The 71,190-nt window shown below is 48.1% G+C and overlaps 2 protein-coding genes across 5 annotated transcripts; one reads left to right on the top strand and one right to left on the bottom strand.

The window, feature by feature from the left end:
- The first annotated feature begins 13,613 nt into the window (after window positions 1-13,613).
- Window positions 13,614-16,912, top strand: FXYD4 (FXYD domain containing ion transport regulator 4). Its single transcript, XM_056121048.1, has 7 exons — window positions 13,614-13,698; window positions 14,135-14,167; window positions 14,278-14,301; window positions 15,887-15,961; window positions 16,044-16,080; window positions 16,647-16,684; window positions 16,822-16,912. Exons 1-7 carry the CDS (start codon window positions 13,659-13,661, stop codon window positions 16,839-16,841), a joined length of 267 nt encoding a protein of 88 aa, XP_055977023.1. The 5' UTR covers window positions 13,614-13,658; the 3' UTR covers window positions 16,842-16,912.
- A 9,129-nt stretch (window positions 16,913-26,041) lies between these two features.
- HNRNPF (heterogeneous nuclear ribonucleoprotein F) lies at window positions 26,042-43,578 on the bottom strand. 4 transcript variants are annotated; one of them, XM_056120555.1, is made up of 3 exons: window positions 43,503-43,578; window positions 30,680-30,745; window positions 26,042-27,975 (listed from the first exon to the last, which is right to left on the bottom strand). In XM_056120555.1, the coding sequence occupies exon 3, from the start codon at window positions 27,922-27,924 to the stop codon at window positions 26,680-26,682; it is 1,245 nt and encodes a 414-aa protein (XP_055976530.1). In that variant the 5' UTR covers window positions 27,925-27,975; window positions 30,680-30,745; window positions 43,503-43,578; the 3' UTR covers window positions 26,042-26,679. The 4 variants fall into 4 exon arrangements, with proteins under 4 accessions (XP_055976530.1, XP_055976533.1, XP_055976532.1 ...); XM_056120558.1 differs by lacking the exon at window positions 43,503-43,578 and adding an exon at window positions 43,128-43,277; XM_056120557.1 differs by lacking the exon at window positions 43,503-43,578 and adding an exon at window positions 42,780-42,832.
- Between the last annotated feature and the right edge of the window lie 27,612 nt (window positions 43,579-71,190).

Here is a 71,190-nt window from a genome sequence, read left to right as displayed (position 1 = left end):
TTGTTGGTTCGGCCCAGGTTCGATTCCTCCATCCCTCTCGGAGAGCCCGGAAAGCTACCAAGAGTATCTCGCCCGCACGGCAGAGCCTGGCAAGCTACCTGTGATGTATTCGATATGCCAAACACAGTAACAAGTCTCACAATGGAGGCGTTACTGGGCCCGCTTAAGCAAATCGATGAACAACGGGAGGACAGTGCTACAGTGCTACAGTTTTGGTTTGGGGGCCCACGCCTGGCACTGCTCAGGGCTTATTCCTGGCTCTGCACTCAGGGATCACTTCTGGTGGGGTTAGGGGACCATATGAGGTACCAGGGATGGAAACCAGGTGTGTTGTATGCAAGGTAAGCACCCTACCCACTTCAATATTGTTCTCACCCCCAAACTCATGTCTTATCCCAGTGCTTTGTGCAATATTGGGATCCTATTCTAATTTTAATAAACAGTTATTCAATAAAAGGGTAATAGGGGTATTAAAATAAAAAGGTAATATGAGAGTATCAAATGCTCTCCCTACTGCCAAAGTCTGGCCAGTCAAATATCAAATAATGTGAAAAAGAAAATACGGGTACAAGGCTATAGAAAACAAGAATATGGGGGCTGGAGCAATAGCACAGCTGGTAGGACATTTTCCTTGCATGCGGCTGACCTGGGTTCAATCCCCGGCATGCCATATGGTCCGTCGAGCACTGCCAGGAGTAATTCCTGAATGCAGAACCAGGTATAACCCCTGAGCATCGCCAGGTATGACCCAAAAAGCAAAAAAAAAAAAAAGAATATGCCCTGTTTCCATCATATATTTGAGCATAAGAAATAGTTATTCAATAGTATTCTCTCTCATACAAAGTTTAAAGGGAAAAATGACAGAAAATGGAATTGCACATCCCCAAAATGTTCATAATGGAACTAGGGAGATAGTACAATAGACTGGGAATGGGCCTTATGTGGGAGCCTCAGGTTCAATCCCTGGCACCCACCTGGTTCCCCTGAGTACCTCCAGGAGAAACCTCTGTAGCACTGGGCCTGGAGTAGCCACTAAGCACTGCCAGCTATGGACACCCTCACCCCAAGAAAACAACCTCATAGTAATGCTTCCTTGGGACTGCTTAGGGGCCAGAGTGCTTGTGCTGCATGCGGAAGCCTGGGGTGCCAGCCCCTGCACTGCATGACCTACTCAGCACCAAGTGTCTCTGGGTGCACCCCATCTCCAGTACCATTAAATGTGGCTCTGAGCATCCCTGAGCACCACAAGGCCAAGCTGAGCACTGAAACTTCAGCCCATAGAGCCAGACCAGTCATCCCCAGGAGGGGGCGAGCCCCCTGCAGTGCTTACAAGAGTCCTCCCACCAACTGTCCTAACTGTACTACAGAAGCTGAACCTTAACCCCAGAATCAGCTGCACACAAGGCAAGCACCTTACCCCCATACTATATCTCAACCCTAATATTTTGACAGACAAAACTTTATTTTAGAGCCTGAGCAATAATACACTTGCCTTGCATACGGTTGACCCAGGTTCAATCCCCAGAGTCAGGAGTAGGACCTGAGAATCACTGGGAGTGAACCTCAAACAATGAAAAAAAAAGAATCTTTCAGCACAAAGAGACAGAGAGGTGGGAGGCTGAGGCTGAGTTCCACCACCATGTTGTCTCCAAGGACATTTTGGGACCATACCTAGTGGCTCAGGGTTTACTTTTTTTTTCTTTCTTTCTTTTTGGGTCACACCTGGAAATGCACAGGGATCACTCCTGGCTCTGCACTCAGGAATTACTCCTGGCAGTGCTCAGGGGACCATATGGGATGCTGGGAATCGAACCCGTGTTGGCCGCTTGCATGGCAAACACCCTACCCACTGTGCTATCGCTCCAGCCCCAAGGTTTACTTCTAGCTCTGTGCTCAGGGGTTGCTCCAAGGTACCCTGTGATGTCAAGGATGAAACCCAGGCCCTTTTTATGCACAGCATGCACTCAGCCCTCCAGCTCGCTTCCTCTCTCTGACCCCTTATTTATTTGTTTAACTTGGAGGGCCAAGGCAGTGCTTAGGACTTATTCCTTTTTTTTTTTTTTCCTTTTTGGGTCACACTCGGCGATGCACTCAGGAATTACTCCTGGCAGTGCTCGGGGGACCATATGGGATGCTGGGAATCGAACCCAGGTTGACTGTGTGCAAGGCCCTACCAGCTAGTGCTATTGCTCCAGTCCCCTCAGGACTTATTCCTGACTCTGCTCCCAGGGATCACTTCTGGAGGCACTTGGGGAACTGTGTCTAGTTCCGGGGATCAAACCACACTCAATGTCGGCCACATTCAAGTCAAGCGCTCTGCCACTATACTATCTCTCTGGCCCATGCTGGGTTTCTGGGGGTGGGGGGGGGAGTTATATTTTTATGATTTGTTATGCTTTATTATTTGTCAGCTTTTAAGATTTTTGCAGTTGTTTCTGTTCTATAAAAATATAAAATTTTTATACAAACTTGTAGTTTAGAGATGGGGACTTGCTTCAGGAGCAGAGCCCATACTTGACCTGGATGAGACCCTGTATTTTATACCCAGCACTGTGAAAACTGAATTAATAATATATTTTAATGATCTTGTAACTGTGGAGGTACATTTCCACTGGCATCTGAGGCCCAGTTAATCAACAGACACAGTGACAATTTGAGAAAGACCTTTATGGGCTGGAAAATGGCAGACTTGGCTAGGAAGCAGCCCGGTGGTGCTTTCTCACAGGTGTGAGGGCCTGGGTTTGACACCTGGTCCCACACACAGACACACACACACACACACACACACGCACGCACGCACGCACGCACGCGCACAGAGTTACTATGTTATCTGCACTGTCACAAGAAGTAGAAAAAGAGAACAAGACAGCACATTTTTAGAAAAGGGTAGGTTACAGACTGGTGCCCAAGAAATCAATACAGTTCCTCTTGGTTGGTCCCCTCAGGCACATTCCATCTTATCTGCAACTTAAACCAACCTGACCCTGAGAAAGGGTCCAGCCTGTCCTTATCTTGGTCTCCTAAGAGAAGGACAACAGAAGGACAATTGTCCCTCCCCTATAGTATACAGTTTGCTGGCTGTCAATTCTGAATTAAGATCGTGAGGGGGGGGTGTCTGTTTGTTTATCTTGGTTTTGGACTTTACCTGGCAATACTCAGGGGGTGCTCCTGATTCTGCACTCAGGAATTACTCCTGGCAGTGCTCAGGGGACCATATGGGTTGCCAGGGATCTATCCCAGATCAATCACATACAAGGCAAACGCCCTACGCATTGTACTATCACTCCAGCCAGGATCTTGGTGTTAGGTTTAGTTTGGGTTTTTTACACCAATTCATATTATTCTTAGAATTTCCAAGTGGCCATCTTCCACTTCCAGGATCTCCTAAATCCATCTGGAGTAATTGTGTCTGTGCTCTGAGGAGCATACCTGGGGTTCTGGGCTGGGCACCGTGTTTACACACCTTCATTTTCAGGATCATTATCCAAGGTAGGTAATCAGTTCAGAAATGAGGCCCATGCACCTCACCCTACCCAGATTGTGATCCTAGAAGAACTGAGTCTTCACGGGTGAATGGTGGAACAGAGAAAACTCCACCTATGTCTAGCAGGAAAACTGGTTCTCCAGGTGCCCTGACCTCAGACCTTCACTGTGAAATCCCAGTGTGGATCATTAGAAGTTAAATATTAATTTTACTATTTATTACAATGTTGGAGATAGGCTCTCTCAGAGTTTGTATATGAAATGCAAGAGGGTTCAGTTTTATGTTATAGGGAAAAGTTAAAACTAATACTCAATTTTTAAATGGATCCCCCACTCCCAGTATATACTAATTCTTCAATAGCTCGTTTTAGTTTGGTAAACATTGTTTGGAAGTAGTTGATATTCTCTGCCATAATCTAGAGTAGAACAAAACACTAGATCTCTTCGTTTAATGAAATTATAACAAAAAAACACAAATCATTGATTGATTTTTGTTTTTTTATTTTTGTTGGGGGCCACAGCCCAAGGTGCTCAGGGGTAACTCCTGGCTCTGCACTCAGGAATCAGTCCTGACAGATTGGGGGAACCATATGGGATGCTGGGGATCAAATCTGGGTTTACCGAATAGAAGGCAAGTGACATACCCACTGCACTATCTCTCCAGCCCCTGATTTTTTAATTCGCTGATGCAATGGAAACATCCAAAACTTGGTCAAACTTTGGTTCCTTTTGGATCCAGATTTCAGGTGGCTGCAAGTTTTTTTGTTTTCTTTGTTTTTTGCTTTTGTTTTTGGGTCACACCCAGCAGTGCTCAAGGCTTACTCCTGTTTGAATTCAGGAATCCTCCCTGGCTGGCTCAGGGAACCATATAAGATGCTAGAAATCCAACCCAGGTCGGCCATGTGCAAGGCAAGCACCCAACCAATTGAAATGTCGCTCAGGACCCCACCAAGTTTTTTTTTTTTTTTTATTTACCAGACAAGTTTCTAGAAACTACTGACATTTCGTCAAAGAATTCAAACAGGTCTTATTGTCAGAACTTTCCCAATGGCAGTTAGTGCTTTTGTTCTCTTGAACCATTACAGTCATTCAACTTGAACATTCTTTTTTTTTTCAACTTTAACATTCAATGCCAGTAAAAACATTCTTTAATTCCATTACTGTCAGATAAGTAAGTAATTCTCCATATCAGACATTTAATCTCATTATAACTAACTTATGAAGAGGTAGATAAAGAAGTTATGGAGAGATATTTCTTGGAATGAGAGCCACTGGTTCTAGATAAGAGACCCTTTTCATAAATTATGTTTTAATCTAAATTCTGTCTAGGTACTTGACTTCATTGGCTCAGTTTAACCATAGAGGTGGGGGTTGGCAGAGAAAATTTATGACTGAGGCTCACAAATATTCTAAGGCTGTATTCCTATCATGACCAACTCTGACCTCTCAATCGAAGAAAACTCTCTCGTCCATCAGTCACCATATCTCAGTCACTTCATAAGCCACAATCATCAGTCAAAGTTTGAAATATTAAGCCGTCTGTGTATTGCTTTCCTACTGAGTGCCCCCACCAAGAGGCCAGTCATTGTAAGCAAGAGTTTTGCATAGCCTACTTTGGATACCCCAGCACTGGGAAAGTGTCAGAACTGCAGTGACTTAAAACCTAAGTGATATTGGAGTTGGAGAGATGGTACAGTAGGTAAGGTGCTTGCTTTGCATGCAGCCAACCGGGTTTGATCACTGGTACCCCATAGCACTGACAGGAGTTACTCCTGAGCTCAGGGTCAGGAGTAATCCTTGAGCATCACTGGACATGACCCCAAAACTAAAAGAAAATAAATTAATTAAATAAGTGATATTTGGGGATGGGGAGAAAACTCAAAGAGCTAGAATGTGTGCTTGCAATCAGGAGCCTGGGGTTTGATCCTCACCATTACATATTTCCACCAAAGTGGAAAAAGCCCTGAGCACCTCTGGGTTATGGTCCCAAAACCATAAAACATAAAACAAGTAAATTCCAACTGATACCCAAAACATGTACTGGTTAGTAAGTAAATACACAGCAATTGTATTAGAATAAAGACACTTCAAATGTTGTCAAATCAAATTATAAATTAAAGGGTCATAGAGATAATGCAGGACTTAATTTGCTTGCCTTGGGGCCAGCGAGACAGTACAGAGGGTAAGGTAGTCGCCTTGACTGTGCCTGACCCAGGTTCCATCCTCCAGTGTCCCTTACAGTCCCCCTAGCACTGCCAGGAGTAATGCCTGAGTACAGGGCCAGAAGTGCCCTTAAGCATCGACATCTATGGGCCCCCCTGAAAAAAAGCTGCTTGTTTTGTAGAAGCTTTTACTGGTCAACTCCCTGCACAACATACAGTCCCTCAATATTGTCAGGGGTCACTTATGAGCACAGTCAGGAGTAGCCCCGAGCACGACCTGGAGTGGCCCTACACAACCCCTCCTCCAAATTAAATAGGACAAGCATGCCACTGACCAACTCTGATTTCCCAATCTAAGAGAGATGTCTCTTTATCCCATCAACATAGGCCATATGGCATGACTGTCTTTAGCAATTCGGCCACAAACGTTTCGCTCTGGGAATCATACAATGAATAAAATAAATAAAAAGAAAAATAAATCATCTCAGCCTTCTGCTCACTCCTGTAAAATCTTGGGAGGCATAGAAAAACTGAAGATATATCCCCACTCTATGCTGGCTAAGACACTTGGTGTACCCGCCACTCCCTTTTATTGGACCACTGGTCAGTCTTAGCTAATTGTTTTATTAGCTTTCCTCAAGGAAATGAATGACATCCAGGCTACATTTATATTCTTCAGGGAGCAATAGCAGCCCCTGGGGGTGTAGGCATAGTCTGGGCGCTGCTGGGCCCATGACAGTGAGGATGGGAGCAGAGGAGGGAGTTTGGGTTTTCACCCTCACATCTCTCCTTCCACCCAAAGTCCTTTGTAGCTGTGTGGAGCTGAATCTTGTCCTTCCCTCTCGTATCAGGTCTCCAGGCTCGAATCTGCACCCTGCGCCCACCATCTAGGGCTGGCTCCTAGGCTGGCTTGTGGATCTCAGTTCATCTTACCCAACCCTCTCACATGGCAAATAAAAAGTGAAGCAGAGCACTAGAGAGAGCTACATGCTTTGCAGGCAAGAGGCCTGGCTTTGATCCAGCACCACACAGTCCCCCTGAGCACTGCCAGGAGCAAGCCACAAACACAAAGTTGGGAGTAGACCCTGAGCACTCCTAGGTGTTGCCTAAACCACCACCCCCACACACACTTGCAAAGGATTATGACAAAGATACAGATACCCGGGAAAAAAGAGTAGTGACTACCAAGGTCTGTGGGAAGGCGCCCTGGGCTCCCATGCCCTGCTTGCTGGCTGCTCTCCAAAAGATGAGTGTTTCTAATCAGGGCTTGGCCTTTACAGAGCCCAGCCCCCATCCAGGAGCCCACCCAGAATCCCTCATTAGAACAAAGACATTCCTATCAGTGAGAAAATGACAATGATCCCAAGACTACATAATGGAACAAAAGATGCTCCTAGCATTCTTCACACACGAATTTGCAAGTTTTAGGACTTAGTGTCTGGAGATCTGGGCATAGGTTCTCAGGCCTTGGAGCAATACAGAGGGCAGAGCCAATCCCCAACACCCCCTTAATGGTCTGACATGCCCACCAGGAGTGATCCCTGAGCACAGAATAAGAGTAATCCACTGGTATGCCCACCCCCTCCAAAAAAAAGTAGAATCATGTTCTCCCTGTCCTCGTCCTACAAATGCCTTCTTTCTGGATGCACATTCCCCATGGGCAGAGCGGCAGAAGTCAGCTGAGTCTGGAAACAGGGGCTGAGTCCCCTCTCTGCTACCCAGACACCGTGTGTCCTCAAACAGAGTTTCTCTTCTCTCCACTGTCCCTACTGATGCCTCTCATTCCCTCACATTGCAGCATGTGTGCACCATTCCCTACCACTGCGCCATCCACAGGGAGTGGCACCACCCAACATCGTCATCCCACAAACACCAGAAGTAGGCTCTGTCATGGTTCCCACATTTTACAGTCCTGGCACGGGCAGGTGGGCCCAAGCCCTTCCTCTCTGCCTTCCTTTCTCCCCTGGCCAATTTCCCTCAGCGTTTCCAGAAGCTGTCTCAGCCTTGGAGTGCAAATATGCACAGAATGACTATGAAGGTCACTTTCTTGGCAAGACTCTTGCCCCTTGGCCGGTTTGTTGACAGCAAGGCCAGCTGCGTGCTGGGTACTAGGGTACACTCTGCCGGTGTTGCCATGGAAACCCCTGTGGGCCATTCCTCTTTAAAAGGTGTTTGTTTCCTGGGTGCCTACAATGAGACCTTACTTGTGGATCCATATGTGTGTAGTCAAAAACCCCGTGTTTTCAAACAGGCCTAGAGAACAGACTTCAGGGACCTCTCATGCGACCTCTCACATCCCAGGGTGATCGTCTGTGACTTACTGGAAGGTGGCAGTGGGGCCGCAGAGGCATGCTTTCTGCTTTCTGGATGAGCAAGCAGGCCGAAGAGGGAACGCGGGTTGCACATAGCGAGGAAGCAGCAGAGCCTGGATTTGACTCCCAAGTATGTGCCATTAGTGATTATATTGAATCCGGAGCTGGAGGCATTCGTGCTGCTCACACATATAGAGGGCTGACCCCAGGGTGCCCAGTGCTCCTCTGTAACCCCACATCAAACCTTGAAGACAAGCCCTGCAACTCTCGGTCACAGGGGAAAGAGCTGAAACTCTGCATTCCGCCAGCAGGTGGCAGAGATGAGCTTCGAACCCCATCTTAGACCCAGAGCCCGTTGAGCTCCGTAGAACTGGAATCTTTCCGTGGTCAGGGGCTAGGCCAGCCCTGCAGAGCTCAGAAATTGTTCCTGGCCGTGCTTAGAGGACCATACGTAGTTCCAAGGATTAAACTGGGGTCTTCCCTGGTGCCAGGGAAGTGCTTTAGCTGCCGTTCTGTCTCTCCAGCCCCAGGAGAGAGAGTCGATGTGCAGATATATTTTTTGGTTTGGGGGCCTCGACCAGTGGAGATCAGGGGCTACCCTTGACCTGGTGCTGGGACGTCACTTCTGGCAGTGCTGGCTTCCTGCAAGCAAATCATTTGCTCCAGCCCAATGAACCATCTCTCCAGCCTTTCTTTACTTTCTCTCCCCCGCCAATTCCCCCTCTCCTGCCCGCTGCTTTTGTTTTTTGACTGGGACTGAACCCAGGCCACCCCCATGCTCCATCCTGGAGCTGCAGCTCCCACATTGACACTGAATCTGGAAGGAGCACTGTGAAAGGAGCTCAGGAGGAGGTGCCGTGGTTCACGCTCAGAACGTGTCTGGGTGGTATGGATAAAGGAGGCAGCATTTCTGTCCTGAGTCTGTGTCCTGTGAGGGGAGGTGGGAACAGGGAAGTGGGTAGACATGAGGGGCTGTGGTCCTAGATGGGGTGAAACCAACACCGCAGGAACAGACGTGGGGGTGGGGAGCCCACACCTGCTTCCCCTCTCTGAGTTGGCAGGAAGCCAGGGTCAGTCTCCTTGCTCAGTGCCTGGTCAGAAATTGGGTGGTCCTGCAGGGCGATGGTGAGCCCCTGCCCTCCCCCTTGACGAATACTGCGGAAAAGCCATAAAACCGCTGAGCAAGTGGCATCTCAAGGCCAGTGGCGGGCTCCTTATCACTCCATTGTCCCTGGGACAAACCTCCCCTGCTCCTGCTGGGACAAGAATCTGGAATCAGGGGCTGGAGCGATAGGACAGTGGGTAGGACGCTTGTCTTCCACGCAGCCTACATGGATCTGATCCCCAGCACGACATATGATCCCCTGAGCCCTGCCAGCAGTGATCCCTGAGCACAGAGCCAGGAGGAAGTCCTCAGCATCACCAGGTGCAGCCCCCTAACCTCCCTCCTCAAAAAAACCCAGAAGTACTTGTGAGCCCATGGGAAGCAGAGATGCCGAAAAACCACCAAGGAGCCTGAGGCCCGGCACATCCCTCTGGCACCATCCGAGCTGCAGATCGGGCCTGCTAGGCATGGCGAGGATGGTCTCTCATTTTCCTTCCAGGTGCCGAGGCTCAAGGTTTCACATTCAAAGCACAAATCCTCTGCCACTGAGCTACATTCCCGAGAGCTGTCTCCTTCCGGGCTCACAAGGGAGGGGCAGGAAAGACAGGAGAGGGGCTAAGGCCTTGCTCGCAGCCACCTTGGGTTTCATCCCAAACCTGGTATCGCAAGGCCCCACCCTGCCATTAAGCCACGCTGGGTGGCTGGGTGGTCCAGGTTATCCCTGGCATCATCAGTCCCTTGCACTGAACCACGGACACAGTTGGCCAAAGATTCCCTGGGAAAGATTCCCAGGATTCCTAAATTCCACTTGAAAGACCCAAAAAATTTATCTTTATTGGTCACACCTGGCGATGCACAGGTGTTACTCCTCACTCTGCACTCAGGAATTACTCCTGGTGGTGCTTAGGGGACATATGGGATGCTGGGAATCGAATCCGGGTCAGCCGCGTGCAAGGCAAACGCCCTACCTGCTGTGCTATCGCTCTAGCCCCAAGACCCAAAATATTGGAAAAAAAAAAAAAAAGGTCAGGCTGAGGAGAGAGGGAGCGGCAGAGAGCAGCAGAGGTTCTGGAGCTCGACCAGTTCCCTCCAGCCTGATAGTATTGTTGCTCTGGGCGTGGCCTCTAGCTTTAAAGAGCAGAACCCACCGGGGCTGAACGCAGCCTCCTCAGACCTGCTCTCCATCCCGCCTGCAGGCCTCCAGGAGCTCAGCAGACGGGCGCACAGGTGAGCAGGGATAGGCCAGGTTGAGGGGCCAGTGCTGGCACCGAGGCTCTGCAAGGCTGGGGGTTAGGGAAGTCTGGGGATGGGTGGGTGCCCAATATTCTAGGCACCAGGGAGCAGGGCTGGAGGATTAGATGGTGCCTGCCCTGGGACAATGGTCTATGAATGGTGGCTTAAGGGGAGAGGAACCAGAATGCCTAAGAGAGATGGTTTAAAGGGCTAGAGCACACACCTGGCATGCCCACACCCCCGATTCCACCTCTAGTCCCAACAGGTGTAACTTTGGTGGCCCGCTGGACCCCCGGCGAGGGCTGGTGCCGTCGCTCGGGCTGGAGTACATGCTTTGCAGTTGGGAGGCCTGGGTTTGATCCTCAGCACCGCATGGTCCCCTGAGCCAGGAACTGCCCCTGAGTACCAACAAGTATCCCCCAACAAAAAATGTCAATATGTGAAGTGAACGTGGGATCCTCCTGGTCCCAGAATGCCAGTATGGCAGAAGGGAAGAGAGATCTGAAGCCAAGAAGGGCCCACTTAGGAGATTGCTCCAAGGCAGTGAGTCCTCCCGGTCAGGAGCCTGTGAGGTGGTGGTTCAGAGTGCCGGAGCGAGTGTCCCACATGCAGAAACCCCAGGTCCCATCCCAGTATTAAGAGTCTTCAGCTAAGCCCCTGCTGCAACCTCAAGCCCGGCCAGGATGGTCCCAAGACATAAAAGAACATGTCCAAAAGCCAGAAAGAACATGTATTGGGGGGTATGTGTGTGTGTGTGTGTGTGTGTGTATGTGCGCGCGTGTGTGTGTGTGAGTCAGTGCTTGAGGGACTATATGGGATGCCTAGGTTGGTCACATGCAAGGCAAATGCCCTACCTGCTGTACTATTGCTCCAGTCCCAGAAAGAACATGTTTATTACCTCTCTTTTCTACATACTTGTACTTCAAAGGACTCTCCTGTATTTATATCTTTAACTATTTTTTTGGCCACACCTGGCAGTGCTTGAGGGCCACTCCCAGTGGGAGCTCAGGGGATCAAACCCAGGAGTTAACTCTCAAAAAAAACAAAATAGAAATTGGGGAGGAATGTTTGGGCCACATCTGGATATGCTCCAGGCTTACGCCTAGTTCTGTGCTCAGGGATCACTCCAGGCAGGACCCAAGGGACCATATGCAGTTCCTAGTTGGCTGAGTGCAACGCAAGCGCCTTTCCTGCCTACTATCCAGCCCCATCCTTCCCTTCCTTTTATTATTTTGTTTCATTTTGTTTGGGGGGGGGGGGGGATCACTTTTGGCAGTGCTCAGGGCTTACTCCTGGGTCTGCACTCAGATCTCTCCTGGCAGTGCTCAGGGAACCATGTGGGATGCTGGGGATCGAACTCAGGTTGGCTGTGTGCAAGGCAAACGCCCTCCCAGCTGTGCTTTAACTCTGGCCCCTATCCTTCCTTTTAGTAATACTTCGTGCTAGTCACTGTTGAGACTTCGTGTCTCATCGCATCAAATCCAATCCTAACTAGCTAGATTTACTAGTACAATCAGCCTCTTTTTTTACACCCCAGCACAGAGTTTAGTAACAAGCTGAGTCCCACAGCTCTTTTGTGACTGCGGGAAGAAGTCCCAGCCAGCTGAGCACAGCAGGTTGTAATGGATTCCTGTGGCCACTGCCCTCAGTTAACAATGTGCAGAATGTTAGGAGGGTCTTATCTCTCAGACTCAGCCCCTGAAATGGTCAATAGGAGTCCTTTGTACCCTAAGGAGACAGGAGCAATGACCATCCACTAGTCAGTTTCCAGAAGTATGGGCTCTGGGGTTTGGGGCTGCCCTAAATGGTGGTGCCCGGAGGGTGAGGTGAGAGCCTCGAGTCAGCAGTGGCAGCCCCGTGGTCAGCATCTGCTCCATAGGTCAGCCCCGGGCAAGCCCTCCAGAAGGTTCTTATGGAATCTGGCCTGATGGCTAGGCCCTGACCTTGGGAACAATGGCCCCAGGCCCTCTGTGGGTGTGGCAAGGGGGGACACCCAAACTGGAGTTAGGAAGAGCCTTTTTCTCTAAACTTGAGCTGGGTGCCTGGACATGGGGGCAGGAGGGTTTCCCACACTGGGGCTATTCTGGGGTCTGTGCTTAGGAGTGACTGTGGCCATGCTCAGGGGATCCTGTGGGTGCTGGGAATTCGAACTGGGGTTGTGGCCGCTGCAGCTGCATCCACAGCAAATGCCTTTGCCCCTTCTTGTCTCTGTCCCACCTGCAAGTGCAGGACTTTTTTTTTTTTTTTTGGATCATACCCAGTGATGCATAGGAGTTAGTCCTTGCTTTGCACTCAGAAATTACTTCTGGCAGTGCTCAGAGGATCTTCTGGGATGCTGGGAATCGAACCAGGGTCGGCCGCATGTAAGGCAAATGCCCTACCCACTGTACTATCGCTCCAGCCCCCCAAGTGCAGGATCTTAACAGTCTTTTTGTTTGAGGGTCATATACTGGTGCTCTCAGCCCCTTAATACACCTTTCTTTATGGGGTTAGTTTTGGGGCCACACTTGGTAGGGCTCAGGGCACCTTATGGGGTGCCAGGGATGGAAACTGTGGCCATGTGCAAGGCAAACGTCCTACCCGCTATACTATTTCTCCAGACCAGTCTTATTAGGTATTTAACTGTATGTTAATTGCTCCAAACAAACACAACTAAAACTAACGCAGTCCACAAACTTCCTCAAAGAATGACTGTCAGGCCTAGATTCAAGGTGAGGTTTGAGCAGACCAGGCCAGTCTTCAGGAAAACCCCGCACCCAAAAAGCAGGTCCTTGACGATGAATTTGCTCAAAAGTAGCTGAGGGGCCAGGCCACTGTGTGTCTCTGGGAGAGAATGAGCTGTGCGTGGGGCCAGAGCAATGTATTCCCAACAGGGAGGACATTTGCCTTACACACGGCCAAGCTAGGTTCAATCCCTGGCACCACATGTGGTCCCCTGAGCCGCCTGCCAAGAGTAATCCCTGAGCACTGCTGGGTGTGGCCCAAAAAACTATCCCCTCAAACAAAACTTTTTTAAAGCTATCTGAGTTCTCTCTGCTTTTTGGCTCACGTCCGGTATTGGTCTGGGGTTACTCCTGGCTTTGCACTCAGGAATTAGTCCTGGTGGTGCTGGGGGACCATATGGGATTGAACCCTGGTTGGCCATGTGCAAGGCAAACACCCTCCCCGCTGAACGATTTGCTTCAGCCCAAAGCTGTCTGGCTTCTTTGTCAGTGTTAGACAGAATAGTAGTTCTCCAAGCCCTACACTGCTGTTAACATCTCTAGCTGAGGAAGGTTCTCAGAGAGTCCCCTAAGTGCCCCCTGGGACTCTCCCCACCAGGTGCTGTGAGCTGCCTACCCCTTCTCTGCCCTCTTCTGGGACATGGACAGAGTGACCCTGGGCCTCCTCCTGGTGCTGGCAGGTAAGTTGTCCCGGGTGACCTTGCTGCTGGGGACCAAGACGGTGACAGGCAACATCTCCCAAAGGTGCTGCCCAGGGCCCGGGTATGAAGTGTCTCAAATGGGCCAGAGCAGCAGCTCACTCACTCTTTCTCATGTGCACGCACACACAACATTTGGCAACGGACATTTTTCCAGAGGGGAATAAAAAGACATTGACATACTATCTCATTTCGAGTACAAGAAAGAATTGAAGGAATAGGAATGTAGGAAGGGGAGCAGATACCAAAGGTGGGGGACAAAATCCCAGGTAATCGGGAGGTGGAAAAGTCGGAAAGGAAGGTGCCCCCAATTATGCTGACCCTTGGCCCTGGGACTAGAATCCCATGGTCCTGCCCACTGACTCATTTTGGGACCTGAATCCTGGATTAACATCAGCCCCCCTCTTCTCCCACCCAGGTGTCCCTGCCCTGGAAGCTAATGACGTGGTTGGTGAGTGAGACCCCAACTGCTCTGTCACATCAACTCTGCATTTTCCCTTCGAGACCCCACAGGGCTCCCAGTTCTGGCCCTCATTGATTCTTTTATTTTCTTTCTTGCAGATAAAAACAGTCCCCTCTACTACGGTAAGAGCTAACAACCCCCTGTCACTGCCTCTCCCCCCACCCACCTCATTCTGCATCTCTTCCCTCATGTTGTTTCTGTGATGCCTGTGCAGGGGTCACTCCAGGCAACGTTTGGGGGAACACGTCATGGGAGGGATAGAACACAAGGCTTCTTCCACTTTTTCTTTTCTTTTTTGGGTCACACCCAGCGATGCTCAGGGATTACTCCTGGCTCTGCACTCAGTAATTACTCCTAGCACAGTGCTCGGGGTACCATGCCAGGGATTGAACTTGGGTCCCCGTGTGCAAGGCAAACGCCCTACCTGCTGTGGTATCGCTCTGGCCCATCACTTCTACTTCTTGTGTCATCTCCCTAGCCTGTTTTTTGTTTGGGGGTCTCCCAAGCAGTGCTGGGGACCAGCATCACACCTGGTAGAACAAGGAAAGCCATACAGTGCCAGGAATCGAACCCAAGGCCTTGTATACTGGCCAGGTATGTGCTCCAGCCCTGTGAGCTATCTCCTCAGCCCTTCTTGGACCTCTCCTACCCTAAACAAACGATAGGGAATATAGACCTCCGTGGAGACAGAGTGGCGATTGAAGGGGTGAGGGCGGCTGGACAGGAGGAGCAGGGTGAGGATTAAAGAATTAGCACTGGGACTAAAAGAATGAGGCCTACAAGGGGTGTGGTTTAGGGGCACAGCATTTGCCATGCATATGTGAAATCTGGGCTCAATCCCCAGGACTGCAGGGGAGGGGGGATGGACGGGACATGGGAGGGCGTGTAGGAGAGGGCCCAGAGGAGCAATAGTACAGTGGGCAGGGCATAGGTTGGGCGTTTGCCTTACATGCGGCCCACCCAGGTTCGATCCCTGGCATCCCATACAGTCCCCCAGCACCACCAAGAGTAATTTCCAAGTGCAGAGCCAGGAGTAACCCCTAAGCATTGCCAAATGTGCCCCTGCCCCCCCGAAAAAAAAAAAAAGAAACAGAAAGGACCAGAGAGATACACAGCATGTAGGGCACTTGCCTTGCATGCTGCCAACTTGGATTTTTATCCCCAGTATCCCATATGATCATCTGAGCCCCACCAGGGGGTAATCCCCAAGCACAGAGCCAGGGGGTAATCCCCAAGCACAGAGCCAGGAACCGAACCCAAGGCCTTGTATACTGGCCAGGTAAGCCCTGAGCACAGCCGGGTGTGGCCCAAAATGTAAAACAAATCTCATATTAGTATTTATTCCGTTTATTCTCAGATGCCTTCTGTTAGACCAGCTCGGTGGTGCCCTACACACACACACACACACACACACACACACTCTGCTAAGCAGTCTTCATCCTCTCAGCTTCTTCATCCTCTACCCTCCAGCGTCCTGAGTCAGTTCGAATGCCACCTTTGTTCCTGATCCTTTGTTCCTGAAACCCCCCCTGCTTTCTGCCCTGGTGCTTCCCACCGGAAATTACAAGACTCGGCTTACTGGCTCATCTTTCTCTTGTCCTTACTTGTCTGAGCATCTGCACAAGCAGGGGCTCGTAAATATCTTTTGCGGGGAGTACCGCGGGCAGAGTCGGGCTGGCTCCATCAGGCCCCTCTCTGCTCCCCCAGACTGGGAGACCCTGCAGCTGAGCGGGACCATCTGTGCAGTGATCCTGTGCATCGTGGGAATCGGCTTCCTCCTGAGTGAGCAGCGGGGAGGGGGGAGAGCGGACAGACGGGTGGCCCTGGCTCCCATCCTGGCACTCACCTTTTCTTCCACTCACAGGCAGCAAATGCAAATGCAAACACAAGCAGAAGCCCAGGTGAGACTGGGCCCCTGTTAAGTGCCCCCCTTAAAGTCCTACACCGTGGAGAAAGATATCTGACTGCTCCCCGGGCTTCCACTGGGATTTGCTGCGCTCTGGTAACCAACCCTGAATGGCCCCCAAACAGCGAATGCCCACGGTATCACTTAAAATGATCCTGGGGCTGGGGAGAGATGGCTTCAGGGATTGGAGCGCATGCTTTGCATGTAGGAGGCCCAGGTTCAATACCCACACTTACATCAAAGGAAGAGCCCCTATGAAAATAATCTTCAAAGTGAACTGACAGCGGGTAGGTCGCTTGCCTTGCATGCGGCCGACCCAGGTTCAATTCCCAGCATCCCATGTGGTCCCCTGAGCACCACCAGGAGTAATTCCTGAGTGCATGAGCCAGGAGTAACCCCTGTGCACCGTCGGTGTGACCCAAAAAGCGAGAAAAAAAAAGTTAAGTGACAGTCTAAGAAGGACAAAGGAGACATGGCCTTGGGGGGGGGGTACCAGGAGTGACAGGGTGGAGGGGGTGGAGAGAAAGGCTGAGCATACTAACCCATCTCTTCCTACCACAGCCCCTTACCAGAGAAAGCTGTTCCACTCATCACTCCAGGTGAGGCGAGACCTGCAGGGCTGCCGGGTACACGCTGGGTGGACCATAAGGCTGGCTGGAGCCAGCCTTGCTTCAGAGTATGACGCGGGGAGGCCGTGCAGTGGCTGTCTCACACCCGACTCTTGTTCTCTCTGCAGGCTCTGCCAGCTCCTGCTGAGCACGTGGTGGTGCTCCCACTGCTGACCCCCACGATTGCCTTCCCAGTCGGAGCAGGTCTTAGCTCTTGTGATGGCCTTTCCCTGCAAGTGGGTCTTGGAGGTGGGTCAGTCACCCGGCACCCTTCTGATGGGAAACTGTGGAACCTGGTTTGTAGTAAACTAAACAGGTTTCTCCCTCGGTCCTGTGATCTCTGTGGGACTGGAGGGGGCTGAGAGGCTTTCTCAGGACAGCCAGCTTCACAGTGGCAGGGTTGGATTTGGAGTCCTCCTACCAGCATTCTTCCACTGAGGCCTCCTACCAGCATTCTTCCACTCTGGTCCCCTCACCCATCATTATCATTCTGGACGCCCCGTGCCAGGCACTGCATTCAAAGCAGAGGAACTGGCAATAGCAACATTCGGCCTGGATACCCAGGACCCGGCCTCCCGAACACTTTACATGACCCTCTGCTAAGACCCCATCTCACTGAGTGCTCCTAGCACTCTCACGGCCCACGGACCACCTTCTTTAGGGAACAGCCTATGAGATCCCACTAAGCTGTATCCCAAGAAGTCATGCACGGAGCCTTTTAAAATCCAAACCATGCCAATCTAGGTCCGTCAATGGGTCTGAATCACACTTCTGGAATATCTCACTGCTTCTCTCGTCAGTTCTCTGTCTTGTAATGTAACCACACTCACTAACCTAGATAACCCAGGAAGCAGGGAACAGTGCTGAGCTCCTCACCCTTGCTCCCTCAGAGGGCTCTGAGGGGCGCTGGGGAGGTGGGCCGGGAGGGCAGTCAAGGTTCTCCCTTTGCCCATGACTCATAGTCTGGACCTGGTGGGTGAAACAGGACCTGTGCTGGGAGTCAGACTAACAGCGCATTATGCCAAACCCTCCACTCCTCAGATTCAGAGTGATGTCAGATTCTCTAGCTGGATCCTAGACTTTCCGTCCCCTGACTGTGCGCAGGATTCAGAAGACCAGTTCAGGGGAGTCTAAAGGTTGAGGACCTACATTCTCGTCCTCAGAGTTCTCTCCAGGACTTTCCGTCTAAAACTTCTGCAGAGGCTTCTTGAAGCAGGATATATAAGGGTCTGGAGTGAGACTGGGGACAGATAGTGAAGAATGTCAAGTGTGGTCCCAGACTGCAGCTGGAATTCCACAAACTCATGTGGGATCTAGGACATAGGACTAAAAGTACATCCCAGTCCCAGGTGGCTTGGCCGAGCACTGTGGTCAATTCATTCTGTGATATTTTCAGTACACGTGAGTCATGCTTTAAAAGAGGCATGCTGTAACTCAAGTAGAGCAGAACTTAGTCTTATACTAGATTTCTCCACTATGGGGGAGCTTCTTTCTCTTCTACTTTCTTTCCAATCAACTGTCTCTTTTCTAAAAAGAAGAAATAGAACAGCTACCTTGCATGTGTCAAGCCCTGCCTGGGTTATTTTATTTTGTTTTTGAGCCACACCTGACAGTGCTCAGGTCTTATTTCTAGATCTGTGCTCAAGGATCATTCCTGGTAATGCTCAGGGGACCATAAGGAATGCTGAGGATCGAACCTGGGTCAGTCGTGTACAAGGCAATCACCCTATCTGCCCAGCGCCTGGATTCTATCCCCAAGTTTTCATGATCTGCCACGTCCCCTCCAGTAACACCATCAGGTGAGGTCTGAGTTACCCACGGAGCACCGCTAACCTGCAGGGTACGGCGCGTAACAGCACCTGCCTTCCAGGCACTGCGACCGGATTCGCACCTCAGCCCCGCATATCATCCCCAGAGCATCGCCAAGAGCGAGTGATCCCTGAGCTGAAACCCAAAAGGGAAAAAAAAAAATTCAGTAAGGGCAGCACAGGTGATAGGGAGATCTTAAGCTGATTCCTCAGAGAGAAAATGCAGAGAAGCCAGGCGCGTGAACCTCTCCCAGTAGAGGCAACATGGCGTGCAAACAGCCTAAAGCACAGGGACCTTCGTACTTTTTGTTTTTTCGAAAACCAAAGAAAAGGCAGTAGAGTAGGGCTGTGAGGGCAAGAGCGGCGGCGGACACAGCAGGGAGAGCCACTGCCCCCTGCTGGGCAGGGGCCAACCTGCAGGTGCCGGAAGTCCCTGCGGCTGGAGGAAGGCAGCGTGGGCCGCATCGGCTCAGGCGCAGGCGCGCTCGGGGAGCGCGCATCGGCGCAGGCGCAGGCGCAGGCGCGCTCCGGTCCAGGCTCAGGCGTGCCGAGCACAAAGAAGCGATGGGCGGAGCCGCCATGCGAAACTGCGTCAGAACCTCGGAAGGCGCTTTTCCTTGCTTATCAGTGGGTGCGAATTCCTCTCTTGGGGACCCGAGAGGATGCTGGTGTGAGTGGATTGAGCTTGAGAAAATAAAGCTTTTCCCATGAAAGCAAAAGCGTGTAGCCCCGGAGTCACGGTGGCGACATGGTCGGAAAGCCCCGCTCTGCGTCACAGTTGACACAAGTCTTGACGAGCACATGCTGCAAGCAGCTCTACCGTTTGAGATTCTACCAGTAGGGATGATATGCCATTTAATACCGTCCTTATCTGGGGGCCCCAGCCCCGGGGATTCTGGGCCCAATTGTAGGGTGAACGGCTCTTCCCTGGCCGTGATCTCGGGCTGCCTTCGGCTTTCTGCTGGGGGAGGGGAGTCCCCATGCTGTCCCGGGGAACGTGCGGTGCTCGGTGCTGCGGATCCACCGCTTCATTCAAATTTCGTATTTCTCCTGGCTGGATCCCATAGTTGCCCCAGATTTCTTGCCGGGGAGGGTGACCACGCCCGACAGTGCTGAGGGCAGTGCTGGCTCTGCCTCGGAATTACTCCTGGCCGGCTCCGAGGGTCATGTGGGATGCCACAGATCGAACCCGGTGAACACCTTACCCGCTGTGCTATCGCTCCGGCCTTACAGTTGCCCCAGATTCTATAAGCTACCATTCCAAAGTCCGAGGGGAAAGGGGATGGCTTATTGCAATTCTGGACCTGACTGTCCAAGTACTATCTCTTGCCCGGTGGTTTAGGCTGATTCCACCTATCAAGCTGGAGCGAGAGCCGTCATGGGGGTGGGGGTGGGGGGCAGGGAATCGCGGTTAATCAGGGCAGGATTTGGGAGCAGAAAATTAATTAGACGGGAACTTGCAGGATGGAGCCCGGGCTAGTTCATGAGGCTGGAAGCTAGGCTCTTTCAGAGGCTGCCGATTCCCTGCCCCCCCCTTCCCTCCTTTCTAACCGGAGAAAGGCTAGGATGAAAGGATTCCCTCCTATTCCCTGTGTGGCTTTGCAGGCTGTGCCTCAAAGTTCCACTTCTCTGAGTCTTTCTCCTGGGAGCAGGAATGACTTCGATCATAATTTCCTCCTATTACCTTCTCCCAAATGAGGGAAGTGCCCGGGAAAGAACCAGAGAAAGCAAAGGGTAATTTTCCACTTAATCATATAGCATGACAAGGGCTGGAGCGCTAGCACAGTGGGTAGGGCGTTTGCCTTGCACTCAGCCAACCTGGGTTCTATTCCCAGCATCCCATATGGTCCCCTGAGCACCACCAGGACTAATTCCTGAGTGCAGAGCCAGGAGTAAGCCCTGTGCATCGCCCGGTGTGACCCAAAAAGAAAAAAAAAAATCATATAGCGGGACAGACCTGGCAGTTCTGGGGAGATAGTACAGGGATTGTAGTGCTGGGGCCACTCCTAGCACTACACCGGCTCCCAGCTTCTCTGGGTGTAACCCTGGAGGACCCCAGCTCGCCAATCGCTGGTGTCGTCTTGGAGGATCTCAGAAACTGCTGGGATGGTCCTGGTGTCCCCCAGTATCACTGTACCCCAAGCAGTTCTGAGATAACAGCACTGAAGTGTCTGGTCACAGCTACTAGTAGTTTCCAGGGCCCAGGCACTGCTTGGAAGGCCCTTGCTGTAAAATACTCATGTAAACACAACCACAAAAGCAGTATTTTGAAGCCAAGGAGATGTATCCTTAAAGGACTACAGCAATATCTTGTGTAGGAAATCCTGAGTTTTATTACACATCCCCACACAGGCACCATCCACTGGAGGTCCCCTGTAGCACTAGGCCAAAGTTTCAACCCATAGCCAGGTCACTACTGTATGGTCCAGTTAGCTAAGTATTACCAGAAGTGGCCCTCATACTTTTTGGGGGGAGGCCTCCCCCCAAAAAACAAGCATGTTAATGAAGAAATACTGAAATCACTGTCTCAGAAATTAGAAGTACAGGCCAGAGATAGTATAGTGGTCACGGTACTTGCCTTTTATGTGACACTGCCAGTAATGATTCCAGAGTCTGGAACTAGGAATAGCCCTTGAGCACCACTGGGTGTGCTCCACCCCCACCAAAATATATAGGAGCAATGATAAAACATCATTTGCATACACAAGGCCCTGGATTTGATTCCCAAACCTCAACACAAATACATGTATAAATATATATGTGTGTATATATGTGTATATATATGTATGTGTGTGTGTGAATGAGACCAGTTGTAGTTACTGGTTTTGGCATATCGAATACACAACGGAGTGTGTCCAGAGTTCCGACATCCGTCGACGATCAAGAATCTGGGACGCTGTCTCATTTGCCAAGGTGTCAAAAATCAGATGGGCTGGTCACGTAATGAGATTTAAAGACGACCACTGGACTAGAGCTGTTACTGACTGGATTCCACAGGATGTCAAAAGACCGCGTGGCCGCCCACCTACCAGATGGTCAGACTTCTTCGTGAAGATCATGAACGATCGGTTTGAGGCTCTTCATGTTCCCAGAGCGAACAGATGCCATTGGGCTACACTAGCACGCGACAGGTACAAATGGAGCCGTTACTGGCGCCCGCTCGAGCAAATCGCCGACTAACGGGAAGTTAAGTGATTGTGTGTATGTGTATATATATATATATACACATACATATATGTGTATATATATATATATATACACATACATATATATATATATATGGGTTGGTTTTTTAAAGAGGATACACCCAGCGATCCTCAGGGGTTAGGCATCATATGGGATGCTGGGAATAGACCCAGGTCAGCAGTGTGCAAAGTACAGTAAAAGCCTCACCCACTGTACTTTGTCTCAAGCCCTATGCAATAGTTCTTATACAAAAACTAAACGCAATATGGGCTGCCTTAAAATTAGATGCACCTGCATGCCATGAAGGAGTGGTAGGAGCTCAACTTTATGTAGCACTTTAGCACTGTCCTCCCGTTGTTCATCGATTTGATTTGCTCGAGCAGGCCCAATAACGTCTCCATTGTGAGACTACTTGTTACTGTGTTTGGCATATCGAATACATCGCGGGTAGCTTGCCAGGATCTGCCATGCGGACAAGATACTCTCGGTAGCTTGCCGGGCTCTCCGAGAGCGGAGGAATCAAACTCGGGTTGGCCAGGTCAGCCACGTGCAAAGCAAACAAACTACCCGCTGTGCTATCGCTCCAGCGCCAACTTTATGAACTACTTTGAAATGAAACTGAATAAACTGTTCTTTACCATAGTGAAGACATGGCACTGGTGCCTAATATGCAGGGTCTGAGCTGTAACTGTTAAGACTTACTAGACACTATTAAAAACCAGGAATAACTAATGAAGTTACCCCGAAGACGGACATGCTCTGTTCTTTATAGAAGATGTGAGGGGAGCTTGCAAATATCATGTAGCCTTCTTCTGATCATGTAATAACTATGCAAGAGCAATTTTCCCCCTTTCTTTTGGGGGGGGGGGGGGCGGGGGTGGCTTTTTGAATCACACCAGGCAATGCTCAAGGGTTACTCCTGACAGTGCTTGGGGGACCATATGGAATGCCAGGATCAAACCCAGGTCAGACACATGCAAGGCAAATGCTGTACTATTGTTCAGGTCCAAGCTGCCACTTTCAGGAGAGAAATAACTTTCTGCCAAATAAATCTTACCTAAAATTATGTTCCTTGGGGTTGGGGATGTTGTCTCAGTGGCCAGTGCATGCCTTGCATGAATGAGAACTGGGTTCAAATCCCAGCAGGCAAAAAACATATAATAGGGCTGGGATGGACGGAGTGCAAAAACATACAAGAGTTAAGGCACCTTGCATGCAAGAGACCCAGGTTTATTACCTGACACTACATGGTCTCCTAAACATCACTGGGAGTGACCCTTGAGCACCAAGCGTGGAATAGCCCCCATAGATCACTGGGTGGAATACCCCAAAAAAACAAAAGTTTTAACATTATGTTCCTTAGTGGCAAGAGTTGCAAAATGCAGTATCTTGTTTGAGCCATGCCTGGCAGTTCTCAGGAGCTACTCCAGGCTAGGGCATTGCACCTGCCAATATTCTGGGGACCATGTAGTGCTGGGAATTGAAGTCAGGCCTCCCACATGTAAACATATGATCCAGCCCATTCAGCTATCTCCCAAATGCACTATCTTTACCTTTGTATATGAGCAAGTGTTCTGGTTCTGTCTGGCCAAGATCACAAGTGGGCAGATGTTTATTGCAAAGGAGCAGATAGAATATATATGAGGACAGTTTTGTGGGACACGTGGCCCTGAGCAGCCTTGCCCAAAACAATTGCGCACGTACGAGTATGTTCTGGAAGTGTAAAAGTGAAATGGTGTGGGAGGGAGGAAAACGTTTGGGGCCACATGTACAGGTGCTCAGGGGTACGTGTGTGGTGCTGGGGAATGGACTCGTTAGCCGCAAGTCCCCAGTCCACTGTACCATCTCCCTGGCTCTATAATCCTGGTTTTGGTTCACACTAAGCAGTGCTTGGGAGCAACTCTTTTGGGGCTCGGTGCTGTGGGAACACTACTGGTAGTGTTCATGGGACCATGTTTACAAAACGGGGGCTCTGGCATGCAGTTTCCACGCCAGCTGACTTAACTCCTTGGACCCTCTGTAAAGACAAAACCAAACAAACGAAAAAATCTTTATATTATCAGGCCACCAACCCAATCCCCTTTCTCCTTCTCCTCCCGGCCCTTCGGACTTTGAGTCCATGGGTTTATTTTTATTACCCCACCTGTTTTATTACAAAGCACCCAAGATCGATTATCTAGCTTATTCCCTTAATTACATCCCAGTCATAACAGTTTTTTTTTCTGATGTAATGGGTGGTGTCCAGAGCAATATCCAACAAAGTTCAGTAATTTCTCATGACAGTGCTGAGAACCATGCCAGAAATTGAACCTGGTCGGCCTGTGCAAGTGTCCTCCTACCCGTTATACTTCTCTAGCCCATCATCATGGACTGGGAAGTCAAGGAATGTTAATGCCTATACAGCTAGCCTGGTCTGGGATCTTGTTCCATAGCTACACCCACCTGTGCCCAGAGAACTCCTGGAAGGTTGGAGGATCCATATTGGGTGCCTGGAATAAAATATGGCAGTTGCCTGCAAGACCTAGTGCCTACCCATGATATTGCTCCAGCCCCCAGCTGTCCAGTGTCTAGTGTGACCTAACATGTTGATCTGTTTAGCAGATTGTGTCCTTAGGTTCTGCTGGTACATTCTTGTTTCCTCATATGAAATACCGCCCCAGAACAACTGTTCTCTTAATATCCAGCATCTCCAGGGCTCAAGGCTCGGAGTTCAACCATTTTGTATTCAGCCCTCTAGTCCTACAACCTTACTGCACTTTATTCTAGGATATGTACTGCAGTATCAGAGTCAAGCCACCTATATAAAAAACACACCGGTAACTTTTTAAGTTTGTATTTGGGTCAGGGCAGGTTTCTGGGAATGCTGGTAAAGTGAACCCAGGCCCTCCACATTAAAGCAACCTTATTACCAACCTGCAGGGCCTGGCACTAACCGCACACCAATGGATCTGTGAAAGACTTCACTAGGGCCACAATAAAGGCAAAGTTGAGTGTCTTACCAGCAATTTGTTACTTGTTTTAATGGAGACTGGAGGAGCCTAGCAATAGTACTTGTAGATAATAGGCATTTTCCTTGCACACAGCCAGCCATGGTGATTTTCCAGCATCCTAGTTGGTCCTGAGCACCACGAGGAGTAATTCCTAAGCATCACTGGGTGACCCAAGAAATAAACGCACTGCAAGGAGTCCCGAGTATCCACAAGTGATCCCCGAGTACCACAGGGAATTACCCCAAGACCAAAATACAACTTGGATGAACAATGGCCAAGAGGCAACTTTCATTTTATACTAGCCTCTGGTGAGGTCTCTTTTGTCTTTTAGTATCAGAAATCAGAGGTGACAGCTGTCCTTAAGAACATTTCCAGGTTACACTGTGATTGCACATTCCCTTCCCCACCACCCACCTGCTTAAATTCTGGGGGCCCATTTCACCCGTCTGAACCACAAATTTGGTTTGTGGCTTAGCAGTCTTAGTGGCCCTTAATTGTTCCGAAGTTGGCATTCCTGATACCATTATCTCATCTCAGACCATGTGACTGAGCACTGGGAAGGCTGGTAGGTCCAAGTTAGGCCTATAAGACTCAACAGACAGTAAGAGCCAGCAGAGTGTAAGACTCAACCAGGACTGTTGGTCTCTGAAGCTAGACTAACACACCGGATGAAGACTGGTAGAATGGGATGTAACTAGAATATTCAAACTATGTGTCATCAAAAGACAGGTGGGAAAGTTGGAAAATTATTAATAACTAGAGCAAAAAAACTCCATTCACATTTTAAAGTCTTGATGGTTTTATTTAGTGTGTCATAAAAGTCGAAAGTTATGGTAGTAACTGTGTAGAACTGTCTGGAATTTAGACAATGCTTTCCACTGCTCACTAGTGGATGACAGAGTTTCTAGTGACAATCTGCAGGCAGGTCAAGCTCGAGAAAGTGTACCTTGCAATCACCTGTAATTGCTAACCCATGAGTCTATAGAAATGAAAAAGGTCTTATCAGCTCATTTTATGGAAGAACTTAATATATGTAGCACTCAAAACTAAGGAATCCCTAGCTTAATATTAACAATGTATGAGACTTGAACAGGACATTACAAATCGCTAACAAAGAATGAAACACACATGTCACAGGAGATTGGGACTGTGCTTCTATTGCCGAATAGGTATTTCTGTTCCACTGTTTCCATTTCCACGTGACAATTAAAAAAACATCTGTTTAAGCCTCTTTTTAAGAATAAGGGAAACATAGACTTCATGCCCTAAAACTATTTTAAAATTCACACTTAAGTATTAAAAGGAATTCTCTTCAACCAACCAGCCATTTTGCTACTTTTTGGTGAGTAGATAGTCTGTGCCAGTCATTGTGAAAAAGTCTTTATTTTAAGAAAAAAATTTAGTTAACAAAAATTTTTAACAAGTTTCACTTAGCAAAATACACCCAAAAGGAAATCACAGTACAAAGGAAGTTTTAAGTCAAGGCCTCACCAATTCCTACAGTATTAGTATTGTGTCTCAATTTTTAAAACTAACTTTTTAAAAAGCTTAAACTTAACCTAAAAGATTTTAAATGAAAATAAACTAGAATGAACAAACATGAGAAATGTTCCTCTTTGAATTAGGGATCTAGCACCTTGAGTTTTCCAAAAATAAACAAAACAAAAAAAAGCATGTCTCCCCAATGTGTTCTTGGTGATGTGGTGTAAAAGATCCACGCTGAACGTACTCAAAACTACTTTAACTCAGATAACATCACTTTGAAGTACACTACCAAAACGTTAATTGAGAAAAGCTGAAAATAGTTTTAGTTTACTCAATATCACATGCTAGAAGAAAGTTTGCATGAGAAAACACTGAAGAGGTAATTTTTTAATCCAGATTTCACAAACTCATGGTGCAAAATGGGTCCCACAGCTTCCTCTAGAGAAATAACTGCTTTTCACTGCTTGTTGGCTGCGTGTGAAAATTTGATTGAAATAACTCAAATGCTCCTACAAAACTAATCATATCCACCCATGCTATTCTGGCCACTGTAGCCAGCCCCGTAACAGCCACTCACAGACTGGCTCTCAAGGCCACTGTATGTGGACTGGGCAGACACCCCCATGCCTTGCATCATCTGGCTGCTATATGCCCCATTGCTGGCCCCTGTTGTGGAATTCAAGAAGAGTTCTATGTATCTGTGCTGCATGTTGGCCCTGTCTTTGGACATAGCTGCCACGGCTTCTTCATGAGTGGCAAATTCAACATCTGCTTCACCGGTTACTCTTCCATCAGGGCCAATCTCAATATGAACTCTCACTGGGTTGAGTGGAGAGAAGAAGTTGTAAATGTCGTTCTCAGTGGCTTTGTATGGCAGCCCCCTCATGTGGACACAATGCCCAGTGGTGCTCTGGACAGTGAACTCGCCATCTCCATATCTGTGATCATACATCCCCGAGAGACAGTAACTGAGGTCTCTCCCAAAGAGGTCGGTGGTGAAGCCATAACCATCACTGAGGCCGCTGTACTCCTCATAGCCCCCGTAGCCTGCACTGTAGGCACCAGATCTCATTCTATCCAGGCCTGCTTGCTTAACAATGCCAATGTATCTCCTGGCTGTGCCAGGCCGATCATAAGGCCCAGGCCGCTGCACAGACATAAACTTCAGAGGGGGGTCTGAGTATGACCTAACTTCTTCCTGGCTGCTCTTAAACACTTCAATATACCTGTGCCCTATTCTCTCCTTGTGCTTGCCTAGCGCCTTCTCAGCTAACTCCTGTGAAGCAAACTGCACGAAGGCTTCCCCTGTAATCTTGCCCTCGGGGTCCACAGGCAATGTGATCCCGTTTGGCACGATTTCCAACCCTGAGAAGAACTGAACAATTTCTTCCTTGGTGCATCCAAATGGTAGTCCTCGAAGCCGCACGAAGCCATCATTGGCGGTGTCAGCGCTGTTTGGACCGCTGTGCTTCAACACCCAATCCATCTCGGTTCTGTGTGACTTGAACACCTCAATGTACCGGTGTCCCATGCTTTCCCTGTCTTTTTTCAGGGCCAATTTGACATCATCTTCTGATTCAAGTTCAACAAAAGCCTCACCACTCTGCCTGCCTTCTCTAGTGTAGATAAAATGAACACCTGCGGCCCCATCATGAATCGTGCAGTCGGAGAGGAAATTCTGCACATCCTCAATAGAACAGGACCATGGCAGGCCACGGAGCTTGACCACAAAGCCTTCACCTCCCTCAGGGCCCAGCATCATGGACACTTTATAGGGCAGATGTCAAACGAGCTTGGGTGCAGATTTTTGTGGCTGAAAAAAAAGCAGAAACTATTTTACATAAATTTTCATTTTACATAATGAACATGCAAATAACTGGCCTTCCCCATTTTACAGAGGAAAATGACTAAACTATTAGATACTTACCAAATAATTGAGTTAAAACAGATTTCAAAAAAACATTAAGGGTCTGAGAATTGAAACCAATGTGTTCTGGGAGAGGATGGAGAAATGATACTACCAGGTAGGTTGCTTGGCCATGCATGCAGTTGACTCAGGTCCAATCCCTGGCATCCCACATGGTCTCCCAAACCCCACCAGAAATGATGAGTTCGGAGTCCAGAGCCTGGAGTAAGCCCTGGGCACTTCCAGGTGTGACCCAAAAGCAGAAACAAGAATCCTCTGGGAGAGAAAATCTGGGCCAGAGAGCATACTTTTTACTGGCTGAGCACATACTTTGCCATGTAGGAGGCAGAGAAACCCCTGAGCATTGGGGGTGGGGGGGAAAGCCTTCAAGTACAAAAGGGGTGGTAGAAGGTGCAGACAGATTGTCCTAAGTACACGTTAACACCCAGCAAATTTGAATGTCAATACATGCCTAATCAACAAATTACCTTTCAACACACACACACAAACTAATCACCATGCATAAAAATAAAAATCCAAACACAAAGCCTTATCTAAGATAAACCAAAGATATTATATGGATAAATAAAAACCAAAAAAATGTTCTTTAAATACACCTTTAATAAATATACCTTCAGTTTATGATCTTAAACTTAAGGTTATTGAATAAAGACTATAAAAAGTGATTACTGTCATTTATATACAAGTAACTGGTAAGAAATTGTAAGTCCACTGCACTAAATCCACTGCCCTTAACCACCAAGTATGCTATGCTCATTTCTAACCAATCTAGGGCAGGTTCCCAATGGTCAACTGAAACTGCTGTGCTTTTCAGTAAACTATGTGGACCAGAGATAGCCCAAAAGGACGGTACTCTAATCTAGAACCTTCAAAGACGTTTGTTGGAGACAAATTTGGACCACAACCAGCAGGATATATAAAGCTTACTTCAGGCAGTCTAGGATTCACTAAGTGACAGGAAATGAACCCAAGTAAACTCCCTGCCAGCTGCATCATTTCTCCAGTTCCAAAGACCTTGTTGCCATGCCATGAGTAATCCCTAGGCTCCTACCTAGGAGTCTCCAGGTTTTTCCTATTAATCCCTTACATACTCTCACAAGCAATGCATGTATAATCTCAGCATTCAACTACAGGGAAATCACTCGTTTTGGGGCCAGACTCTAAATAACCTCCAAGCAACAGAACACCAAAGTTCAGTCCTGGATTCCAGAGACCTAAAATAGTACTCAAATCTACTCCACAGCTACTTGAAAGTACAACTAAAATAAACTGCTTTTGGGTCAGACCAGGCAGTGCTCACAGTTTACTCCTGCAAGGCCAGTGTTCCTGTCTGCTGGTCCAAAATCAACCTTTCTAACACACCTCTATAGTTGCAATGAAAAGAATAATGTAGCCTATGAAACACTCCCTGTACAACTGTTCTACTAAGTCCCCAAATTCAGCGCATTCATCATGTGTCTGGAAATGATCCATCAATCAACCTGAATTCTATAAACCTTGCTGTTAAGTACTATGTTCTTCACATTAAGTGCTACTCAGCCTGCAGCACCACCAAGTATTCAAGAGTATAAATTTAGTAACCCCAATCCCATTTTTGCAATTAGATGGAATTATCTCTCTTAATATCCCTTTTTAGTATTCCTGATCAACGTATCAATAGCTCCTTTGAAAACACTACCTAAGTTTTTTAAACTTCAAGCATAATGGCTTACTGAAAACCCAATTAGCAGCTCATGTGTTCAGACAGGGCCACTCAATAACCTCCCTACAGGGCTAAGGGGGGGGCCTTAAATCTTGCGATTCTGGCATGGAGTATTTCCTAACTCACATTACTTCCCCTTTAATATCTCTATCCAATTACTCCTGAGCGGAACATCAGATTTGACACACTGGGTCACTCTCCAAGAAGCCAACCGTCTGTCTATTTTAATCCTACTAATCCTCAGTCTCTTCTCAAATATGCCACTGCTCCAAATGATCTTCCTTTTCTACAAACAATGCTGATAGCAATCTCTCCTCACATTGAAAAAGTCCCTCCACAAGCACAATGATTTTCTATTTGTGGCTTTTGCAAGCGGCTGGCCTGAGTTTGATCCCAGAGCATAACTAGGAGTAAGCCCTGTGTGGTCCAAAACCAAAAAAGATAGTGCCTCCAGAGGTCCTGGAAAGCCTAGTTAGGCATCTGTTCAACCTCTCCTTAGCCTCCCTCACCCTCTAACTCCCAAGAGAAATCTGTTCATAATGAGATTAACTGGAGGGAGAGCCCCCCTGGCCCATCTCCCTCTAGATAGCATATAGCAGCATATTTAATGGGAAAGACAAAAGCAGGAAGCACAGACATTTCAGGGACTAGAGATGTAGCTCAGCTGTAGAGCACAGGTTTCCCAGATGAGATAGCAACACCGAGTTAGATGCAATAATGATACAAGTGGGGCTGTATGAGCTCATACCGCAGGTAAGGTGCACACCATCGTATACAAAATCCGAGAATAAAATGTTCTTTTTCATTTCTCACTGGAAATTCCAACAAGACTTAAATTTTGACTTATAAAGAAATGATCAGCTTGAATATACATCAAGTATAACTCACCTTAAAAGCACAAGAGGGTGTGTATGCCCACAACTGGGATAGAATCCTAGTAGGCAACGAACAGTCCTAAAAAAAAAAGGAAAAAATTATATATGGCAGTTGGTCTAAAACTCGCCCAAGCAACTGAAAATATAGTGAAATAGATTCCTTAAAAAGAGGGGGGGGCCTTTATAACACACCCTACCCTACGGTTTTCTGTTTAAAGGGTTTGCCTTTTCATAGATGATAGTAACAGCACAGAACACATTTACAGGAGATTTAGTCCAATCCCAGTTTCTGTACAGGAAACATTCACAGGACTTAAATCTCCTGGGCCAAGGGGCTCAAAGTATGGGTGGGGCCAGGCTGGGGAGAAGGGAAGAGGGTATAACTGAAAGGAGACTTGAGCAATGGTCAATGTTCACTGGGAAGGGCTCCAAATGGAGGATGCTTACTACTGGATACTGCTCAACAGCATTCCCAATTTACAGGGACCCCACCCCAGCCTGCAGATATTAAAGGAAGTAATTTACAGAGGACATTTCATATAGTCACAGCGGCCCGGCACTTTCAGGAATAAGTCCTGATCCCTGCAAGGTGTGCCAGCCCCACCCCTGTGGTTCCCTAAAATATGTGCTGAAACAGACATCATTTTGAAAAGAAAGGGATATTCTTGGTTTGCCCCACCCCCACCCCCACCCCAGGCAGCTTGCCTTAGCATTCTACATTCTCCAGCTGAGAAACAACTCACGAACCGCATGGCTGCCCTCCAAATAGAAAGTCTTGATTTTGCAAAGATAGAAATGGTGAAACTGAGCCCGAGCAGGTGTACCTGGGCTCCTCCCCACCCCCCCCCCGCCCACCAGTAGTGCTCCCCGAAGCCAAGCGTCAGGAGTGATATCCGGGCGGATGCCATGTGCGGAGCGCTTAAGGCAAACTTCCTCAACCCCAAATGGTAGTTTTAGATAATTCTTCTAACGACCTGATATCATTGAGGAAAATCTTACATAAACATTACATAAGTATATCACAGTAATTCGCAAAAGGACAATGTGCACATTTAAACGAGTTCAAGTTTAGCGCTAATTCAAATTTCCTGTGGGAGAGTATTAACATACTAGAACGTTCGTCCCCTCTGCCTCCCAAAGCGAAGCTCTTTAAGAGGAAAATAAACGAGCGCCGTTCGGCTTCGATTCCCCACGGGACCTTCTCGGTAGGGGCACAAAAGGCGCGGCCGAGTCTCGCTCGGCCAAGTCTCACGAACTACAGAGCACGAACCCCGGTACCCAAGCGAGGGAGGCAGAGCCCGCCACAACTTCGGGGGCCCCCGTGAAGGCAGGGCGAAGCAGGGAGGGAGAGCGCGCCCCGGAGACTCCCCATACAACTGCTCCCGAGACCGTACCCGCAGGCGCCCCCGCAGAACCAACTCCGCGGCCGACCGGCCCGACCGGCTGGCGGCTCATGGCGGCCGAGGACGAACTCGCAGGACGGGCGGGGACGCCTCGGCCGGAGCGCGGCACTTCGTCGCCGTCCCGCGCACCCTAAGGCGCGCCGGCGTCAGCGTTTCGCTGCGGAGCCTCCCACGCGCTCGGCTCGCGCCGGCCGCCATTACTCCTCTCTCCTCCCCCCCCCCCCACGCTGGCGGTAAACAAGTTTCCTCAGGAAAGTTTCGCTCCGGCGCCGGCCACGCAGGGCGCCAGCGGCCTGTTCCACGAGGCTGACTTACCGCGCTGAGGGGAGCGACGCCCTCACCCGGGCCTGTGGCCGGGGGACCGGCCCAGCTCCCACGCAGCCGCTCGCCGCCTTTGTCGGCAGCCGGCACGAAAGCGGCCGGCTCGGGCGCGCGCGGCGCGGTTTGAGCGGGAAGCGGGCGGCAGGGGCGCGTGCGGGCTCTCGGGCGACTCGGCGGCTCCGCGTCCGCCCCGCCCCGCCGCCCCAACCCGGCTCTGGGCGGAGTGAGCCGGAGCTTCCGGGGCGGGGATCGGGCGGGAGAGGCGGCCTGACGGTGGGGGAGGGGAGAAGAGGTCACGGGGCGCCGGCAGTAGCGCCCTCGGCGGAGGCGGGAAGGAGCCGCGCGGGGGGGGGGGGCCCGGAGGGAGGGGGGAGGGCGCGCGCGCTCGGCCGCGGGGACTTCCCGAGCCTAGGGCCCCGCGTGCGGCGAGTCGGTCGGCGGCGCTGCTGCCCGGGGCCCTGAGACTCCCTCCCTCTCCGGAGGCCGGTCGCGGCGGCCAGGCAAAGTTCGCCGAGCGGGGAGGGGAACCCAGAGCTCCCCGGCCCGGGGGTGGAGCTGGGAAGCCCGCAGGGCGGCGGGAGACTTCCTGGGAGGGGGAGTACGGCCGGGGGAGCCCCGGGGCTCGCGTTCGCGGGGGCAGCGCGAAGGAGTGAGTGGGCGGCGGCTCACCACGACGGGTCCGGGCCCGGGCGCCGGGGCCGCGAGTGCAGTCGGAGGCCGCTCGCAGGGTTGCGTCCCGGAGGCCGACGCCGCGTGACTGCGAGCGCGGCGAGCCGGACGTGGGTCACGGGGTGCAAAGGAGGAAGTGGCACCGACGGGCCCGCCAAGATGTCACCAATGAAAACGCGCCGTGCAGGTGCGGCCCGCGCGGGCGGCCGGCAGGAAGTGGGCGGAGGGAAAGTAACAAGGAAGGGCGGGCGCGGCGGCGAGTTCCCGGCGGGGGCCAGGCCGCGCCGCCTGCCGCGGGGAGCGCGGGGCGGGTTCTAAGGAGTCAGGGCGCGCGCACGCCCAACGAGAAACCGTAGTGTTTTTTTTTTCTAATAGGAGCGCTATTTATTCACCCACTGATTAGCTGATTGAATTGGGCATGAACTCCACGAAATCGTAATCTTTTGAGTCCTCTTCAGACACGGTTAAATCTTGGAATGGAACTAATGGACAAATGATAGATCCTTCGTGTACCAGCACCTCCTTCAGTAACTATGAGAATAGCTTTAAATGAATTATTTGTAGGTGTCCGGAGCAGTACTACAGCTAGAAAGATGCCTTGCACAAGGCCGACTAGGGTTCGATCCCCGGAACCCCAAAAGGGTCCCGGTCTCGCCAGGGGTGGTTCCCCGGTGCAGAGTCAGGAATAGCCAAGATCATCGCCAGTGGGACCAAAACAAAATTAATTTTAGGAAAAATTCTTTTTGCAGCGGCATCAACCCGGTGCCGCCTCACACGTGCGTGGCATGTAATGCTTTACAAGTCCGGCCAAGGAACTTTTATTAAACTCTTAGTGAGGAAACGCAAGCAGAGCCCCATTAAGTAGATTATGAATCTAGGCCGTGGGGGAGCCAGAATGGAGCACAACCAAAGACTGAGAAAGCGACTGCAATCATGCCAGCATAAACTGTGCTGTTCTTACATTATGAAAATAATTTTGCTGACTTTACATCGAAAAGATTATTTTAAGGGGGCAGAGCATAATACAGCGGGTATACGCTTCACCTACACGCGACTGAACAGGGTTCGATCCTTGGCACTCCGCAAGTGATCCCTGAGTGCAGAGCAGTATTAAAAAAAGCCCAGGCTGAGAATAGCCAGGTGGGCCCTCCACCCCACAAGGATCTAATCCAGGATGTTTCTAAGTAATCTCTAGGAGAAACAATACAGGCATTCTATTCTAGGCCATAGTTTCATAATTATTGAAACGTTTGGGTTTTTTTTGCTTTTTGGGTCACACCCAGCGATGCAAAGGGGTTACTCCTGGCTCTGCACTCAGAAATTACCCCAGGCGGTGCTCAGGGAACCTTGTGGGATGCTGGGAATGGAACCTGGGTTGATGTGCTATCACTCCAGCCCCATGAAACATTAGTTTTCTTTATACTTTTATGTTTAGCACTTTTAGTAATAAAATTACGTTTTCAAAGAAAATCATCTTAATAGAGATACCAACTTAAAGACAAGAGTAACATTCTTGGTCAGAATACTGTGATAATGGGCCAAGGCCGTGAGGAGGTCCTGAGTCCTCCAGAACAGCAGGGGGGAAAAAAAAAAAACAAAGTATGTTGCTTTGTATGAGGTGCTAGGTGGGGGTTGGGAAAGTGCCACGAATGAAATACGGTGATGCAAGTCTGCAGAGCTCCAGAGAAAAGACCCAAGGGACATTTACAGAATAAGAGAAAGCTAAGTTTAAAAAAAGAGACCTAATGCCCCCACTAAAAAATTAAACATTCACTTATATCACTATCAAACTATAAAATATATAGCAAACACCAAAGAATGTGAATATATTCACTTATTTAAATTAAGCACACCCCCCCATTCTTGTTTTTGGAGTTTCTCTACAGAAATAGGTGTCTGTGCTTCATAAGCATTCCCTTCATTTCCTAGAAACCCTCACCAAAATAGATCTTAGTGTATGTAACTGGCTTAAGCTTTCTTACTTATTTGGATGTATATAAAGCAGTTAAGTAGTTTTACATAATGCCTTTTCAACTTAATAGCTGCTGCTGACCAGGCTAGTGTTAATAATTAATAGTCGTGATATGGTTCCTGCTCAGTGAAGGAACAGAAGACACAGGGGAGGCATGTTGTGTAGAAGCAGAAAACACCTGAAAACAGCTGCAGCCAGGGCTGAGATCAATGATCAGGAATAGAGGGAGATACTAGAAGACCAGAAAAGAGCCTTTTGAACCTATGTGGGCTCCAAGAAGTGCTGCAAAAGCTGAGCACTTGTGACCTCCACGTGTAGGTCCTGAGTATGATAACAGTCACTATGCAAAAAAAAAAACCTGGAAAAATGTGATCTTATTTTCTGCTTTGCAACAGAAACGTCAAGATGCTAGCTGCTAAATGAAAGTGGAAAAGATGCATGGAGATATCAAGAATCCAGCAGTGGGAATCTTACAGTGGAATCTTTAAAAGGATGAAGTGATGTGCAGTTACTCAACCTGTATTGTGCGCACACTACACCGTACTAGATGTACAGAACAGTGAATTGAATGTAAGGTGACTAATTCTGAAATAAAAACAAGAAAATGGGTTTAATTTACATTGGGGTTCTGAGGTAAGATTTAAGCAGATCAGAAGCATAATCAGGTAAGAACGAACTTGTGGCCAGAACACTTCGTACAGCAAGTAGACATTTTCCTTACATATGGCTAATGAGGTTAAGATACCTGGCACCTTGTATGGTTCCCAGGGCCCCAAGAAGAGTAATCCCTGACCAGAGCCAGGAATATCCCTGAACACAGGACATAGCCCCTCAAAACAAAATGTTTAACTTTGTGTCCTTAGTACACAGCTAAGGATTTAGACTCAGTGTTAGACGCTTTTATTATTTTCTCCATTTTGCACATTACGTATTTCCTTTAGATGCCTATTCAGATTTTTTATACTTAAGGTACAGCCCCCTCCTTGCCAGAAAGTTTTGGTAGCTTTGCACTGAGTACTTTTATTCTGTGATGACCGCTTTTAATCTGTATATTGCGATTAAATTCACTAAAGAAAATTTTAGCTATTGTTTCTACTCATGTTTTCCACTTGAGAACTGATATACCTGGGGGAGAAACAACTCCCTCTCATGGGACAGTACATGAGCAAAACCCAGCTCCTTGTTATATTTCACTGAAACAGCAATGCCCCATCTCAGCGGCTGTTAAAACATTTTTTTTTTGTTATCAGGGATTCAGAGATGATGTAGGTCTGGACCAACTGCCCCCTCACCCAAAAAAAAAAAAACCCACCCACACAGAAGCACTACTCCCCACCCCCACTTGTTACGAATTTTCAGGAGGCCCATGCAGTGAGTTCTGATCAAATTTTCTGAACATACCAAAACGAACATGTAAAGCTGCCCAAGAAGTTGAAGAAAAGATATAGGTGAATCATAATTCCATTAACTTCAATCCTATTTTGCAATGCCAGGGATCAAATACTCTTCCATCCAAAGGATGTTATATAATTGAGAGTGTGTGTGTGTGTGTGTGTGTGTGTGTAGTACTTTTTCTTCTATTACGTAGTACGAAAACTGTTTACCACGTACTATATAGTACAGTTTGGGGTAATACAATTTTACTCTGTTCATCTCTCAAAATCTGAAGCACAATCAAGGGTCCCAAAAATAGCATTGGAGTGAGTTTTTGCCTTGCATGTGGCCTCCTGAGCAGAGTCAGGAATAACCCCTGAGCACTAAAAAGCAAACACAAGGACATACCGTATGCAGTCTTGTATTATTAGGCAAATTATACCAATAATTGGCATTAAAATTAATGTTCAGTGGGTAACAAGAAACAACTGCCCTGATATAATCATCTGAATTAACTGTAATAGTTCTCTCCATAAAAAATACATATAATTTCAGCTGCGTTAAGACATGGGGTTAGGAGAACAATTCCACTTAAGATACAAATGCTAACAAACTGCCCAACAACTCCCTAACCAACTCTTCAGCTGCTCTCCCCCGAGCCAGCAGTCCCTGGGTAGAAAAGCAGTCAGTTGCTGGAGCTGGGAAGCCTCCCTGGAGTTGGGAAGGCCTCTCCAGAGGGAGAAGCCTGTGGGGTACAATCATCTCCTCTAGGGAAACCTCTGCATCAAACCCACAGTTCCTCAGGAAGGGACGGTGAGGGGCCTAAAAGAACTGGACTTTTCCTGGGTGTTGCACTGAGATGTGACAACTCTCCATGTCCCATGCAGCTGCCACAGGAGTCAAGACTGCTACAGCTCCCTTTTATCCTTTGCCACAGCCTACAGTCAGGAGAGCAGCACAGAGGAACATGCCAAGAGAGAACTCCAGGGCCTGGAGCAATAGCACAGTGGGTAGGGCGTTTGCCTTGCACGCAGCCGACCCGCGTTCGATTCCCAGCATCCCATATGGTCCCCTGAGCACCACCAGGAGTAACTCCTGAGTGCAGAGCCAGGAGTAACCCCTGTGCATTACCGGGTGTGACCCAAAAAGCAAAAAATAAAATTTTATAAAAAATTATATTAAAAAACATTTATTTTTAAAAACAAAGAGAATTTTATAAAACTACATGAGGATTCTAGCATCCAGAGATCTATAGTTCTAAACACAACGTGATCTTAAGGGAATGGAAAGCAGACAAAACGATAAAGGGTTGCTTTTTTATTCTTTTAATTACCTTTAAATAACGAAATATATTCTTGGGGCCTAGGTACACCAGGAGTGATCCCTGTCTTGAGTCAAATCCCCAAACGACAAAAAAAAGCCTTCTGGTACTAAAAACTGAATTTTGAATGCAAATAAATATCAATGAAGTCGAAAGAAATATCCTGCAAAACCAAGTGGACCTAAAAACCGAGAGAAGGGGATAGGAAAAGATGAAAATCGGAAAACTTACTCAAAATAGGAACACATAAGTAAATTTTATTTTAGAATATACAAAAATGGAGTTCAGGCCCAAGCTATAGTATAGCTGGTAAGGTGCTTTGCCACTGAGGCACTGCCTAGTTTGACCCCAAAACATAAAAAAAAAAAAACAGGTTGGGGTGGGGTCAGAACAAATAAGAACAATTCCCTGGATTAATACAATAAACTCAGTTCTGTTGTTCCCAAAATCTATGTAGCGGAGTCTGGGGGGCGGAAACAAGGCAGCTAAATTCCATACCCTTAAGATAGAACCCTAGTACAATAGGTTCCTACCACCCCCTCAGTTGCCAGGCCTGCTCAATCTGGAGATGGAGCCACAACCCACGCCCCTAAAAGATATCTTAAAATAGACACAACCCACAGAAGCTGTTGATGTATTTTAGTAGTAGAGCACATACTTCACATGTGTGAGGCCTTGGATTAGATCCCCTATACCGTAACTTGGGACACATAGCTCACAAAGCCCTTACCGAAGCAAGCCCTAAGCACTGCTGGGTGTGCTCTTCACCAACAAATTAGTTGCAGATAGTATAGCAGGTAAGGTGGTTGCCTCAAACTCCGCACATTTCCCCAGCACTGCAAGGGACAACTTCTGAGCAGAGATAGGCAGGAGTAAGCCCTGAACACTACTGGGTACAGCTCCAAAACAGAGAAAACCCGATCAATTAAACCTAGCAATACACATAACAAAATAATCTCACGATTAAGGTGATTTTATACCAGGAATTCAACTGTAGTTCATCCCGTAAAAGTAAAATTTGTCACACTGACACAGAAGCAAAATATGACTTAACGAAGAATTTCTCCTGGGTGTGTTTAAGAGAAAAACCAAGATCCTAAAACAGGAAAAAACCAGTAATAAATTCTTCCATACTGGGAAGTAGGGGTAGAACTTTCTGACCATGACTCAAATTTCACAATACAGTAAACATATATGCTTGACTGAAAACACTAAAAGGGCAGGAGTGCACCCCCCCCCAAAAAAAACACCCGGTGTTTATGAACGAATCATCACAAAATAATACAGCCGGGAGGATGCCTGCTATGCACACAAATGACCCAGGTTCCATCTCCAGCATCCCTAATATACTCACCTGAGCACTGCCAGGAATAATTCCTGAGTGAAAAGCCAGGAGGGGTAATCCTATGGAGTTACTCCTCCTGGCTTTGGGTGTGGCCCAAATCCTCCTACTCCCAAAAAAAGACCCTAGAAAAAATAAAGATTTCCACCTCATGATGTCAAAAATTTTAATTAAATATTTAGGGCTGGAGCAATAGCACAACATCCTCCGCCCCTCTCTCAGAGCCGGCAAGCTACCTGAGAGTATCTCGCCCGCACAGCAAAGCCTGGCAAACTTCCCATGGCGTGTGGCCTATTCGATATACCAAACAGTTAATAAAATAAATCTCACAATGGAGTCATTACTGGGCCCCGATCGAGCAAATCGATGAACAGGAGGACAATGCAATGCTATTTAGAATACCTTTTACACTGGCAATAATACACAAGTTGACAACACACTCTTGGCTACAGACAGGCATTCTCAAATACTGTGTGGAATTTTAAAAAGCAACCCAACAGGGACTGACCTACAGCAAGTAGGGCACTTGTCTTGCACACAGCAGATCTCTCAATGCCCACCCCCCCATGCCATACGGTCAAAGCACCTTTAGTTGTGCAGACCCACCCCACCGCCAAAAAAACCCATTACCTAATTGACAATTGAGCTTTGGTGAGTATTATACTATAAAACAAAGACTCCAGAACACAAATTTGAATGCCTCCCTCAGCCACAAATTGGCTAAATCAAGCATCAAAGCAGGAGGCTTTTTTGATCAAAAAACATCCTATAGGGGCTGGAGTGATAGCACAGTGAGCAGGACGTTTGCCTTGCAGGCGGCCCACCTGAGTTTGATCCCCAGCATCCCATATGGTCCCCTGAGCATCGCCAGGAGTGATTCCTGAATGCATGGGCCAGGAGTAACCCCTGTGTATCGCCGGGTGTGACTCCCCCCAAAAAAGAATCCTGTATGTTAATCCCATGACCATAGCAATAATTATTGGCTCGTTTGGGCATATACAAGGAATCGAGGTTCATTATGTTGGAAATCATTAAAAAGTAGTCACACGTGCCAAACACTGGGTCCTCAACACAAAAAATAAATAAGAGGCGTTGGCGCAAAAACCGGAAGAGATTAAAATTAAAACTAGAAACAGCACAATTAAGACTTGAAAATTATCAACTTTTAACATCATAATACAGGGAAAACCGAGGAGTTCACACATCTGGCTAAGCATTCAAAATAAAAAACTGAAAAGAATCGTAACAGCATTTAGAGATGACTATCATAACACCGGAATGTTTTAAATATCACACATCTATGCAACCAGAAAACATAGGGTGTATATCTATATAGAACTCTACACACTTTAACAAGGAAATATCTTAAGAATGGGGAAAACCTCCAGTCACTTATAAGGTCACTTGCTACACTTGAAATGTGCCTGGTACAAATCAAAATGTGCTGTAAACTTTAGCATCCCTGGATTTTGAATGCTTAGTATGAAAGCTTAGTTTTAAAACTCTAATTTGTACAATTCTAGATCAGAGAGGCACTCCAGCGAGTGGGGCTCTCCTGCCTTGCAATTGGACGCCCAGAGGCTTTGATCCCGGAAAGCCGCCAGGAATGATCCCTGAGAATAAGCCAGGTGTTGCCAAAAACCCAGAAGGAGGAAAAAAGATAGCTACCCGTAAGGTGTGACCTAGTTTAGTCTCCAATTCAAACCAACCAACCGAATAAATTTATTAACTAATTAAGAGACCAGACAGATACAGCTGGAAGGCACTTGCATTGCAAATGGCTGACCTGGGTTCGATCCCTAGCACCGCCTTCTATATAAAATGGTCCCCAGCACTGTTAAAGAGTGATCCCTGAGCACCAACGGGTATGCACTCCACCCCCACATCACACAACTGGGTACATTTGAGCACTGGGATTACAGCAAGGTTTCTTTAGATGTTTAAATAAAATCCTAAATATAGGATTTGTCATTAAGTAAGCTAGGTAGCTCTTAGCTGTGCTGGTTTTCCCACTTGGCCACCTTCTTGTCATCCACAAGTCCCTAGGGGTCCAAGGTAACTAGATGAGAACAAAGGTACCTGGCAGGCTCATCTGATGTCTTAGCCCCAAACTTTCCTGGGCTCTATTTTCCATCTGTACAGTTGACAGTAAAACCCTTCCATTATGTAGCTAAAAAACGTGGTCTCATTAAAAATGGGTTAAATAAGTGGCTCAGCAAAGATTATGAGTCAAAGTTCAGACACGCAAAGGGGTGAAATAGACTATAAAGTTACCTCGTGGAACACTCCCCATTTCTGCATTTACGGGGATAGGAGCACTATGCATGCTCTTACTCAGTTTGAGCCACATCCGTGAACTGACACTATTTAATCATTCTCTAGTAAGGTTTCCTTTAAATTCACGTTTGTAGTATTTAAGCTTAATAGAAGCTTTGCTGCGATACCCAAGCTAAAAGCAGTCACCGTCAGTTAAAAAAAAAAAAAACAGATACACCCAAGAATGCAAGCACTATCATAAACTCACAGGAAAGAAACGAATGCGGGCCAGAGATACAGCTCGGAGGTCGCGTAGGCCTCGCATACGTAGTAAAAAAGTAAAAGCGCTTCCGGAGACCTATGATTCCCCAAGGCGAAGAGAGAGCGTACTCGTATTAGCAAAAACCCCTTTGCCCGGTTCTCATTTCCAAGTGGGACATTTAGTTATTCGATTTTAGGGTACCTTTCTGTTTGGCCACATCCCGAATCGCACCCGGGACGCTCGCAGACGAGCATGTGCCGCTGCAATCCTTCAGGCCCACTATTTTCGAGTGAAGGGAAACCTTTTAGCTTCACGAAACACCGAACACCGTCTCTCTTCAGCCCTCCGAAATTTCGGTCTCGACGGGCAGTGGACTACGTCCCTTTAGTACGAAACCGAAACTCACAAACCAAGTTAAACTTTCAAAAGCGGGGCGAAAGACACTACCGCTCGCTTTCAACGACGCGGACGCGACACGGGCGCGAAGGCCGGGGCCCGGCTCCCCGGCTCCCCCCGGGCCGCCGAGCGCCGGAGCCTCCCCTCCCCCCGCGCCTCGCCGCAAACGGTTCCCGGAAGCTAAGGCGGCCCCGCCGGCTCCGCTCCGGGCGCCTCCGCCCGCCCCCCACCCCCCGCACTCCCGGGCGACCGCAAGGGCCCCAGCCCCCGCCTGGAGTTGAGAAAACTCTAGAAACCCGTTCGCTCGGCCCCGGGAGTCGGCGAGACAAGGAAACTACCAGAAGGGCGTCACGTGGGACGCCAGTCCCCAGAGACCAGACACCGGTGGAGGCGGGAGGAGGCCCCCACCCCCACCCGGAGGCCGGCGGCGAGCGCGGCCGCCCCCGAGAGCCCGCGCAGGGGCCGGCGAGAGGGAGGGGCTGCGGCCGCCCAACCGCTCCTCTCCGACCCGGGCCGCGGGGGGGGGGGGGGTCCGGGGGTCCCCCCGCGCCACCTTCCGCTAAAGGCGCGCGAACACGCGAGGCGTAGGGCGCCTCGCGAACGCCGGCCGCGTCCCGAAGTTTCTTCGGCGCCAGCGGCAGGAAGTCCGCCCCCCCCAAAAAAATTTTTTCTCAAAGACACAAAAGAAGTCCAGGGCCAGGAAAATGGAGCGGCCTCGAGGCGAAAGCAGACAAAGCCCAGCCGCGGGCACGAGTTCCCCCGCCCCCGCCACGTCCCGAGGGCCCCCACCCGGGTACCTCGGCACACGCAGCCAGGCGCTCCGGGCACGCACGCCGCGGCGGAGAGGAAGGAAAGGCCGCGGCGAGCGCGGCGGGGCCTCGGCGGGCGGGAACGTGGGCGGGGGGAGGAGCCAGGCGCGACCAGGCGGCGCACGGCCACGTGAAGCGCCGCTTTCGCTCCGGGCGCAACCCCAGCGCCCCGGCCCACCGCCCCCGGCCCCGCCGCCGCCCCCGCCTCCGGCTGCCCCCAGGCTCGCCCCGCGCCGCTCCGGCGGGCTGCTACCTCGGACGTCGTCTCCCGACCCCACTCTCGGGCCCGCGGCCCCGGCTGCGCCGTGGGTGGTCTCGGCTCGGCCCGCCCCTCACCTCGGGCTCGGGCTCCGCGCTCCCCCTCTTCCTCACATCCGGCACCGCGCCCGTCCCTCCGAGCACCTGAGGGCGGAACGCGGGGCACTTGGCAGTTGTAGCCGAGGCAGTTGAGGCTTGTTTACCGTCACCATGGAAACCCCTGGCAGCGAGCCCTGGGCGGGGCCAGGCGCGCGGCGGGCACCGGGCCACAACTCCCGCCCGCCGAGCGCACGCGGCGCTCCCGGAAGCCCTTCGCCCGACGCGCCCGCCCGCCCGCGGCGCGGCCTAGCGCCCCGCTCCCTCGACCGCACGCCCGGGAGCCGCTCCCCGTCCCCCGCCCTCGCTCTGGGCTGCTGCCGGAGCCAGAGGCCGGTCCCAGCGCCGAACCCCCACCTTCGCCTTCAGGAAGACGCCGACCAGACCTCCGTCCACGACGAAGACGGAAGGACGCAAAGACCGGGGTGGGGCGGGGCCTCCGCGGCATCCGTCCAAGGGCGGGACCTCGAGGGCGCCATTGTGACGTCTCCCGAGCGAAGCCCGCGATTGGTCGGCCGGGACAGGGCGGGGCCTCGCGGAGCCCAGCGACGAGCGGAGGGCGGGGAGCGAGTTGTGCTCGGGGCGGGGAGCGTCGGCGGGCCTCGCCGGAGCTGCCTCTGCGGACCCGGGAGTCGGGAGCGCCGCGAGCAGCGAGCCCGAAGGCTCCCGACTCGAACCCCACACTTAGGTTGCGGAAGGTTTGTTTCCTGCAGAGGAAGAAAGACCCAAAGACCGAGTCCATGGGGGCGGCTCCCAGAGCACGAGTCGGGGAGGGCTCGCCTGTTGCCTGAGGTCGCGGACGTGGGCTGGCTGAGAAACCTGAAGGTGGCTCGGACCCAGGCGAGGTCTGGGTTTTCGGTTGCCACTTGGGTACGTGGACAAGCAAATGGCGACCCAGCCCGAGTCGGTGGAGCACTGGAGGAGCAATCATTCCTGTTTCATGTTGGAGGTCTCTTCATGAAAAGGAAGATCGCGACCCACCCCTACAGATTAAGCAGTTCGCTTTCAAACCGCCATTTAGATTTTGGCAGTCCTTGAGTTAGTGCCATTGAGTGAAGCGGCATGCAGAGTAAAATTTGTCAAAAGAAAGTAACCTGGAAAGAGGGGTCCGGAGAGGATATACTTGTTGCCGAATCCATTCGATTCGGGCAACCAAGGATCCCCCGGGGCATAAAGCTGAGGATCACCATCGGGTTGTAGCCCAAACCCTACACACGTCTGAAAAAGGAAGACTGAAAGCAGGAGTTGTCGGTGATGAAAATATGTCAGGATAGGGCCGAGGGATAGTACAGCGGTTAAGGCCCTTGACTTGCCTGACCAACCCAGGTTCAGTGGCTGGCATCTTTTGTAGTTCCCGAGCTCTGCTGGAGTGATTCCTGAATGTAGAGCCAGGAATAACCCCTGAACATCGCTGGATGTAGCCCTCCGAAAGGGTGAATGTGTAAGGAGAAAATTAGACAAAATTAGAAAACAGTGCGTCTGACAGAAATCAGGTTTTCTCAAGAAATCCCAAATCGAGGGGCTGGAGCAATAGCATAGCGGGTAGGGCATTTGCCTCGCACGTGTCCGGGTTCGATCCCCAGCATGCCATATGGTCCCCCAAGCACCGCCAGGAGTAATTCCTGAGTGCAGAGCCAGGAGTAACCCCTGAGCGTTGCTGGGTGTGACCCAAAAAGAAAAAAAAAATCCCAAATCGAGAGATCGTAACCATAGTTCAATGGATAAGGTGTTTGCCTTGCACAAGGCTGACTTAAGTTCAATCACCGGCACCACAGATGCTTCCTAAGGCCATCCAAGAGTGATCTCTGAGTACCGGGACAGGAGCAAGCCCCTGTCTTTGCCTGCTGTGGCCCAAAAAGTAATAAGGGCTTGAGTTCGACCCCTGGCATCCCAGAGGTAAGCCCTGAACATAGCCCTTGTGGCCCCAAAACAAATCAAAACAAAGGTAATTCCAAATATCCGCCAAAGTCTTGCCACAGAAAGTTCTGTTTCTGGAGAGAAAAATAAAAGTACATAATTGAAAGCAAATACAAAAATGTCACATACAAAAATAGTCTTTAACAATCTTATCCAAGAAGTCGTGCATTCCATTAATGAGAGCATCTGTGCCAAGTAGGCTCTTCGATCTGATTCTTTTTCATCTTTATTGATGCAAAAATCTTTGAGGTCTTTTTGAAAACTAATGCCTTGGCCTACTCCCTCTGGTCTTAGGGTGTCTTCCCAGGAGTCCAGTCTTGCACTGAGCACTATTTTCAGCTCTCTTTTTTCGGTTTTTGGGTCATACCCAGTAGTGCTCCGAGTTTATTACTAGCTTTGTGCTGAGGGGTCACTCCCGGTAGACTCTAGGGACCAGTACTAAGGTACTGGTGTACTGGGGATCACCTGGGTCGGTCGCATGTGAGATAAATGCCCTACCCATTGTTCTATCATTCTGTTCCCCCATCCTTTTAGACTCTCTTACAGTGAGAGCTAGTATCTCTCAAACTAGTGCCATACATTCCAGAACTTTTGTGCAAATGTCCAGTCTTGAACCCAGTGATTCTCAGCTGCTAGCCACAGAGTCCCTTTGCCTCCAGGATATTCCAAGGAGGGGTATGGCACCAGACTTGAGAGACAACTAGAAAGGTGGGCGGTGAACACACAAGAAGGAAACAAAGGCTGAAAGAGGCCACAGTCAGAAAAAGATTGAGAAACAATGGTTTAACCAACTTAAGAATTGTTGCCCACACACAACTGGCTCCGCCCACCACCTCATCTATATATGGGGCTTTGGTCCTCCACCCATTATTTCATCTCTGTGTCCACAAAAGGGCCTCACCTGACTTTTGAAAGCAAGAAGAATTGTTTGGGGATTGGAGGATAGTACAGTAGGTCGGGCATTTGTCCTGCACACTGCCAACCGGGGTTTGATAACCAGCATCCCACATGGTCCCCCAAGTACCACCAGGGGTAATTCCTGAGTGCAGAGCCAGGAGTGAGTAACCCCTGAGCATAGCTGGATGTGACTCAAAAAGCAAAAAAAAAGAATTGTTTGGATTTTTTGGGTTTTTTTTTTTTAGGGTTTTTTTTGTTGTTCTTGAAAGTATCCATACAGATGTTCCTTTAAGTCACAGAACATAAGCCATTCATGTGTAAGGCTGACATAGGCTTGTGGCCCCTCAGACCCAACCATCACATGGTTAGAGCCCCACAGGGATTGACCCCCCCATAAGAAAAAAAGTAATTGAACAAACAAATATAATTTCAAGAAATCACTTCATTTTAGAGATGGACTTTTTCCGTTGTTTCATGTAAAAAGATTCTATAAATCCAATAGCTTTATTACAAATTTAATACCTTTTAATACTTTTCAAAATAAGCTCCTTTTTTGTTGCTGTTATTTTGTTCTTGGACCACAGGGGTTAGCAGTGTTCAGGGATTACTTCAGGCTCCGCACTCAAGAATCACTCCTGGCATTTTTGGGGAACCATATTGGGATGCTGGGGATGAAACCCGAGATGGCCGCATGCAAGGCAAGCACCTAACCCACTATACTACCTCTGAGCCCCAAAATAAGCTCTTGGAGTCAATAAATGTAGCTCAGTGGTAGAACTCCTGCCTTACATTTATGAAATACTGGATTTGATCAGTATTTTGCACTGCAAAAAAAAAAAATCAAATTAAGTCCTTTGGTAAATTCTCATCTATGCTAGGCTATTGGTTTATCTTGTTTGGAGTTTAAAATTTTTCTTTTGGTAGCCTTAAAAGATCATTTTAGCCATTAAACTTTGACCTCCTACCTCCCCCCTCCCACAGGAGATGCCAGTGTGTAGGAAGGCCCACCAAAACTCAGAGGACTCTTGCTCAGAATGAGTGTCAAACAGCAATGACAATAGCAATAAGTACCATGTATTGTACTTTCCTCCCTTTGCATTATTCTGAATACTTAATCTCATTTAAATATCATAGCAACTTACAATAAATGTTATTACTATCATTCCCCTGGGCTGGAGCGATAGCACAGCGAGTAGGGCGTTTGCCTTGCACGCTGCCAACATAGCCGACCCGAGTTTGATTCCTCCGCCCCTCTCGGAGAGCCCGGCAAGCTACCCAGAATATCTCGCCCACAAGGCAGAGCCTGGCAAGCTCCCTGTGACATATTCTATATGCCAAACACAGTAACAACAAAGTATCCAATGGAGATGTTACTGGGCCCGCTTGCAACGGGAGCACTGTGACTATCATTCCCCATTTAATGGGAAAAAAACAGTGGTTAAGGTAACTTTCCTAATGTCACTCAGATGTAGAAATCTGGTCTGAGTGTTGGGTTGAGGAACTCTTGTTCCACTCTAGTGGCTGCACTGTCAAACCCAGTAAGATAGTGGCCTTCAGGTTGATCCATAAAGTCCCTCTCTACCTCCCTTTCCTGTCTGCTAGAAGGAAAGAAAAAAGTGAAAGCAAATTTAACTGTCCAGTTAAAGTCCAGTCCAAAGGTAACATTTCTCCTTGAGGCCAGACAGTTGGATGGAGGAAGGTTCAGCAATTGCAGACTCATCTTATTAAATGTTTGTTTTCCTTTGGGAGGGGATTTTTAGCCACACCCAGAAATGCTTGGGGCTATTCTTGGTTTGGCTCAGGAGTTGCTCTGGGCAAGACTTGGGGGGTGGGTGGGTGCATGGGGGAACTGGTAGTGCCAGAGATCTAACTTGGGTCAGTCATATGCAAAACAAGGGCCTTAAACCCTATCCAGTCTCATCTCCCGTACAATTTCTTGACCCTACAAAAACACAAAAAAGAAAAAAGTGCAACATTTTTTGCAGCAGCAGAGGGGGCGGGAGAGAGAGTACAGCAGGTAGTGCATTTGCCCTAGCCCAGGTTTAATCCTTGGCATTCCATATGATCCCCTGAGCAGCCCACCAGGAGTGATCCCTGAGCACAGAGCCAGGAGTAACCCTGAGCACTGCCAGGTGTGTCCTCAAAATAATAAATAAAGCAGCACAGCCTCAGAGGGGGCTGGATGGATATTACTGGAAAACAGGGGAGAGGGGGGAAGGGAGGGCATCACCTGGCAATACTCAGGTGTTACGCCTGGCTCTGCACTCAGGAATTATTCCTGGTGGTGTTTGGGGGCTGATATGGGAGGCTGGGGATCAAACCTGAATTGGCCACATTCAAGAAAAATGCCCTACTTGCTATACTATCACTCTGGCCCCTGTTGGGTATTGATTTGCCTTGCCTGCAGCTGCCCTGTGTTTGATCTCCAGCATCCCATTTGGTCCCCTGAGTGCAGGATAATTCCTGAGTGCAGAGACAGGAGTAACTGCTGATCATCACCTGGTGTGACCCCCTCAAAAAAAATTTTTTTTTTTTTTTGCTTTTTAGGTCACACCCGGCAATGCACAGGGGTTACTCCTGGCTCTGCGCTCAGGAATTACCCCTGGTAGTGCTCAGGGGACCATATGGGATGCTGGGAATCGAACCCGGGTCGGCCGCGTGCAAGGCAAATGCCCTACCCTCTGTGCTATTGCTTCAGCCCCATCAAAAATATTTTTAATTTAAAAATAATTTAAAAAGCAGCACCAGAGCTTATTATTCATGAAGCACCAAAAAAATGCTGGTCCCCTGGATTCTAGTCTAAAAGAGTTTTGATCCCCGTGAGCATGATTATCAGCTTTGTTTTCTTTACCTAGCAAAAAGACTGTTAGACTGGGTGGCACTGGACTGTGCTGCATGGCTGCCCTTAACCATTTCCTCAAAAAATTAGGCTGGCAGCAAGCCCTAGCTTCTGGGTTAGCGAGCAAAGGTCTAACTCTGGCCTCATTCTGAATTATTAACTTTTAGCCTAATCAAGTCTTCCCTCCCTCAAAAGGCTACATAAAACATATTCACATAGATGAGGCCTTAAGAGAGACAGAAAATATTTGGACTAATGTGTGCTACTATATCTCAATTATATCTCAGTAAAAATGGAAAATTTATTTTTACAATAAATTTACTCTTTTTTAATTGAATCACCGGAAATTTTTTAAAAAGAATTGCTGATGTGGGGGCTGGAGCAATAGCACAGCGGGTAGGGCATTTGCCTTGCACGCGGCCGACCCAGGTTCGATTCCCAGCATCCCATATGGTCCCCTGAGCACCACCAGGGGTAATTCCTGAATGCAGAGCCAGGAGTAACCCCTGTGCATCGCCTGGTGTGACCCAAAAAGGAAAAAAAAAAGTTGCTGATGTGGAGCACCACTAGGAATGATTCACACTCAGAGCCAGGAGTAAGTCTACAGCATCATTGAATATGGTCCAATTTTGCTCACTAACACACTCCCCCAGCCCCACCCCCAAAATAAACAATTGCTGAATCAGCAGCTTATAGTTTCTCTGCCTCCGCAGAGTAACTTCTGCTTTAAAAATGGAATATTGGGGGCTGGAGTGATAGCACAGTGGGTAGGGCATTTGCCTTGCATGCGGCAACCCAGGTTCGATTCCCAGCATCCCATATGGTCCCCTGAGTATGGCCAGGAGTAATTCCTGAGTGCAGAGCCAGGAGTTACCCCTGTGCATTGCCAGGTGTGATCCAAAAAGCAAAAAAAAAAAAAAAAAAAGAATATTGGGGGCCAGACTGATAGTACACCAGGTAGGACAGTTGCCTTACACTAGGCCAACTCAGGTTTGATTCCCCAGGTTTGATCCCCAGTGTCCCATCTGGTCCCCCAAACACAGGAGTGATCCTTGAATGCAAAGCCAGGAGTAAGTGCTCAGTAAGTATGGCCCAAACTCCCACCCTGCAAAAAATGGAATACTAATCTAGAGCAATTGTACAGAAGGTAGGGTGCTTGCCTTGCATGGAGCCAACCGGGTTCAATTTCTGCCACCCTCTATGATCGCAGAGTGAGTCCCTGAATATAGAGCCATGAGTAAGTACTGAACACCACTGGGCATGGACCCTTCCCAAAGACATAAATTTTGACACGCTATTAGTTCCTTTCACCTTATTTGGACAAGTGACTATAGAGAAATCAATGCTCTACAGCGCTATTCTGCTCTATTTTATTTTGGAAGATGGGAGCCTTCCAAGCAGCGCTCAGATTTGGTGAATACCTGACAATGAGAGCAAAAAGAGGGGGAAGGAAAAAAAGGGCAGGAGGCATTCTCTTCATTACAAGGAAGATTGGAAGATGCAGGCAACACTTTCCCACCTCTAAATCTCAAATCAGGAAACCACGTGGATGTCCCAAACCCTTGCTCTGTGTGGCGGGAGAGGCAGGGGAGGGAGGGAGGTACACCTGGCCTTGCTCAGGGTTTAATCCTGGCTTTGCACTCAGGAATCATTCTTCGCAGTGCTCCAGGGACCATATGGGGTACTGGCCAAGTGCAAGGCAAATCCCCTACCCTTGTACTACTATCACTCCGGCCCCATGCTGGATCTTTTGGGGGCACACCAAAAGGCATACCACATGGGGTGCTTTTTTGGGGGTGATGACTCCAAGATGTGGGCATCTGGTTAAGCTAAAGAACCTTGTTCAGGATTCTCATCAGCGAAACAGGCCAATGAAACTTGCACACATAGTTGAGATGTAGGAAGAAAGCAGAATAGTCTAAGAAAGCTGATGCAGAAGCAGGAGAACTTGCCGACTGGAAGTCTATTTGTTCATGTTTTGGGCCATACCTGGCTGTGCTCAGGCTCTGCTCCTCAGGCTCTTCACTCAGGGATTATCCCTCTCGGCTCAGGGGATTATACGTGGTGCTGGGAATCTAATCCAAGCAGATCCTATGTAAGACAAGAGCCCTACCGCTGTACTATCTCTCTGGCTCAGGGAGAATCAATATATTTTTCTCTCATGAGTGTTATAATTTAATAAAATGCCTCCAGGACCTGCTCTAAACTTTTCCTGTTGGTGCTGTTTCTCTATTTGAACTTTGGGAGTCACAAAAGCCACTAAGAATTTAACTTTTACTTATATATCTAATTATTAAGCTGTGTTTGAGTTACTTTTCCCCTGCTATCCCATGTGGTAAATCACCTGATCTCACAGTTTACTCTGCTACCTGTTTGATGTGTACAAGCAGAGATTTGTTTGTTTGTTTATTTTGTGTTGGGGTCACACCTGGCTATGTTCAGGGGTTACTCCTGGCACTCAGGAATTAGTCTTGGTGGTGCTTGGTGGGGACCATATGGGATGCTAGAAATCAAACCTGGTTTGGCAACATGCAAGGCAAGGGCTTTAACCTGTTGTATTATTGCTATGGCCCAGAGATTTTTTTTTTGGGGGGGGTCACACCTGGCGTTTCACAGGGATTACTCCTGGCTCATGCACTCGGGAATTACTCCTGGCGGTGCCCAGGGGACCATATAGGATGCTGGGAATCAAACCCAGATCAGCCACGTGCAAGGCAAATGCCCTACCCGCTGTGCTATCACTCCAGCCCCCAGATATTTTTTTTTAAGGTCCAGAGCAGCATATTCCAAAAGGTGCACAGATGAAAACTGAATAAATTGAGGCTGCTAGGGCTGGAGTAAGTACAGTTTGTAGGGCGCTTGCCTTTTATGCAGCCGATCTTGGTTCCCTCCCCAACACCCTATATGGTCCCCAAGTCCTGCCAGGAGGGACTGGGACAATAGTACCGTGGGTAATGTATTGCATGTGGTCTTGCATGTGGCCGACTGGGTTTGATCCCTTACACCTCATACTGTCCCCCAAAACCCTTCCAGGAGTGATCCCTGAGCACAGAGCCAGAAGTAAACCCTGGACACCACTGGGTGTGGCCCAAACCCCCCCAAATAAAAATATGTTAATGAAGACAATGTTATCTACCTTATCTTTAAAGTCATCAATAGGGGTTGGAGTCATGCCCACCAGGAATAAGACCTGAGTGGAAAGTCAGAAGTGACCCCTGAATTTTTTGTTGTTGTTTTGGGGTCACACCCAGTGATACTCCTGGCACCGCTCAGGTCAGCTGTATGCAAGGCAAGGGTCTTACCTGCTGTACTGTTGCTTCAGCCCCAGAAGTAGTCCGTGAATACCAGTGGTGTAGACACAAAACCAAAACATAAAGTCACCAATAAATCTGTTTCTACATATATACTCGTAAAAAACAATAGTGTAAAAAACTAAAATTGAAGTTATCAAGGCCAAAGCAACAGTACAGTGGGTAGGGTGCTTGCTTTGCATGTATCTCAACAGGGTTCAATTCCTGGTATCCTGTATGGAACTCCTTATGGTCACTGCCAGGAGTAATTCCTGAATGTAAAGCCAAGAGTGAGCCCTGAACATCACCCAATGTGTCCCCAACCCCTTTCCAAATAAAGTAAAATTGCAGATATCAAAATGATACCTTTATATAAACATAATTTGATAATGGCTAGTTCTGAATCTAGTCCTGATGATGGCTAGTGTCTGAATAACCAGTTGCCAGCACCCAAGAGAGTGACTAACTTTTCAGAGCAATAAAGACGAGGGTTAACAATCCAAAATATGGACTTATTTTCCACTTCCACTTCATTATATGAGCAACTGCCAAGAACGAAAGGATTTGGGGCCACAGAGAGTACGGAAAGTGGGGTGCTCGCCTTGCACATGGCAGATCTGGGTATAATTACTGGCATCCCATATAGTCCCCCAAGCACTGCCAGGAGAGATCTTGAGCAGAGGAAGGTGTAACCCCTAAGCATCTCAAGGGTGGTGAAACAAAAACAAACAAAAAAGAACAAAGGGCTCTTCTCCCAATCCCTGGCATAAGTCCATGGTGTTGACTAACAAACTGATTGCTTTTCTGGGGTTCCCAGAATTATATTTGGGGAAAAACTTGGAGAATGAGTTGAGGATTGAGGCCAGAGAAACCGTACAGGAGGTAGGGCGTCCTAATTCCATCCCCAGCACCATAAATGGTTCCCCAAGCACCACCACTGAGAGCAATCCCTGAACATGGAGACAGGAATAAGCCCTGAGCATCATGGGTAAGATCCAAAAGATAACAAGCACTGTCCTCCTGTTCATCGATTTGCTCGAGCAGGCACCAGTAACGGCTCCATTGTGAGACTTGTTGTTTTTGGCATATCTGAATACATCATGGATAGCTTGCCAGGCTTTGCCGTGCAGGCAGGATACACCCAGTAGCTTGCCAGGCTTTGCCGTGCGGGCAGGATACACTCAGTAGCTTGCCGGGCTCTCCAAGAGGCACGGAGGAATCGAACCTGGGTCAGCCACGTGCAAGGCAAATGCCCTACCCGCTATGCTATCGTTCCAGCCCCAAAAGATAACAAAACAAAACAAAATCCAAGTTGGGCAGTGGCTGTTTATAATCTGAGATTGGAGAAACTCTATTAAAAAAATCTAAGTGCCATGAAGAAGGCCAGGGTAGGGGCTGCTGGCATTACCAGAAAGCTGAAGAAAGAAGAAAACAACCTTTTGGCTTTTGTTTTAGGGCCACACTTGGCAACGCTCAGGACTTACTCCTGGGGCTGATCAAGGGACCATATAGGATGCTGGGGATGGAATCTGGGTCAACCATGTGCAGGGAAAGCTCCCTACCCACTGTACTATCCTTCCAGCCCTCCAGTCCCAGAGAAGATGCCTGCTGCAATAGTCCTCGCATCTTCTGAAAACAGTAGCAGCACTTCAGAGGAGTGTGAGGAGATGAAGAAAGACAAGACCCAAAAAGAAGGAAAAGCAACTCCCTTAGAAAAGCGACTCCTTAAGAAAATAAAATATCCATCTGTCTCTTTCTCCAAACTCTAGAAAAAGACGACTTCCTCAGAGAGAAATTCTCAGCAGTGATCTCGAGGAGACAACTGGCTATGTTAAATCTTCACAGGGGAAGAATCCCTCCCCACCCAAACAAGAAGCAGTGATCAGCATGAGGCAGGAAGCAAGATTATTTCCAAGAAAAAGGGGGAATTCCTTCCAAGGAGCATCTCTCTGCATTGGCTCGGAAAGGGATGCTGACAGCAAGAGCAGCCGCTCCGGGACTATCCTAAGAAGACAGAACGGACATTTTCCTATGGCGCATTAGCCATGGAGACATTTCCCAGTCCATCTCCTGTAACCCAATAAAAATACAAATTCAGGGATGGAGAAATAGAACAGTAGGTAAAGCACTTGCCTACCATATAGCTGATCTCGGTTGAAATCCAGGCACCCCATCTTGGTCCCTGCAGTACCACCAGGTGTTATCCCTGAGCACAGAACCAGGATCAAGACCTGAGCACAGCTGAGTATGACCCAACCCCCACCCCAATAAAGTAAAATTTTAAAGAAGCTTAAAAATCATCAGAGCAAGAGATGATCTGTTTCTTGTTACTGAAATGTGTTTATTCTGGCACTGGTGAATAGACTTGCTAATGCTCTAGACATTTCAAATCAAATGAAGCTCTCACTTAGATCTGACTCAGAAAAACACAGAACATTTTTGCAAAATTCCATCTCTTTCCTCGCTTTTCACTGCAGCATCACCACCTCCCAGGAAACAAGACATAATCTTTTTATGTTGCTTCACCATACTTTGCTTTAGACACTCTAACCTTTTCCCCCCAACTCCTCAAAATAGATACCTTAAGTAGTCTTAAGAGGTTTTAGACTTCAAGACGATGAAATATTTTCATAAAATATTTTATATCCCATTGTCTTAATTACATCAATAAGAAATGAAAAGCAATTTTGGAATTGTCTATGGAAATTCGAGATTCTATTTCTGCCACTACTCCTACTCTCCCGCCTGGTAGGCATCTGCCTAGTGCTGTGGGATTTTTTTTTTCCTCCAGTTTTACACCATACCATGCAGTGCTCAGGGCTTACTCATGGCTCTAAATTCAGGGATCACTCCTGGTAGTGATCAGGAGACCACCTATGGTGCTAGTGGTCAAATCCAGGTCAGGCAGGAGCAAGGCAAGAGCCTAACACACTGTAAGCTGTGTGTGTTATCAGCTGTACTATCAGCTGTACTATCTCTCAGACAACGTTTAACATCTCTTAGCAGAAGGATTTTTTTGTTTTCAAGGATCATTCTTTATCAGTATATATTTATCAGTATATAATTCCTTTTTTTCTCTTTGGTTTTTAGGTCACACCTGGAGGTTCTCAGGCTTACTCCAGGCTTTGTGCTCAGGAAATACTCCTCGTTGGGATGGGGGGGGACCATGTGTAGTTAGGGAATCAAACCAGGGTTGGCCACATGCAAGGCAAGTGCCTCACCCACTGTACTCTCTCTATAATCCCCCATGCTATGTGGACCAAAATCTTCATATGATCGCTATACATAGCAACCCTGAAAAATGTGGTAGCTTTTCTCTCATTTCGTTTTTAGTTTTGACGTCATATTCAGCCATGCTCAGGCCTGACTCCTGACTCTGTGCTCAGGGATCACTCTTGGTGGACTCAGAGGACATTATGAGGTGAAGGGAATCAACTTCATGCAAGGCAAGTGCCCTACCCACTGCATTATTGCTTTGGCTCAGAAATGGGTTGGTTTTATAATGTCTTGCATGAATTGAATTCAGGTTTGATCCCCAGCACCCCATATGGTCCCAAGACCTCCCCTTTCAGGAGTGATCTCTAAGCAAAGAGTCCTGCACACAGCTAGGTGTGGCCCCAAATAAAAAAATGTTTAAAGTGATTGATGGCCAGAGAGATAGTACAAGGGATAAATCTCTTGCCTTGCATGTAGCTGACCCTAGTTTGAATTCCCAGCATCAAATATGGTCCCCTGAGCCACTCCATGGGTCACCCCCTTTTTTTTTCTTTTTGGGTAACACCTAGCGATGTTCAGGGGTTACTCCTGACTCTACACTCAGGAATTACTCCTGGAGGTGCTTGGGGGACCATATGGGATGCCAGGGATTGAACCTGGGTCGGTGGCATGCAAGGCAAATATCCTACTCACTGTACTATTGCTCTGGTCCCTTCATGGGTAATTTCTGAGCAGTCAGGAAAAGCCTCAGAGTGGGTGCTGCCAAACACTCCCCCTTCACTCTTTCAAAAGTGATTGAAACAAAGAATTGATTAACAAAGATGAAAGTGCAAAAAATACATGGAAATTGATTGTGCTGGAGTGAAAATGGAGAGAAGGAAGAAAAAGCTGACGAGGGGTCTGCAGACCCTGCTGCTGTTCCCAGGACTCTATCTCTGCAACCAGGAAAAAAAAAATCATGGGAGAGGAACCAAACAACTAATGAGGAAATCATTTGTCACCGAATGGAAAAGGTATCCTATAAAAATGATGCTGGTAAATAAATGAACAAATTTTCTCACTAGGGTGATATAGTATGGAGCTAAGGTGCTTGCCTTGAATATAGGTCTCCCTGATTCCACATATGATCCCCTAAACACCGTCAAGATTGATCCCTCAGCCCAGACAGAGCCAGGAGTAAGTCTTGAGCATCACTGGATGTGATACAAGTGAGCAAATACGGCAGTCTATTATGCATTTCCCAGCAGGAACAAAAATCAGGCATGTGTGCAATCCCTGGTCATCACAGTAACATCATCACCCACAAATGGAAGAAAGAGGTGAGGGGTGGAGATAAAAAATAATAAACCAGCATTGTTCAGACTACCCTTGGTAATATTATTTAAATAATAACATTTTCAAGCTCAGATGTTGCAAAATAATAAATATTCCTTTCATTATTGTTTTCATTTTTTTTTTATGTAGGAGTACTGCTATTTTTTCAGCCACGGATTAGCTGATTGAATTGTGCATGAACTCCACTGTTTTCATTTTCTGATACTCTCCTGACCCAGAATTCTCCTTGTCTGGGGGAAGAAAAAACAGTTAAAGCTCCCAGACAATCCTATTTTTTCTCATTTAGATTTAAGATTGTTCTGCATGGTTTCTGTTTGCAAAGTCACTTTGACAATTCTGTACTTCTACAGTTTATTGTACATAGTGAGGAGCACTCATTTACACATGTATCTAGCTGGCTTAAGAGGAAGGTCAAGGTTAGAGCACCAGTACAATGGTTAAGGCAGTTTGCCTGGCCTATGGCTGACCCTGATTTGGGTGGTTTTTTTTTTTGTCTTTTTGGGTCATCATATCCAGCAATGCTCAGGGGTTATTCCTGGCCCTGCATTCAGGAATCATTCCTGGAGGTACTCAGGGGATCATATAGGATGCTGGAGACCAAACCTGGGTCGATCACGTGCAAGGCAAACACCCTACTCATTGTACTATCATTCCCATCCCCGCTGACCCGGATTTGATCCCTGGCACTGCATATGATTCCCTGAGCACTGCCAGGAGATATCCCTGAGCACAGAGCCAAAAGTAAGCCTTGAGCACAGCTGGGTGTTGCCCTTAGTCCCCTCCTTCCTCCCCGAAAAGAGGAAGGTCATTAGACTAGGGTCCAGGCACTCTGGGTTTCTGTGCAACCACTTATGATTTGGGTAGCTTTGCAGAAGTCACTTAACTTCCCTGGGCTGCTGCCTCTCGATTAGGGCTCTAAGACTTTCTCCTCTTTCTTGTCTAGTTTGACATCTGCTGATAACCTATAGGTTACCACTGGTCAGACTTTAATTTTGTCTTCTAAGTGAGAAAGCCCCAGGACTCATCCTACAATATAGTTATGAATACTCCATTTATAAATGAATCCACTGAAATCAATAAATGCAATGAGAAACAATTTGGTATGTCCTGAAAGAGTGACCTATAAACTCTCCATTTCTTTGGGGGATGTTGGCTGACATAAAGTTGGTTGTTGTTCTTTCTGACCACACCTAACAAAAGTCCCAATTCCATGGCCAGAGCATAGTTCTTCCTGGTAGCACTGTAGCACTGTCCTCCCGTTGTTCATTGATTTGCTCGAGCGGGCACCAGTAACATCTCACAACAAATTGTGAGACTTGTTGTTACTGTTTTTGGCATATCAAATACGTCACAGGTAGCTTGTCAGGCTTTGGCGTGAGGGTAAAATAAACCACCAAATAAACCCTAGCTTGCCAGCTCTCCGAGAGGGGCTGAGGAATCAAACCTGGGTCGCCTGCGTGCAAGGCAAACGCCCTACCTGCTATGCTATCGCTCCAGCCCTAGTTCTTCCTGGTACTGTGTGCAATAAGACAATTGTGTTTACAAAATCTGACACGTGTAATAACCTCATTTTTGTTCTATTTGTATTACTTAAAATATTTATAAGAAGGCTCTCTCCTAAAAATTAATATATAAAATTATATATTTTATTTTATTGAAGTACGTAGGGTTTATTTGGCAAGAGTTTTTTTGTTTTTATTTTGACCACATTCAGCAATGCTCAGGGGTTGCTCCTGGCTCTGCATTCAGGAATTACTCCTGGAGGTGCTCAGGGTACCATATGGGATGCCAGGGATCTAACCCAGGTTGACCAGGTGCAAGGCAATGCACCCTATCCACTATATTATTGCTCCAGCCCCTATTAAGATTAGTTTTATTGAAAAAAAGCTACTTAGAAAGATTGACAGAAGGAAAAGAAAGGGCATACCTGTTCAAGAGAGAACACAGGCTTCTCCACAGTGGAAAAGGCAAGCAAAGAAACAGAGAGGCAGGCAAGGTATGCATTCAAGGAAGAACATAGACTTGAAGAGCAAGCGTATCTTTATTTTTATTTATTTATTTATTTATTTATTGGCCCAGTGCCTGACTTTCAAATTTTGGTGGTGGATCACAATTATTTCACTGTGACAATCTTTAGAGAAAATTCCCTCCAGTAACCAATGGAGCAGGCAGAATCTCTTCCTGTGCTTCCCACTGAGAATGTTTGAACCACAGAGGTTAAGTGCAAGGCTACCAGAGTAAAAGGGTGCACTTCCTTCTGTAAAACAAGGAAACTTCTCACCGGAAATGGAGACTTATTCTGAACTAATTAGTAGTCCCCATTAGAAAGACTTAAATAGCAGGCTCTAACCTTCCAGGCTGAGTAAAGAGCACAGTGGTTTCCAGCAGAGAGGAGGCGCAGGCTTTCCAGAGTGGCTGCTGCAGATAGCAGGATCTCTATTCCTTCCTCCTCTTTGTCTACAGCTGCACTGGGAGATATGGGGGCCATAGACCCAAAGGCCGGCTGGAGGCTTAAAATGTGGTTAGTGCAATGTGCGATGAGAATCGAACTTTTCATTTTAATTAGTAAAATCACCTTAACCACTTCTAAGTTCAGCGGTTATTATTCAGTGTTGCATAATCAAAGTCCATAAGTCTTCTCTTCTTGAAAACCTGATACTCTATACTCATTAGACACAATGCTCTGTGTTTCCCACCTGACAGTCCTCGCCCACTCGGCCAAGTCCTTGGTGATATTTCTATTCTTTTTTCTATTTCTATCAATTTGACTAGTTCCCACATAGTGTTCAGGGCACTTAGCTCTGCATACAAGAATAACTCCCAGGGCTGGAGCAATAGCACAGCAGGTAGGGCATTTGCCTTGCATGCAGCTGACCTAAGGTGTTGGATTCCCAGCATCTCATATGGTCCCCCGAGTACTGCCAGGAGTAATTCCTGAGTGCATGAACTAGGAGTAACTCCTGTGCATCGCCGGGTGTGACCCAAAAAGAAAAAGAAAAAAAAAAAAGAATAACTCCCTGTGTGGCTTGGAGGACCATATGAGATGAAATCTTAACCCCTTTACTATCTCTCAGGCCCAAAACTTGACTACTTTCGATTCTTGTGTAAGAATTGTGCAATATTTGTCTTTTGTGACTGGCTTATTTTCGTATAGCATTATGGCCTCAAGGGTCATCCATGTTGTAGCATATCTGACTGTCTCTTTAAAGCTGAATGAGGAGTGAGATAGTACAGTGGGTGGTAGCTTATTTGCTTTGCATGCGGCCACCTGGGCTCAATCCTATATGGTCTACGGAGCCCACCAGGAGTGATCCCTGAGCTCAGAGCCAGGGGTAATGCCTGAGCATCACCAGGTGTGTCCCACGTCAGCCAAAAAAAGAGCTGATTACTGGCCTGGAGTGATAGTACATGCAGCTGAACCAGATTTGATCCCTGGCACCATATATAGTCCCTGGAGTTCCAGCAGAAGTGAGTATAGAGGAGAAGCAAGTCCAGAGCACAGCCAGCTGTGGCCAAAAATGAAACAAAACAAATAAAAAAAAAAACCTGATACTTGGGGTCAGAGAGAGAGAGAGAGAGAGAACATTTGGTAAGATACTTGCCTTGCACACAGCTGACAAGGTTGGATCCTGGCAACCCAAAATGTTCCCCAAGGCCGTGGGAAGTGATCCTTGAGCAAAAGACCCAGGAGAAAGCCCTGAGACTCACAGCTGTGGCACAAAACAACAAAAACTCCCAAAAAACACAATCCCACACTTGTATTTTCCATATAATATCTTTATACACACCTTTTTTGGGGGCAGGGGGCTTTTTGGGTCCCGCCCAGCGACAGCAAGCAATGCTCAGAGGTTCTGCACCAAGGAATTACTCCTAGCGGTACTCTGGGAACCATATGCGATGTCAGGGATTGAACCCAGGTTAGATGCATGCAAGGCAAATGCCCTATCTGCTGTGTTGCTCCGCCCTCCCCCCCAACCTCTATCATTTTACCACTCATAAATGAATACAGCCTCTGAGGTTTGTGTGGTGAAGGCTATGAATAATGAGTAACTATAAAAGTTTATTAATACTGGTGAATCCTAGACTACCACGCCCATGTTATGGCCAAACCATGAGGAGTTATCCTGTGGTGAGGGAGACCTCACACCACAGTGAACCACAAGGTGTTTCAAAGGACTATTAGATTTTGTTAGATAACTAGGAAGGTGCCAGGAAACAGGTTTGTTCTGAATTGACTGCTATCAGAAAGCAGGACTAATTTTTTTAAATTTTATTTTAATTTTGGGAGCACACCCAGTGATGCTCTAGGCTTACTCCTGACTCTGCTCAGGAATTATTCCTAGCAGTGCTCAGGGGACCATATTGGGTATCAGGGATCGAATCCAGGTTGGCCTTATGCAAGGCAAGTGCCCAACCTGCTGGACTACTGCTCCAGACTACAATTTGACAAGTTTTTAATCTAGAAAGCAAGAGAAAAAAAGTAGAGCTAGGGGCTAGAGCGAAAGTACAGTGTGTGTAAGCACAGTGTGTAAACTTGCATATAGGCTCAATGCCTGGCATCTCATATGGTCCCCCAGCACTGCCAGGAGTATTTCCTGAGTGCAGAGCCAGAAGTAACGCTTTAGCATCTCCCCGTGTGACTAAACCCCCCCCCCCCAAAAAAAACAGTAGCGCTAGTGTTTCCACTTCAGAAGCAATAGTTAGAACTCCTTTATTAGCTCTCCAGTCTGACATCTAAATTTCTAAAATTTCTTCTTCTTTCCCACTTCCACCCCTTGTTGTAATAATCGTGTGTGCATTGCACACACCTAACTGTGGTATTCCCTTGGGGTTGCCACATCAAGATGAGATGCTTGCACAATCTTCAGTGTTTACCATGGAGTTTGGGCTCCTTGAATTGTGGTGGTTACACACTGCTTGAGCTCTGGCATCAGAACCCTAATCAGAAGTTAGGGTTCTGATGCTTGCTAGGAAGGTGCGATACTCATAGGTGTGCTTGCCAGGGGTTGCACTTCCTGGCTGTGGTATATCTTTTAGTGATGGTGCTGGCCCAATCATACCACTTTAGACCCGAGAGTCACACACACTTGCCTGTAGTACTGCATGGATTCACTGTGGTAACACCAGGCACAGCAGAAGGGATGTAATCATATACATTTGTAAGACAGGAATTCCTTCCAGACCCTGCACACACATCTAGATATCTCATACCACTAAGCTACATCCTGGGCCTGTGCTATGGTGGCACACGTCTACTTTTGAGTCCTGGCATAGTTACAGAGCATTTTGTGTGTGTGTGTTTTGAACCACACCTGACCATGTTCATGTCGCTGGACTTAGGGATCACTTCTCACACTTGAGGATACACAGGAGGCATGAAACTGGGTTGGCTGCTCGCAGGGCAAAACGCTTTCCCTGTTGCACTATCTCTCCGGCCCAGTTATAGAATCTTTTCAATCCTGGCAGATAGAATTCATCTGATGGCAATATTCTTTGACACTGTTTAGTAATGATCAAGGCATTCAGGACTGTTAACAGGGTCAGAGAGATAGTACAATGGGTAAGGCCTTGCACGCGACTAACCCGGGTTCGATCCCCTGGACCACATATGGTGCCCAGAGCCAGCCAGGAGAGATGATTCCTGAGCGGAGAGTCAGGAGTAACCCGAGCACTGCAGGTATGTCCCCAAACCCACCCTCAAAACAATAAACAGAAGACTGTAACCAACGCGTGGCTCCGAGATTTCTTTGGGGAGATGGGTCACTGCCGCTATTCAGGGCGCGTGGTTCAGCGTAAAGGCCCAAGCACGAGGGGCTGCTTCAGCCTGCAGTCCCAGGGGCACTCCAGGACAAGATTCTCAACGACTGGAGGCCCTGTGGTGCGGGAGGGGCGGGGTAGGTGGTTCGCTCCCCTAGGCCTTTTGTGCTTTGTTTTGTTTTTTGGGCCACACCCAGCAATGCCCTGGTGTTAATGAAAGTGCTTGGGGACCATCTGGGATGCTGAGGAGCCAACGACCGTCTGCAGGGCAAACGCCCCACCGCTCTCACTCGGGCCCCGCGGCCCTTTGCTCTCAACCGCGCGGCATCAAAGAAAGCAAAGCAGCCAGCGCTGGCGGCTTTCACGGCAGAAACCGGACACCGCCGGGTGCCCCGCGTGGCTGATTCCGACTGCACTCGCGCTGAACTCCTCCCCAGGGGCTGGAGAGTTCAGACGGTCTGTTTAGAGTAAAAACAAAGGGCCCTGGGCTCGGGCGCGGCTCGAATGCCATTAAGCTGGTGCGTGTCTGGCCCCGCCGTAAAAGCTCGGCCGCAGCACTTTGTCCCCGAGGCTCAGGCCTGCGATCGAAGTCCTGCCCTACCAAGTAGGGGGGAGGGGGCAGCTGCGAAGGCCTGACGGCGCGGCGCCCCACTCGGCGCGCTGGGGGCACAGTCGCGCCCCCCAGCTCCGCCCCCGGAGCCGCCTTCAGCGGCTTCCGGTGCCCCGGGGATCCCGCGTCCTCCCGCAGGAGCAATAGTACCATTCCCTTCCATCTAGGAGACCCCTGGCCCAATCAGCATCATCTATAGAGACTCCAAGGCCCCGCAGCGGCCCAGCGAGTTTGACTCGGCGCCGCCAGGCTGCTCCCAGGCCCTCCCAGCGAACGAGCCTCGGGAAGCGGCCGGCCAATCCCCGCGCCGCTCAGAGCGCGTCACGGCGCAGGCCCCGCCCACCGCCTGCCCGCGCCGGCCCCTATCCGGAGCGGAAGGCGCGGACGGCGGCTTCTCCGCAGAGGGCCGAGGGGGATGGGCCCGGCTTGCGGTCACGCGGCAGCCGGAAGTTGGTGGGCGGGGCCGGGAAGCGCAGTCCGGGCCGCGGCATCCGGGCGCTGCTGGGGCGCCGGGCCGAGCCGAGGGCCGCGGCGCGGCGAGACGAGGGCTCCCGGAAGCGCCGCCCACAGTCGGCTTTCGGCTCTCGTGGCCCCCGGAGCCCCGACCCGGAGCGCGCCCGGCCAGTTCTAGGGCGGTCGTGAGCGCCTTTCCAAGGCCAAGTCTCCAGCGTTCCTCCCTCTTCTGGGGGCTCGGAGGGGCTTCTTTAGAAGCAGGGAGCTTCCGAGGCCGAGGGGCGGGGCCTGCGGGCCATTTGGAGACACCGGCCTGGGGGAATGCCAACCCCCGTTGAGCACACCCGGCGAATCAGGACGTCGCGGGAAGCCGCCCTTTGCCGAGGGGAGGAGTGGGGGGGCGCCCCCTGAAAGGGGCATCCCGGACATCCGTACGTGTGAGGCGTCTGCTCCCACCGCAGACACTTTGGGGGCATAGAGAAGAAATGGGAAGGGGCGCCTTTGACTTTAGGTTCAGTTTCCTTTTTTTCACCGAAGGTCGCAGCCACGTATTTCAACATTTAAAGAATCACAAACTGGCACAAAGACTATTCAAAAACGTGTCAACTCTCCTCCTGCCCCCTTTGAAATATTTTCAAATCCATAAAACTTTTCCTGTTATGGAGCCACACCTGGTGCTCACGGGCTACTGCTGATTTCTGTTGAGGATTAGTCCCGGTGATGATTTTTCTCTAGATTTCTGTTCTGGGGACTGAGTGGAGGGCATACATATTCTAAGCAAGAGGTCTGTTGCCGAGCCTCATCCCTGGCCCCCTGTTTTTTGTTTCCATTTAAAAACAGAAGCACGACATCCTTGATACCTGGAAGGTTTCAGCAGTAAGCAGCACTAGAAGGTATAAACAATACTACTCAAACCAAGAACTGTGTATCTACCACACCCCTTTTCTCTATTTAAAAAAATGTGCCACACCCGGCAGTGTTTTGTTCCACACCTGGGCCGGGTGCTTGAGGGTGGTTCTCTACAGTGCTCAGGGGACCATATGCTTGCCAGGAATTAAACCTGGGTCTCTTCCATGCAAAGCCTGTGCCCCAGCCCTTTGAGCTATCTTGCTGGCTCTGTAAGATACACATCTTAAGAAATACAAGACTTTGGGGTTGGAGAGAGTAGAACAGGGAAGGTGCATGCCTTCTACGTGGCAGGCCAGGGTGCAAATCCCTACATTCCCCCTTTCCTCAGCTACCACCAGTGATGATCCCTGACTGTCGGACCTGGGTTCAGTCACCCTGTATGTTTCCCCTTTCCTCAACAATCGCCGGGAATGATCCCTGAACACGCCAGGATATGGCGCAACAGAACAAATACAACTCTTTGACTTTAGCAGGAAGCAGCTAGTGTTGACTCTTGGTTCTAACTTCCATAGACATGGAAGAACTGACAGTGTTCATTGAAACCTGGCCAAAGATGACTAGACTAGGACTACTGCCCTTGCCCCAGAGCCTAAAGATAAGGTAGTGTGTGTATCCTCAGTTTACGCTTTCCCCCCAGAGCACAAACTGTCATTATGTTCAGGTTTGCAGAAAAGACAGTGTGCCTCAGAGGCAGCTCAGATAGAGAAGGGAGCACCTAATGAAGGGTGTTGGGAGGTTCCTCTCAGGATGGGAGATGCCTGATGAGAATAGACTATAGGCCCAACAAGATTGCCACTCAATGTCTCTTTTGCAAACCACAGCACTCAAAAGGAGAGAGATAACAAAAGGGAATGCCCTGCCACAGAGGCAGGACGGGAAGGGGGGATTGGGGATGGGAGGGATACAAGGATCAGTGGTGGTGGAGGGATGGGTATTTGATCATTGTATAACTGAAACCCAAGCACAAAAATTTCTAAGTCTACAACTGTATGTGATGGTGTTTCACTGATAAAAATTTCATTTCATTTCATTTCATCATCCTGTTATTCGTCGATTGCCTCGAGCAGGCCCCAATAACGTCTCTTTCATCCTAGCCCTGAGATTATATTCAAGGCTCTTTAGGAGAATGAGACCCATCATTGTTACTGGTATTTGGCATATTTGGTACACCACGGGGAGTTTGCCAGACTCTGCCCTGTGATAAAAATTTAAGGAAAAAAAAAAAGACAGTGTGCCTCAGGGATCAGCCTGTGAAGGAATTTTATTGTTTATTCTGGCACCCTGGTCTTCAGCCCACCCTTTTTTCTTTCTTTTTTTTTTTTAAATGTAGGTATACTGCTATTCAGCCATTGAGTAAGCTGATTGAAGTGGCACACTTTTTCCGTTTGTTTGTTTTTTTTCCCTTGTAAAAACACTGTGACACTACCGACAGGGTGATCGCTTTAAGGAGAGGAGTCTGACATTTTTCCACACCCTGTAGTACTTGGGACAAGCTGGCAAGCTGCAAGGCAAGTGCTCTACTTCTGTACTATCTCTTTAGCTCCTTTAGCTTGCCATTTTGTTATCAATAAAGCTCTTTCTCCACCCATATAAACATAAATAGAGACTGGAGAGACAGGTTGGGTGCTTGCTTTGCATATGGCCTACCTGGATTTGGTCCCTGACATCCCATATGGTCCCTGAATACTGTCATCAGTAAATCCTGAGTGTAGAGTCAGGAGTAACGAGTAACTCTTTTTTTTTGGGGGGGGGGGTCACACCTGGCGATGCAAGGGGTTACTCCTGGCTTTGCACTCAGGAATTACTCCTGGTGGTGCTCAGGGGACCATATGGGAATTGAACCCGGGTTGGCCGCGTGCAAGGCAAACACCCTACCTGCTGTGCTATTGCTCCAGCTCCAGGAGTAACTCTTAAACATCACCATGTGTGTCCCAAGAACCTCTTCCCCCAGATATTATGTGTAAACACACACATATATAAATAAATAACACTGATTAGCCAGAGATGCAGCTTAGTGTTAGAGCATTTGCCTGGCATGGCGAAACCCTGGATTTGATCCCTGGTTCCTCCACAAAATACAAAAACAAAATCACCTGCCCTTACTGAGTTCCAGTCCTCAGTTTCCTTCCCCTATCATTGTTTTGAATTTTGTATTTGTTGATCACTTGCCTTTATAACAACTAAAAAGATCTGCCCCCCTCAAAGCTATCAAATAGTTTCTGCATTGTTCTTGTGTATTATGTGCTTTGTTTTAATACCTTTTGTTTTTTGTTTTTTGTCTTTTTACTTTTTGGGTCACACCCGGCAATGCTCAGGGATTACTCTTCGCTCTGCACTCAGGAATCACTCCTGACTGTGCTCCCTCATGCAGCTGACCTGGGTTCAATACCTGGCTTCCCATGTCCAACGTTTAGATTTGGCCTTCTGGAACTGTGAGTTACCATGGATGGTTTTTGTTGACATGATGAACTCAGTCTCTCACCCTATTTGTTCCATTCTAGGCCATGGGTCCTGATGTGGGGTTCTTCAGCTGATCTTCTCGGTCCTATATTGGCATTAAAATCACCGACAATGATCTTGTAGAAGGTTGGTCTTCTTTATAGAACTTCTCCAGCTCCATGTAGAACTTCTCAATTTCTCCTTCATCATAATTGGATGTTGGTGCGTAGACAATGAAGATAGAAACTGCCGACAGTCAGCCACATCTATTCAAATGTAATCATCTGATTCAGCATGATTGTTAGGCATTTGAATCAATGTTTATGGCCAAGTTCGTGTTGACAAGGACACCAACACCACCAACACCTCTTTTGTCGCATGTTCTGAGGAACAGTTCTTCCCCAGTGTCAAAATGGGGTGATGTGATTGATGCCTTCTCGTCTTGGTCAGACCAATGATGTCGTATGATCTTTTGCACTTGCACCATCAGATTCTCAATGGATGCATCTGACACCAGTGTATGTGCATTGAATATACAGGCAGTCATTTTTGTCCTTCATTTTGGCAGCCTAGTTTGACCCTGATATTTTCAGCCCCTCCTTCCTCATCCTTCTTAAAGCTGCCGTATTGGTGGCTCTTTCAGGGTCAGGGGAGTGAAACCCATGGTTTTGGCATTCTGTTGATATGGACTACATAAATCGCCTATTGACATATCTTAGATGTCTTATGTCCTTTGCACCTTGTAGTCCTTGAATGATTTTTTTGAGGGTGGCATTACATAGTAGTGGTCAGGGTTTACTCATGGCTCTGCACTCAGGGATCACTTCCGGTGGTGCTCTGGGATCATATGTAGAGCCAGGGATTGAACTGGAATTGGAGACATGAGCTTTTCTTTTTCAATGCCAGGGATTTATTTTATTTATTCATTTATTGGCTTTTTGGGGTCATATTCGGTGATGCTCGGGGGTTACTCCTGGCTCTTCCCTCAGTAATTACTCCTGTTGGTGACCAGAGAGACCTTATGGGATACCAACCCAGGCTCGGCCACGTGCAAGGCAAATGCTCTACCTGCTCTACTGTCTTTGAAGCCCCCTTAACTTTCTCTAAAAATAAGAACAGTGAAAGAAAAGTATTGATGAGCCTGAAGGTAAGCCATATGTGAGTACTTCAAGTTTAGAAGAAGCAAAGAAAAAAGAAAAGTTTCTGAACGTGGGACAAAAGCCAGAAAGAGAGATTAAAAAAAAATTTTTTTTGTTAAGTATTTTAGTTCACTGCACTTAAAAGCCTGGCTTTACTATAGCCCCTGGCTATCTATTGCTACAGACCTTGAATATAATATGTTCCAAAATTCTATAGAATGAAGCTATGAAGTTGCTTATCACTTGTGTTTGAAGCATAGTGATCTTACAGATAAGCCATTGAATTCTGGGGAAAAGATTATGCAAGCAAGTGAAAAGTCAAATGAAGATGACATCTAATGACAAGTTGCTGTTTCAAATATCTTTAGATATCTTTGAATATCTAAAATGAGGGAGAGGCAGGAGAAATAGTACAGCGAGTAGGGCACTTGCTTTGCATGTGGCTGACCTGGGTTCCATCCCTGACATCTCATTCCAAACATCGCCAGGAGTAATTTCTGAATGCAGAGCCAGGAGTAACCCCTGAGCATTGCCAGGTGTGGCCTAAATAAATAAAATGAGGGAAAACTTTAATGCTGGAGTGGGTAAAGCCTTGCATCTTAGATGTTGTTCTGGAAATACTGGATTATCCAGCTGCTCAGAAACTAAAGGCTAGGTCACTTTTAGACAAGAGCATTCAGAGAATTTTGGGTTTTTTTTTTGTTTGTTTGTTTTGGAGCTATATTTGACAGTGCTCAGAGATTATTACTGACTTTGTGCTTAGGGATCACTCCTGGCAGGGCTCAGGGGACCATATGTAATACTAGTGATCAAACCTGGGTCTGCCGCCCTACTTACTCTACTATTTCTGATTTCCCCCAAAGTTTTCTTCAGAGAGTATTCTGATATTGGAAACATGTTTTCTGCTAATTTTATTAGTAAATCACTCAATTGCCCATAAGAATGGTATTGGTTGTTCTTTTCCTTAGCATTGCTGCTTTGAAGGAAGTACTGGGAAATATTCCTGCACTAGGGAAGGAGAAATATCCCTATGTGACCTACATCAAATCACCTGATTGCACCCAGACCCCAGATGCTGCCCAGTACTCAATATTCCCTTCTATATAGATTTATCTTACATTAAAATTTAAAAAAAAAATTGGGACAAAGATAACAGTGTATTGAGCACCTGGTTTGGTCTGTGGGAGGCCCAGGATTGACCTCAAGCACTACATGGTCCCCTTAATACCACTAGGATATAGTACCCTGAGTACTACTGAGTGCTGCCCAATAATCACCCCCTCAAGAAAAAAAATTCAAGGGCTGGAAAGATAGTGCAGAGGTTAAAATGCCTGGAGTGACAGTGACCCCAGAGTGTGTCCCCAAACAAAACTTCAGTTCTTTAGTCACACTAGGTATACTTCAAAAAATCACTAGCCATTGGTGATTTCATGTTAGACAAGGGAATATGAGATCTTACCTTTCCAAGAAATAACTTTGTGGGCATCTTAATTTGCTTCCTTAGGATCTGTTTCTCTGGTTATACTAACATAGAGCACATCACATTCAATTTGCCTGTGGAGATTTGTATCATTTCTTATAATTAGGGTATGTGAACTTAAAGGCACCACTCCCCCCCCCCCTTTTTTTTTGTCACACTAAACCTTGAGCTATGATCAAGGGTTACTCCTGGTTCAGGAATTACTCCCGGTAGTGTTTGGTGGGCCATATGGGATGCCCCTGGGTTGGTTGAGTGCAAGGCAAACACCCTGCCCTACCCTCTGTTCTAACACTCCAGCCCCGCTTTTTCTTTTTTTCACTTCTTTTGTACTGGGGGGGCAGAGTGGTGTTTGAGCTACACCTGGAAGTTTCCCAGGGGCTGCTCCTGACTCTGCTCAGAAGGCATTATCTCAGTCACCTTACAACCTAAACGTGTTTGCAAACAATCTCATTGGAAATACCTACCTTCTGCTTAGGGAGCAATTAAAAATGTTTTTTTTCCCCCCTCCAGAGACACTGCTCAGGAGACTATGCGCAGGATCAAACTTAGGCCTCCCACCTCTAAAACATACATCCCAGTCATTTGAGCTATCTCTCAAGCTCTCTCCAGAGAAATTTTACTGTGTTTTTAAAGGCTCATCCTGGGGTCAGAGAGATAGATAGTACAGTAAGTAGGACATTTACCTTGCAAGCAGATTTGAACCCCATCATTCCATATGGTCCCCCAAGCACTTCAGGAGTGATTCCTGAGTACAAAGCCCGGAGTAACCCCTAAGCACTGCCAGGTGTAGCCCCCCAAACAAAAACATAAAAATAAAGGCTCTGTGCTCAGGAATCACACCTGGCAATACTCGGGACCATATGTGGTGGTGGGGATCTGAACCAAGGTTAGCTGCATGCAAGGCAACCTGTACTATGTCTCCAGGTTCCAGGAACCACATTTGAAATTCTTATGGAGGAGGCTTAGGAAGAATAAAAGAAATCTATGGGCATTCTGAAAACAACAATAGTTGTAGATGATAATTAAGGGATTTGCAGTTGGGCAGGCAATGAATTTGTTAATTGATCTATACTTTTCTATAGTATGACTAAAAACCTAGAGTTTGAAAATAAATTATTTTTTCCCTGATAGTTTCTTTTTGTGTGTCTGAGTCTCTTACATACATAGAGGCCAAGTTTTAAACATTTCTAGATTCCCACATATATTGTTTTATTTATTTATTTTTTTTTCTTTTTGGGTCACACCCGGTGATGCTCAGAAGTTACTCCTGGCTCTGCACTCAGGAGTTACTCCTGGTGGTGCTTGGGGGACCATATGCTGCATGCAAGGCGAACACTCTACCTGCTGTACTACCGCTTCGGCCTTCAGTTTAGATTGGAGTTTAGATTTTTCTTTCAAATGTAGTGGTCTGGGGTCAGAGAGATAGTACAAGTGGGTAGGGTACTTGCTTTGTATGCTGCTGATTGGGATTTGATTCCCAGCACCCCATATGGTGCCCTGAGATCTTGCCAGGAGTGATCCCTGAATACCGCTGAATGTGACCCAAAAGCCAAACAAAAACAAATTTAGTAATCTGAATAATTTTACTTTCATTTTGAAATTTTCTTTGACTATACTAATCATTTTAATCATACTTAAGTATAAGGTTTGGTGGCAATTACTCAAACCCTCACATCTGGAGAAAGAAAAATATAAAAAACCCAGCAAACCTGGAACTTGAATAAAATACAATAATTGTAATAAAATAGCGTAAGTGTATGTCTG

The sequence above is a fragment of the Sorex fumeus genome, unplaced genomic scaffold (genome assembly GCF_029834395.1).
Source record: "Sorex fumeus unplaced genomic scaffold, SorFum_2.1 ptg000043l, whole genome shotgun sequence".
Taxonomy (NCBI): Eukaryota; Metazoa; Chordata; class Mammalia; order Eulipotyphla; family Soricidae; genus Sorex; species Sorex fumeus.
Note: the sequence above shows the minus strand (reverse complement) of the source record. Positions and strands in the feature narration are given on the sequence as shown.

What these genes read in the sequence shown, in the direction of transcription:
- FXYD4 (XM_056121048.1), top strand. Translation starts at nt 13,659, where the DNA reads ATGGACAGAGTGACCCTGGGCCTCCTCCTGGTGCTGGCAG. An exon ending in GGGAATCGGCTTCCTCCTGA is followed by an intron (nt 15,962 to 16,043) that starts GTGAGCAGCGGG and finishes TTCCACTCACAG; the next exon opens with GCAGCAAATGCAAATGCAAA. An exon ending in TGTTCCACTCATCACTCCAG is followed by an intron (nt 16,685 to 16,821) that starts GTGAGGCGAGAC and finishes TTCTCTCTGCAG; the next exon opens with GCTCTGCCAGCTCCTGCTGA.
- HNRNPF (XM_056120555.1), bottom strand. Translation starts at nt 27,924, where the DNA reads ATGATGCTGGGCCCTGAGGGAGGTGAAGGCTTTGTGGTCAAGCTCCGT.